Source organism: Amblyomma maculatum, chromosome 3, assembly GCF_055883805.1.
Source record: "Amblyomma maculatum isolate TAMU_Amacu chromosome 3, ASM5588380v1, whole genome shotgun sequence".
In the NCBI taxonomy this organism is placed as follows: domain Eukaryota; kingdom Metazoa; phylum Arthropoda; class Arachnida; order Ixodida; family Ixodidae; genus Amblyomma; species Amblyomma maculatum.
The window spans coordinates 86,140,345-86,212,433 of NC_139346.1; the positions used below are offsets into that span (position 1 = coordinate 86,140,345).

The 72,089-nt window shown below is 43.9% G+C and overlaps 2 protein-coding genes and 1 long non-coding RNA gene across 4 annotated transcripts; 2 read left to right on the forward strand and 1 right to left on the reverse strand.

The window, feature by feature from the left end:
- The first annotated feature begins 10,195 nt into the window (after nt 1–10,195).
- Nucleotides 10,196–19,017, forward strand: LOC146195175 (uncharacterized). 2 transcript variants are annotated; one of them, XM_084597714.1, is made up of 5 exons: nt 10,196–10,470; nt 14,347–14,508; nt 14,724–14,937; nt 15,104–15,211; nt 15,373–19,017. In XM_084597714.1, the coding sequence occupies exons 1-5, from the start codon at nt 10,298–10,300 to the stop codon at nt 15,430–15,432; spliced, it is 717 nt and encodes a 238-aa protein (XP_084453840.1). In that variant the 5' UTR covers nt 10,196–10,297; the 3' UTR covers nt 15,433–19,017. The 2 variants fall into 2 exon arrangements, with proteins under 2 accessions (XP_084453840.1, XP_084453839.1); XM_084597713.1 differs by having other exon boundaries at nt 14,688–14,937; nt 15,373–19,014.
- Nucleotides 15,550–52,065, forward strand: LOC146195176 (F-box/LRR-repeat protein 12-like). The gene is made up of 5 exons (XM_084596740.1): nt 15,550–15,611; nt 15,990–16,003; nt 46,067–46,211; nt 47,769–48,009; nt 51,029–52,065. Exons 1-5 carry the CDS (start codon nt 15,550–15,552, stop codon nt 51,770–51,772), a joined length of 1,206 nt encoding a protein of 401 aa, XP_084452866.1. The 3' UTR covers nt 51,773–52,065.
- Nucleotides 52,066–64,376: 12,311 nt separating this feature from the next.
- LOC146195177 (uncharacterized) lies at nt 64,377–67,864 on the reverse strand. The gene is made up of 2 exons (XR_014705975.1): nt 67,387–67,864; nt 64,377–67,291 (listed from the first exon to the last, which is right to left on the reverse strand). It is a non-coding gene; the product is annotated as an uncharacterized LOC146195177 (long non-coding RNA).
- Between the last annotated feature and the right edge of the window lie 4,225 nt (nt 67,865–72,089).

Here is a 72,089-nt window from a genome sequence, read left to right on the forward strand (position 1 = left end):
GGCAAGGGAAACGAATATAGGCTTTGCACGATTCGGTTTAACTCACTTTAAAGTAGTCATTTTCACAATAGGTAAATCTTGTGTTTCTATTTTATGACAAAATTTCGTAATTAGCGCTTACTGCAAAAAAAAAAAAAAAAAAACTTTGGAGGAGCACATCCAACACACTACGCAGACGAGCTAGGCAGGGAAGCAATTAGCATTTCTGTCCGGAAAGCACACGTGCACGTCTGACATTACTATTGCAGTATTGACGCCTAATAAACACAGTTTTTGGTGCTGTCACTATATTGTACAAGCCTCAAAGCAGCTGAACACTACGCAGCGATCGCCGGAAGCACAAAGCAAATCTGGTACTTACTAGTTGGTGCAATGCTATATTCCTGCAGTCCCTGAAGGCAGAGAAAAGTAGAAGCATGAGCTTGCACACTGCAAAACAGTCCACGAAACAGCGAGAAAGCGGCAGCGTGTGGCTATCCGGGCCGCTTTGCAGCACGGCGCACCCGGCACTCGCCTGTCGCGGGTGATGATGATGATGATTTGTGACTGTACCCTTTGTATCGGGTGGGTTCAGGAGTGTGCCCTAGCCGGGTGAAATAGAGAAACTAAAAAGGTAAGAGAAAAGCAAAAAGTAAGAGAAATGAGAGAGGATAGCATAGAGCTGCTATGGACAGTATCAGCGTCTAACTGGTCTAACTATTGTCCACCACATACGAAGCCGGGCTTTCGTTGTGCGGATGGCGCCACTGTACTGTCCGCGTTCGGCCGATTCAAAACCCAGTGCGCGCGGTAGCGTGGTGTCCTCTGTCAGCTGGGGCGATAGTTTTGCGCAACGGAGAATGATGCGCTCCGCCGTCTCGTCTGCGCTCCCACATGCCCTGCACATCGCCGCCTGCGCTTTTGGTGAGGGGTCAAAGCGACGGCGGTAGGTCAAAGTGCGGAGTGCTCCCGCCCGTGCCTCGAACAGGAGCGTGCTACCGACGTTGTTGTCGTAGAGCGGCTCCGTCCATACTGCTTCTTTGTGGTCTAGATACAGTGTCAGTGTCGTCTTCTTCTGTGCTGAGACATTCCACATGGTATTCTCCGTTTGGCGTACTTGCGTCCGTATGGCAGTTTTGCATTCGGCGGCGTCCGCTGTACCGTTCGACCAGAAGCCGCATTTCCTGCGCAGGGACTGTACATGGATACACCATTGCGTGTGGATGCCCTTTAGGTGCACATAGCGAAACACCTTCCGTGCCCAGCGAATGTCCCTCATGGTACGTAGGCGTGCCTCATATGCGATTTTGCTGTAGGCTTCACGGGCTTCAAAGGTCGACCATCCCATGTCGCCCTGAATCGCCTCAACAGCCACTCGAGCGTGACAGCCAAGCGCTATCCGGCCCACTTCGCGCTGTCCGCGCTCGAGCCAATCTCTTGTGGGGGCGGAGAGGCACACGACGGCGTTGGCAAATGTCAGGTCTGGCACATGTACCCCCTTCCATAGGTCACGCACCAACACATATCGGTTGCAGCCCCATAGGCATTGTCTGCGTAGGATACTAGTTGCACGGGTGTATTTCAGCTTTAGGTGTTGTTCATGTGCTACGTTTATGTCACCTTCCGCGCACAGCTGTACTCCCAGGTACCGATCTTGGTTTGCTTGCGGTATGCTGTCTCCGTTGGGCAGTAGCGCTGCAGGATTGGCATCGGACGGACCCGAGAACCGGAGCACAGCTGATTTGGTAGGGATGAAGGACAGTCCCAGTGTAGCTAGATGTTCTGCACACATTGTTACCAGCCACTGCAGCTGTCCCTCGGTTTCAGCCATCAACACAATATCGTCCGCTAATGCTAGCCCTGGCAATGTCCACAATTCCGGGAGACCTGCCAACAGGAAGGGGCGGGAAGCCTATACCAGAATCGAGTAGCAATTGTTCTACTTCTGACGTCTACATCATGCACATGAGCGGGGATAGGGGACATTCCTGCTTTGGGCCCCGTCGAATAGCGACTGGTTGCGATATGCTGCCATGAAGCCTGGCCACCACTGTGTTGCTTGTGTATAGGCGGTCCAGCAGGTTGGTCCCCTCCTGTGGCATGCCCAACTCCTTCATTCGACGTAGCAAGGGTTCATGGGGGACACTGTCGTATGCCCTTGCCACGTCGAGGAAGCATCCGACGAGTCCCCGTGACTCCTGCCGTGCGATTTTGATGCACTGAGTCAGGGTGAATAGTTTGTCGTCCAATCGTCGGCTGTGTTAGAATCCGGACTGTAGTTCAGTGAGGTGACCATGTGTTTCAGTCCAGGCGACCATTCATTTCTTCAGGATATGGGCGAAAATGCGGTACAACACACTTGTAACTGTGATCGACCTGTGGTCTCGCAGAAGGCCTGTCGCCTCCCTTCTTTGGCACGAGTGACACTCGCCCTTGAAGCCAATCGGCGGGTATGGCGTCCCCTGCGATAAAGCCAGTATAGATTCTAGAGAGTTGGTCTCGTGCCTGTGTTTCCAGACATTTGGCCAAGCCCGCGGGAATGTGGTCGAGGCCTTGTGCCGTGTGTGCCCCAATATGAGCAATAGCTCGTTTCAAAGCTTGTGGTGTCACCTGCCATGACACTTCCATTGGGGCACTGACGGGTTCAGGGCGCTTTTCTGTGTGGTTATCGCATGGCTCATATGTCGGCTGCTCGTAGACCTCTTCCAGGTGACACGTCAGCAGATGGGAGAGGTTAGTGGCTGGCAATCCTGTAACCTCGTCCGTGATGTCATACTGTGGTGGCTTGTGGTCGAGCGTTTGCACGCACTTCCAAAACCGCAGGCTACTGTCGTGGCCCGCACTCGTGATTGCTTGTAACTGCCGATGGTTGCACTGTGCGATTTTACTTGGCCCAACTTCTCGCATATAATGCTTGCAGCAGAGATATTCTTCCCATGCTGGGCGGCAAACTTCTGTCGGGTAGTGTCTGAGCTGCTTATGGTGTGCCCTGTTCACAGCTCGCCTCGCTCCCAGTGCCTGTTTCACCTCTTGGTCCAGGGCTTCCTTTGCGTGCCACCCATCGAGCTGGTGCGCACCTCGTGCTGGCGCATGATGCGTTTCAGCTCGGTTACATACGCGTCGTATGTTGTGGCTTGTGTGCGTATCTCGCTCTGTTCGAATTGTTTGGCCACAGCTTTGTATCATGTTGTGGGCAGGTATCGACGGGCTGGGTCGGGGCGTTCTCTACGTCTTTTGTACCAAGAAGAGGATGAGAATGATAGACGAAGACGGTTGTGGTCGCTCCCTAGGCTGAAGCGTCCGTCTTCGTTGATGTGGACCTGTGTTACGTGCGCTGCCAGTTTCGGGGACACTAGAGCGTAGTCTATTGTGGTGCGGCTGTTGCGAGCGCACCAGGTGAATTCACCGGCCTCCACAGTCAGCTCTAAGGTAGGCTATTTCCAGGCCAAGCTCCCGCGCACATCCGATCAGTAGATCATCATTCCGGTCCTGGTATCCTTCGATGGACTGTATATGTCCGTTGAAGTCTCCCATTAAGAGTGCTTCGTGCTGTGGGGCCCATCGCTTGACATCTTCGATGATGCACTCCAGGACACGGTCATTAGCTTCGTGTCGCCCGTGTGCAGCCGTGATGTACACGACGCCTACAAGCACCGGGATGCCGACGATGCTTCCGGATATCCAGATATGTTCATCACAGACGCCCGCCATTTGCACCCATGTGGAGTTTTTTCCCCACAGCACACCCACCCTACGCCGCTCTCGCCATCTCTCGGCAGCCAGCAGCGTAACTTCTCAACGGAGGAGGAGCGGCGACCACGGCCTCGGAGCGCGGAGTTGCCAGGCTATGGATAAAGGAGGCTATGGACTGAATGCGGCACGGTGGGGCTGGGGCGGGTGGGTCGCCGCCGCTTGCGGCATGGGCTGGCCTGCCTCAGAATTTTTATCTGCTGTGGGCTGTCATTGCGCCCGCCGCCGTTTCGGTGGTGGGCGGCGGCTGTTGTTGCGGAGCGAGTCTTTCTCTCCCTGTTCCTTTTCTTCTCTATTTTCTCTTCTGTCTGCAAGAGGCAGCGGATGTGCCCCGCCGGGGTGGTGCAGTGGTAAGACGCCCGACTACTGTGCCGGAGTACCCGGGTTCGAACCCAACCTCGGCGGCAGCGTTTCTATGGAGGCGAAACGAAGAGGCGTCCGTGTGCTGTGCGATGTCAGCGCACGTTAAAGATCCCCAGGTGGTCGAAATTGCTCCGTAGCCCTCCACTACGGCTCCTCTTTCCACTTTCACTCCCATCTTCCTTCCTTCCCTTATGGCGCGGTTGCGGTGTCCACAAAAAATAAGTGAGACAGTCACCGCGCCTTTCCCTTCCTATAAATAAATCAGAAAAAAAATCAGGCAGCGGATGTGGCTCAGCTACAGAGCCAGTAGCATGCTCGTGCCTTTTCTTTTCCTGCTTATTTTGTCATTCCCCGAGAGCTCCTCGCTGCCCATCACCGACAAAAGCGAATCCCTGATACGACTGATATATATATATGCACCTACGCATCGATTACAAGCGAATTTGAATCTATGGTCTGGGTATGAGATGACACGGCCGGTCTCGAGGGAGAGAGCGCGCGCTCTTTCTTACGGCCTTCTCAATCGCCGCGTGAACAATGGGAACTTTTCTCCTTGAGTCACGCTCTCCGCCGCCGCAAGGGGCGCGACCTGCTGACTGTTCGCTCCGCATCGGCTTCAGTGGCGGCGGGTGGCATTTGCCTGGTTTCGCGCTGTCGCCCGCGGGTTTCGTGGTGAGTGCAGCCCCTAAATGAACGATTACAGAAGGTAGATGCTGCAGCGGCATCCTGTCAGCGTGCTACACACGTGAATGGAGTCTTTATATTAAAAAACACTGTCGCTCAGCAAACGCTCGACAAGCATATGACATGTATTGCGGCATGGTATCTACTTTTGTTCATTTTAATCTGAATTTTTTCCCAAGCCTGTACAAGATGAATAAAAAAAGTGAATGAGCAGTGATCACATCGAAGCTTCTTAATTCAAGGCAAACATAACAGCAACAATGGCAAAACCGTCCTTCAGCGCTAGATGAGAAATCACCGAGGTAACACCGAAGATGAAAATTTTATAAAATTGTAATGTAAGTTGCACAATGCTTACATGACATAAAGTATTAGTATAACGTCAGAGTAAACGCTTTAAGTTTTGTTTTCAATTTTGCTATAATTTATAGGCCAGCAAACGTTTTATGTTGTATTATAAACATTATTTTAATTTTGCAAATAAACGTTGGTTTAATGAAATGTTTACATGATATCATGGTTATTTCATGAAAAAAGAGGAAATCTATTTCAAGCCCTAATTAGCAATACTTTCTTTTTCTAGTATGTGTTAGAACTAATAGTTCCTTGTAACTATCTGTGCAGTAATGCCTGCCTTAGAGAGCAATCGCTGCCCCATTATTTTGGTAGAACGCGTTGCTTAATACACATTCGCCACTGTTACTCAAGGGACACTCCTCAATAATGAATATAAAAGCTTTTCTTTGTGCTATTTATTCAGATCGAGGTGACTATAGGAGTTGTATGTCGAGCTGTATTGCGCGCCTAGGCACTTAGTGCCGACACCGACGAAATCATTTCAGCTCTGCTGCAATCAGTAACCGAGGAACTGAAAGAAGTGATAGTATCTCTTGTCATCCCATTACCCACTGTCACGTATTCTGGTTTAGCTTACGTCGCTGGATACATTAATTGTTAAGTTAATCAGTGACTTCGGGTGTGACGCTTGTGCTATCCTTCTTGAAACCAGCGAAAGAAGCAGCCACATGTACACTATTCTGCGAGGACAAGATTCTAGCGGACTGCATTATCCAAAACCAGTTTGTAGCCCTCTTGGACAAGGTTGCGTCTTTTTTTTTTTTTGAAAAAGCTGTCGTGCACCTACCACACACAAATGTCCTTGAAGTCCTTCAAATCTTAATCCAGCCAGCACTTGAGAACTCACCTTTGCTGAGTTGCCTGGAAGGCATTGACAATAGCCATGCTATAAGGTCCGCTTCTTTAATATGTGAGAAATTTCTCAGAATCCTTCTTGTCAATTATGCTAAGAAAGTGACAGACAGGAACGAAAGGCCAGCTCCTTATGTGCACAAACTGTCCAGAAAGATTTTGAGACTTTAATTTTCTAGCCGCATGTACCGTTTTGATGAATGAGTGCAATGTGTTAACTTTGAAGGACATTTTTTTTTATTGCTTGCTGCTCTTTTCAATTATGCATATTTGTTTATGCCCGTTTCCTTGATTAAATGTTTTTTTTATCGCTGTATTAATCTGACTACGACTGTCTACGTGTGCGTCAGTCGCGAGATTACGTATACATCTGCTGTCTTTCAACCTACTGATTTGTTTTAAACAAAGCTAGAACAGTCCACTTCACTAGACAACTGAAATTTTAACTGTATGCGTAAATTTTTGTTCCTTACTCTGAATCTGAGACGTGCTATGAATTTTCGTCAGTGCCTCTTTTGATCTAAACGAAAACGGCAGCGGTTGACAGAATATCCACTGAACAGTTTGCCATGCACTAGCGTCAGGTCGCGCTATACCTGCTTACAGCTTTCAAAGGCACACTGCATAAAATGGTACATATAGTTTTGTGAAAAATTTAGGGGCAAAAAGTGTTGATGTAAGTGCACCCGAAACTTCATTCGACCTTGCGCGACAGCACTGACGAAGGCGCGCGCGCTCTCGCGCGCACGCGCATTATTGACTATTTTATTGCTCATACACGATAAATCAGACGCTGATTACGGCTTCTTCCTATAAGCCATAAGGGGTGAAATATCAGGACCTGCCGGTTGCAACCGATGCGGGCGGAGCGAAGAGCAAGCGCGCGTTTCCCTTGCGCGTGAACGGCGGTAGCGGAGGAGCAACAGTGGGGCGGTGGCGACCCCACCAAGGCGCGGCGGGCGGTGGAAACAGACCCCAATGGAGAGGCCGTAAGAGAAGAGAGAAACGCGCTCTCCCTCGAGACCGGCCGTGGCGATGACAGCCCTTCCTTTTCAGGCGCTTATGCCTGCCACCTACCTCAAGGTATCCCTCTTCATGCTGAGCTCGCGATTTGGGAAGCCTTGTCAGGAGTGCCTTGCACCGGAACTGGTTCAATACGTATTTTACTGATTCCTATGAAGCTTACAAGGAAATCGCTACTCCGGGTTCACAAGATGCAACAGCTACGGCCATACAGCGCCTCCTTAAACGCCACCAACTCGCAACCAGAATTGTCGCTATTCACTGGACCCCAGGTCACTTGGACGAATCAGGGGGCAATGCGGCGGCACACGCCGCGGCTGCCTTGGCAGGTGGGATGTCCGCACTTACTCCCCCCCCCCCCCCCCCCTTGCTTCATCCTTACTCGACCTTTGGCGGGCAACACACCCCTTCTCTTGCCCTTATGCACTATACTCGGACCAGTCTTCGTAGCCTTAGTCAGCATTGCATGCAGGTGGTCACACCAGACCCAACTTTTACGAGAAAAACCCACCTCACCCGAAGTCAAGAAGTCTTTTTGAATAAGCTCATTGCCCATGCGGCTTACACGCCACGTATACAGAGAAAATGATTACGTTCCCGCATTGTACGACTCTAACTCGCGGCGGCATATCTCATCTACTCTGGGATTGCCCTGCTTTTACTGGACGCTCCGAGATCAAACCCTACCGCCTGAGAACTACCGTTCCCTTCTAGAAACTGATGCTAACACACAGATGACATGTGCCAAGTATGGCTCGCTAAGTGGCCTAGTTAGAGCAATATGATTTGAATGACGACCTAAACAATTAAGATTCTGTCTACTCCCCTGTATCCCCATCCATGGCCATGAGCCTTCCCATCTAATTAAGGACATTACAATCCTACAGCCACAACAACAACATGTGACACCGGTTTGTTCACATCGGCTGTTGAAGGTCACCGCCGCTTGCGGCGGGGGCTAGCCTTCCACCGAATTATTATGTGTTCTAGCCCGTCATTGCATCCGCCACCGCTTCGGTGGTGGACGACGGCTGTTTTTTCGGCGCATGTCTTTCTCTCCCTCTTCCTTTTCTTTCTTCTCTGTTTTCTCTTCTGTCTGTACGAGGCGTCTTACCACTGCACCACCCCGGCGGGGCGCCTGCGCTGCCTCGTACAGCGGAGGCGCCCCGCCGGGGTGGTGCAGTGGTAAGACGCCAGACTGCTGTGCCGGGGTACCCTGGTTCGAACCCGACCTCGGCGGCTGCGTTTCGATGGAGGCGAAACGAAGAGGCGTCCGTGTGCTGTGCGATGTCAGCGCACGTTAAAGATCCCCAGGTGGTCGAAATTATCCGTAGCCCTGCACTACGGCTCCTCTTTCTCTCTTTCCACTTTAACTCCCACCTTCCTCCCTTCCCTTACGGCGTGGTTCAGGTGTCCACAGACACAAGTGTGACCGATACTGCGCCTTTCCCTTCTTCTAACAATCAATCAATCAGGCAGCGGAGGTGGCTCAGCTACAGAGCCAGTAGCATGCCCGTGCATTTTCTTTTCCTACTTCCTACAGCCACAAGATCAACAACAACAGGCACCAAATGTACTCCCCTAATGGGGCTGGGACAGGTAGGCCACCGCCGCTTGCGGCGGGGGCTAGCCTGCCGCCGAATTTTTATCTTTTGTAGGCTGTCATTGCACCTGCCACCACTTTGATGGTGGATGACGGCTGTTGTTGCGGCGCACGTCTTTGTCTCCCTCTTCCTTTTCTTTCTTTAACCTCTGTCTGCACGAGGCAGCGGAGGTGGCTCAGCTACAGAACCAGTAGCAGGCCCGCGCATTTTCTTTTCCTTCTTCGTACAGCCACAACAACACCAAATGGACCTGACACTGATGAGTAATCCAATGTATGAGACTGCGTTTGGAGACTGCCTAATTGAAATACTGTATAGACAAAACTGATACCACTGCATGCTACTAAACAGATCATTGGGCAGTCTTTGTCTCTGTCAAGCAAACTGAATCAGATGTGTATACTCAATGTCTCTCATTGCTAAACCATGGCCGGGCTAAACATACATGACCCCAACAAAGCTCAGCCAGAGAAGCGTACCTCTCGCTACGTTCTAGTTACCTAGCCGCTAGGACTAACTCCCTGCAGGTACTCCGGAACCGGGGGCAGGGGGGGGGGGGGGGGCGGCCGCCCTCCCAACTTTTATTTTGAAGGGTCGGCGCCCCCCTCCCGCCCCGTCCACCTTCTTACTTTCCGACCACTCACCCTAAAATCAGACTTTATGAGCGCTGAAATTATAGGACGTTAAAATGTAGAATGTGCTGTAAATGAGCTAACATGGACTGCCGCCAGTTTGAAAACGTTTTCTTTGAGATGAACTAAAATAATAATATAAAAAAACAAGTATTGAATGACACCACAGTTGATGAGCAAGAACCAGAGGATTTAAACAGGACGTGCGCGAACTTTCTTAACTCAAGTGTATATTGTTCGCGCATATACTTTTTTGGGTTAAGGTTTTTTTTTAATTTCATACCAAATTAATTATGTATTATTAACTGGTTCACAAGGAGGGAAAGGCGCCGTATCTGTCACGCTTGTTGTGGACGGGAAGGGAGGAAGGTGGGAGTCTAAAAAGAGAAAGAGGAGCCTTAGTGGAAGGCTACTGAGTAATTTCGACCACCTGGGGATCTTTAACGTGCGCTGACATCGCACAGCACACGGACGTCTCTTCGTTTCCCCTTCATCGAAAAGCCGCCGTCACGATCGGGTTCGAACCCAGGTACTCCGGCACAGTAGTCGGGCGTCTTACCACTGCACCCCAACGTACGTTTTTACTAACTTATTCATAAACGCCACAGTTTCCTTCAAAGGCGTGTCTGACTTTTGCCAATCTTATTCCCGATTGAGTTTTTGAATTTGTTGGGTCCAGCAGATGCCGGAGAATGCCCCACGTTTTGGAGAGATTGAAAGCTACGCGATCAAATAGTGCGAACAATACTGGCTCAGCAGATATGCGACGAAATGGAGGCCAGACCACATGTTCCCAGTCAGACGTGCTGTTCCAAGCAGTTCCAAGTGCGCCCTAGTTTGCGTCCGCACCGCACGAAAACCAATTGCACCATCGTGCGAAGCTGGCGCCGTTTCTCTCCTAGTGGCGCACGTTTGCGGCGCTCACTGGGTGAGCGCTGCTGCGGTGGTCGACTGAACAGTATTTTGCGGCTACGCGTGCTTGCTTGCGTGCTGTTCTCTGCGGCTGTTCGCGCCGATGCCGGTGCTTCGCAGGCGTGTAGCTGAGTTTAAAACATGACTGCGCGGCGCTCGAAGAGTGGGGAAGTGTATTGTTCTGTTGTAGACTGCCACAACAGTACCCTGAACACAAAGGGCCGAGAACCGCGCGTGAAGTTTTACCGTTTCCCGGGGAAATGGTACGAGCAGGAGAGGCGGCAAGCATGGATCACTGCCGTCCGCAGACTCAAGTGAGTACAGATTTCTTACATTTTAATGCGTGTCGAGTGCTTTATCCATGCAAGCGAGCAGTTTGCTGCGGCATTATCGCCATGATTATCGCAGAGGAGGAGTAACGCCTCCTGCAACCACTAGGTGGCAATATCTAACAGTCGAAAGCCATGGGTCTGGATCCGCGCTACGCATGAGTAGGTTGAAGCAGATACTCGAGAACTGTTTTTATATGCCTTTATGAAAGCCTTTTTCGATATCGCTTACGAAACTGCTTACGTTGATGCCGTGGCGCGGAATCGTAGCTGCGCTTCCGCTAAGTATAGTTAACTAATCTAAAACAATGATTAAGATATAGAGACAAAATTGAGCATGATAGCTACTGCTACCACCCCGTTTCAAAGGGGACGCTCCTATATTCCATCCATACATCGGAGCAGACGACGTACAGGCAGGTGCGCATGGCATGTGTGCTGCCGAATAATTACATTTTGTACTAAAAGAAAATTCCGCCGTGAAGTGCCATATAATTTCTATATTCACGCTACATATTTGCCTGATATATGTCAGCCTCAACTTGTGTATGTTTTCATAGCGAAGCAGCAGTATGCCGTCATAGCAATTGCGTCTAACATCGTGCTGATGTTAGTGTGGATGCCGGGGCTTTTTCTCTAAAGAAATGTGATATATTTATTGCCCATGTATAGTGAAAAAGACCCATGCACTGTAACAGCATTGCTACCGGTCCACATTTACTCGCGAAATGGAAGCTACAAAAGCAACTAAACTTGATGTCAAACAGCTATTGTAAGATTTATATGAGACTCTTTGTTTTCACTTTCCTTTAATATTTTATGCGTGCTAATTTTTAGCTCAGTTGCAGCCTACGAGCACAGAAAGTTCTGTGTTAATATGCAGTTAAAGTAAGAAATACAAACATGCTTATGTGCATCACGGCAGCTTTATTGCTCCATCAGGCTAGTCTGCTTCTATTCCAGGCTTCTCTTTGAAGTAAAAGGTCTGACGGAATCCCGTCTGGTCAGGATGGTGCATGATGAAAATGGAAGACGCCAACAAAAAAAAAAAAAATAAAAAGAAATAAAAGCTTTTTATCACTTTCACCAGTCTTCTCCTATAGGGGGTATTCACTGACGCGCTGTGCGCGGTGCATTGTGGGTAATTGAGGTGCAGTCGGCCATTTTTGTGTCCACGGAACGAACAGGGCGAACGTACGTATCAAGTGCTGTCGTGCGGTTCTACAATCAGTGGCATCCGCAGCAATATGTTGTTTAGTGAGCTATCATAGACTGTAATAGAAGCGTGCACAGTGTAAACAAAGGAAGCTGAAGAGCTGCGCGAACAACCTCGGCATTTTAAGGTTCCGGAAGTACACACAAACAACTCCACTCGAACGAGATACCTCACCGAGATGCGACGTCACGTATGGCTCACGGCTCAACCGCACAAGTATCATGGAATATGAGAAATGTATGTCAAAATGGGCTGGACTGGAATCTTCCGGATGTGCCCCAGCAGCCAGCTCTTGTCACTATCCGTGCACGGCTTTAATGCGCATGCATGCAGTGCGCCGCCAACACCTCCTCGCCGTGTTTTGCTGCAATAAAATCCTTCAAAGAGGGCTCGCTAAACTTTGTGTTTGTCGTACTTGCCTCATTCGATCAGAAGTTCGCAACGTCTGTGTCGCCTGCTAATCAAAGCAGACCGCATGCAGATTCGGCGAAGGAGCGTAGGCGGGCAGAGTTGTTTTGCAGAAGGTTTGAAGAACTTTACAAACTTATTTATCTCTAATAACAAATCAAGTTTAGCTTGGCTAAAACTGCGCTGTATTTCAAGAGTTTTGTTGCAAAAAGTTATTTCGAGCCCGCTAGGCAACGAGGTGGCGCCACCGGTGTCATCGCTGTGGCCTGTGGCAGCGGTTTCTTTTGCTTCCTTACCGCCACAGACGATGCAAACATCCGACTTCTTCTGATCGATTGAGGCAAGTACACCAAACAAGCTTTGTATAAAAGATACTGACTACCAAATGCCATTTCTGTGCAGAATATCAGCTACAAAAACTCAGCGGTTTAGTTGGTATAAACGTTGGACGGCACGCACGTAATTACACAAAGAGCGAGTTCGTCTGCTTCAACCGCGGCTCTTAACCCAGCCGCTTGTATGTAACGTAGTTGCATTCTCCAAGCGGTCAGTAGGCTTGCGATTGGTTTCTTGTGACGAAGCTCGTCTGTAGGACAAGGAATTCATGAATGTCGCACATATCTATGCGTGGGCACAGGCCGACACTTACCGTGCAGTTGCGCATATCGACTGCACACGGGTAGGTACCAAAGTTTTGTTTCGTACAGGTCTCTGTCCGCATCGTGCACACTTTGCTGATAAATCAAACTGTCACTCATAATACCGATTGAGTTTTCATAACAACGGTGCTGGCATGAGGCAGAGTGGCAGAGCACACGGACGCGCATGAACAGCTAAGCTAACCGCCGCCCCGTACTAGTACTAGTCCCAACAGGACACAAATATGGCATCGACTGAATACTGACGTCAGCTGTGACGTCACGTGAATACCCCCTATAGCTTCAGTTGCTTCTGCGACATTGGCTCGACGAAGCATGTCTTAGCCAAGTCATTTTTGTGTGTTACAGACAGAGCATAGTTAGTAAATATGGGCCTGAAATACTTGGTACATACAATTTTTAAGAGCTGCAGGTGGTGTTTGGGGAAACGGCACTTTAGGACTCCACAGTCTGTCAGTACAGTGACAGCATTCTCAACTGATTCGTGCAGTGGCTTAGCAAGATTCCTTCTCTTGCTCAATATCACCTGAATGTAAGTTTTGAAAGCGCGCAGTACACGCACAAATTAATTCGGACTAGATGTTCAGTTATGAAGCGCACCAGTAAGCGTTACATTTGATGCTGGTCTTTTCCCAGTTTTTTGCAAGGTTTGTCTATGTTATATATCTTTGCGTGGTTTGGCCGTTTGTCTTGTCAGAGATGAGTGCAAAGTTGGAAAGGGATTGAACTTGCATAAAAAGAAATCAGATTGGAAATTTTATACTTCAGAAAAAGAAAACTGCAACTATCAAAGGCGTTTGACCTTAGAAATGTGCTCCAAAACAGAATTCAAATGCTCCAAAACTCTCGTTTTGTTGCTCCAAAGCTGCTCCAAAATGCTCGAGCCTGCTTCCACTCCTGGTGATGTCGTTTGGCACCCAGTCCTTTCTAGATATCACTTGCAGCCACTCCACCCTTAAATCTATCACTGGGAATTTCATGAAATTCCTGGCACTTTCCGTTTCATGTTTGATTTGTGCACACAGCAGTACGCCATAATTTGTGGCACACGAGAGAAGCTAACAGAACGTCAATCTATGCTCGTCGCAGCCTCAGCCTGCCATCCAATAGAAGGGGCTTTAGCCACCCAGGCAGCGCCGCCCCGCGGAGAAATTCGGCAAAGGGGGCGTTGCCACCCGACGGCACTTCAGCGGCGTTTGAGCAGGAGGCTATGGCAGAGGTCGATCTCGAGTGACGGCAAGACTATCGAATCTCAGTTCGCAGGGCCGGTTATCTGCTTTGCTCCCGCTGTCGGCCTTCTGTATCAAACGTTGGCTCCTCTATTTTTTTTTTTTTTTTTTTTCGCGTCTGCCGTCTTTTTCTTGCAGCAGCTGTAGCATTTGCCGCTTCGTTTGACGCTTTCACATTTCACTCTTTTCTACCCCGTCTCCCCCCATCTCAGCAGACAGTTATAGGGTCGCGTAAACCCCTCTTTTTCATATTCCCCCCCCTTACATATTCCCACAAACTTTAAATAAATACGCTACTTACTGAATGGTGCATTCATTCTAACAGTATTTCTCTTTATCTTTGCTGCAGTCCTGATGGAACTCCATGGATGCCCTCAAAGGGCGCACGAGTTTGCAGCACTCATTTTGTGGGCAACTGCAAAAACGATATGAGTGCCCATCCTTCGTACATTCCAACTATTTTTCCACCTGTATACAAGATGAAAGCGCCTGATGCACAAGGGGCAGAATGGTATGACAGCCAATGAAACTCGGAAATTCAATTTACGAGCATATTGAGTGAATGTGTAAGGCTGCAATAAACTTATATTGACAGATCAAATGATTATTTGCAGCACTGGAAGCTAGTGCATGGCTGGTATGTGCCTAGAGATAGTTGCCACATTTCATTGTCTTTATTGTCAAATACAGGTATCAGAGATGCTTGATTCAAGCCACTTCATCTAGGTTGCAAAGCATGGAAACAGACAACTCTTCGCAAACAGCTACAGAGGCAGAGCCGACAGCACTTGAAGCTTTCGTCAGTAAAGACGGGACTCTGGAGGAACATGAGCACCAAATGGACTACGGTATGGAAGATGACGGATTGCCAACTAGTGACACGGATGATGTGAAGGCTCCTACCACAGCAGACATTTCACCAATACAAAAAGCCGATGTTGTAAGCACCCAGTCTTCTTTTAAACATCCAACCATAAATACTAAAAATATGTTTTCTTCACCACAAAGCTGTCATAATGTTTACTTGATCTAGACTTTCTTTCACAACACTTTACACCACATCAGAAACATATTTTGTTAACTGCGATTTTTTTTCCTACTTTCAGGCATGCCAGACAGAGTCTTCAACTGCCAGGAAGCTTATTCTCCTTCTGTCAATGACGAATTCTGCTGAAGCATCAACACAAGTTACTCACACGGAGCACATTAAACAGGTTTAGCTATCCTTGAACTTATCATTTTCTGCTTTGTTTGTGTTTTATTAGTCCTTTAGCAACTGGCATTTTGTATGTTTATTAACACTACTACTTGTGGACTGAAAATTGTATCAGTTTTTACAGCCTATGGTGCTAATGTTGTCTCTATTTCTCCACAGATTGCTGCGACAGACAGAAATTGGGAAAGAACATCTGCTCTACAGAATGCACATGGGTGACCAAGAGCTACCCCGTTTTTACATTTGTACTGCAAAAACAGCCACCGCTGTCAGATATTTTCTTGAAACCACAATGAAGTGTGTACATATATACACCACTGCGCATTCGCTTGTATCATGACCTTGTCCAAGTGCGAGCTTGTCACCTACAACTGGTCAAGCATGAGCGAGAAGCAGGAGTAAGCGCATATGCAGAACAGCTTTTCTCTACAATGGAAATCTAAGCGCGAGAATGAAAGAAAGAGAGTACACGCCAAGCAAGTTAGCTCTGCGTACAGACAATGCAGTGACACAAAAGTCAACAGGCGAGCTATACACCCTGCTTGGCGAATTATGCAAAATTTCCCGGAGAGGGCTCTGTTCATTGGCATCCGCAGCACCATGCTGCAATTCTTGGGTGCCGTACTGTGCGAATGTTTTGTGATTGTGTGTGAAGTGCATTTGCATACATAGGCGTGTGCCACTAGTGCTCCCGTTTCACACTCCGGCAGGTCCTTGCAGTCAGAACCTGTTCCAGCTTCATATGTGCATCTTTATCTCCTGATTTTGTTTTCCAGTCTTCACGATTGCTGTAAGTTTCATAGGGCTTTAGCGTATCTATGTTTGCAGGTCTTTTTTTTCTCAAGTGTTTGCTCTGTCCACGTTGGTGAATTGATAGTGTTGTTTACAGTTGATCGAAGGTACTTTATGGGATGGGAATATGCACATATGTGCACTGAATTTGAATGCTGTGTTCGGTTATAAGCATTCATTATGCAGTGCATACCGACTTTCATTGCATTTATAGATCACAGTTAAGGTAGGCCACTGCATGCACTTGGTTTACGGGCAAATATTCCACCGCACAAATGTGGACAGCTGCATCTGTGATTGTCAAGCATGAAAAAAAGCACATAAAATGCTAAGTAATGCCGAAAGTTGGGCAAGTTAACGTTCATGATCGTTAACGTGCATGAAAATGCAGCAGAAGTTCTCCTGTATGAGCTATGGGCACTGCTAGATCTAGAAGCAGTCTGAAAAGCTATATTGCATAACATATCATGCACCAAACTAGAGCTGTAGCCGGATATGAAACATGCAGTATTGCTGTTCTGCTACAGGTGATGTCGGTCCTCTCGGAGAGGTTTTTGGCACCTTTATAAGTGGCTCTCGGAATTGTGAACGATGACGTTGCTGCAGCACAGTAATCATTAGTTCTTGTTATGGGATAATTTGGGCATTGCAGGTCAGTAAAAAGAAACTTCCTAAATATTTGCCAGTCCTCACTGCTGCACTAAAAAGTCATGCAGTCATGCGGCACTGGCATGACTTTGTACAGCATAAAAACATGCTATGAAGCCAAGTAAACAGCTAAATGCAGAAGCTGAATCCAGCTAAAAGGACAGACTTTTTCCTCTCCTTACTGTGGTTCAAAAGGCGCTGTCTCTTGTGCCTGCTGTTCAAACATATGCAATGAAGGCAGATTGCGACAATTCGACTTAAGAGCAGCATTCTTAAAAACTTGGCTAGAAGGCGACACGTGTGCATTCATTCAGCTTAAAACCAGGAGAGTCAAACATCAAATTCCCCATTGTTTCACCAGCTGTTTGCAGCACTATGAAAGGTAAGGGTGTACCACATGACAGTAGGGTAGGAGCAGAGTCATGTGTGCATTACACTGATTAACCCAGATTGCCCTTGCCTTTTGTAATGCTCTGAAGAGTTGGGGAAACAAAGCATAGCAAAAAGAGATGTCTATCACAGCTTCATAAGCACATTCAACTATTCTCCACTCGAAGACGATGTTCTCAAAGCATGAAATGTTGCACATTGCTATTTAAACTTGTGTAAGGCTGGCAAGCTGTCTAAGGAAAGCTTCCACAGTAGCCATGAACAGCAACTTTTGAGACAGCTTACTCATTTTAAAAGCAGTACTTTACACTGCACCAGGGGAAGCTTTGTGAAACATGATCCAAGATACGCAGTGAAAAAGGAACAAATGATTCATGGCACGGCTGAAGATGCAAAACAGTGTTTAGGTGGTACCATATATAACATGCAGTTTATATAAAAAAGAAAATCTAATCATGGATACTCGTCGATCGGTATGTATATTTGGTTCTCCTTTTTCATCTGTAGTTTGGAAGCAGCTGTTTATTTGTACACGATGTTAATAAAATAAAGTTGGGGGTGCAGTGTAGCTCCTGTCAAGCTTCTTTCTTCCTCATTATGCTGAGTGCTGCATGCAGTACCTGGAGCTTGTATTTGTCTGAATTTGGCACTTGGATTTTATACTTCTAAATTCTCTCCTCAGCTGCATTTTTTCAATTATTCAGATTCCTCATGAGGTGGTAGCAAATATAGCCATCATGCATTGTTTGCATATGCTACTAACAGATTGCTTCATCTCATTGCTTAGGCAACTTGTGAGTATACTGTGCTAGAAAATGTATTAACACCATTATATTCTTCTGTCATGGTACCAATGGTACTACTCGGCTTGTGCATGAAATGTGGAACCATTGCACATTAATGTATGCATGACATATATATTGTGAGGATTTGTCATTTTAAAGCAGAACTGTGCTACAGGAGGAAGCGTAGCACAGAGCTAATTGAATTCAACCACTTCGAGTCACTGCTGTGCGCCAAGATCACATGGTGCGACAGTGATCTTGCATATATATGATTTCGATGACTGGGATTAAATTTGTAACCGATTAGTCACTAATTTGTGATCCATTAGTCATAATAGACTCTTGGCAAGGCTATTTAACTACTTCAGTGGTCCACTTCATGCTCTTTTGGCCCCATATCTGTTGCACTGCCTTCCGTTTAGTATTATAGCTGCTGATCCTCGGTAAACAAAGTTGCTACTGGCATACCTCAAGGCATCACCTCTGTCTCTCTGTATTTTAATTTATATATTAATATTCTATTTATTTTTAGCGGTGTGCAGATATTGAAATTTTCCAATATGCATATGGGAAGAAACTGCCTTTGAATATCGAATCCCAAAAATATTTGATCAGTAAAAAAAAAGAAATTAAACAGCCAAAAATATTGTTCACCTTGTTAATTTTAAAATTTACACGTATTGTGAAATGATGCTAAACTGGAATTGCACAGAAGTGTATACTCTAGTGAAAAATCCAGTATGATTTATAGAGAATTCGGTAAACTGCATTTTCTATACAGGAAGGACCTGCATGAAATCAGGTGGAGGTGTCATATACACTAAACTTGTTAATTTAGTCTTCAGTGAACCAGAAAAAATGTCCAAATGGGCCTGGAAAAGCTGCTGAAGAACAGCTGCATCACAGTAATTTTATTTCATAAATACCAGCATGATGGTTCATTTGAGACGAAAACAATGTGAGAACGGCATTTTTACGCAGTTTCCTCAAGCGCTTTGCTTTGCGCACACTGTCGGGAGGACCCTCTGCACAAAAAGGCACTGCACTGAAGCATCTGCAAAACAGTACGGGGCTGTTTTATGAAGAGGGGCCTTTAGTTTTGTGAAGAGGGTGTTCCTGGCACTGCAGCTTCATGCGGTTAAGCATTGCAGTCAAGTGTACAGTGCGGGGAAACTGCGGTGAACTCTATTATTTCGGTATATTGGGTAATTTTCAAATGTCCGAAAATTCGGAATATCAGTTTTTCAAATACGAACCAAACAAGAAACATATTCAATTCGTATTTGAAATTGCAAATATTAGCACATCCCTATTTATTATATATCTTTAATTATGTATTAATGCTATTGTTAATGAATGCAGATGTCTCACTTTATTTTTACCTACCGTGCATTGGTGGTGCCGTCGTTATGACGCTCAACTACTGTTCCCAAGGATGCGGGATTAAATCCTGGCCACAGCCGTATCTTTTTTTTTTTTCAATGGAAATAAAAAGCATTGTGCCCATGTGCTGTGCAATGTCAGTGCACGTTAGAACCCCAGGTGGTCTAAATTTTCGGAGCCCTCCACTACGCTGTCTCTCATAGCCCGAGTTGCTTTGGGACGTTAAACCCCACAAACCAAACCAACCAAGCCAGATGTGTCACTTTTGTTCTCACCAACCACAAGTGAAGAAGTGATAAAGCAGGTAAATGAGATATTAAGACACTGCATCATTGGTCACTTATGAATCATTTGACGAGTAATGCAACTGAGACAAATGCTTTTATCTTCAGAACAAAAAAAAAAAGCCATCATGATTCCTTGTGATCTTAAGCTAAGTTTGAAACCATAGAAACTATAAAAAATATTAAGATGTTAGGTGTAAACTTTAACTCGGCTAAGCTGGGGCAGTCATGTTAACACTTTTGTCGGTAAACTTTCTCATGCCACGAGTATCACTAAGCAGTATCATCACTTGGTCCCATTAAAGTCAAGCTTGGGCTGTACAATTCCTTATTTTTGTCTTTCATCAACTATGCCCATCTAGTTTGCAAACAGTTGCAGGTGTCTGTAAAAAAAATGCATTCTGCATAAGAGGGCTATACATGCAATACTAAAAGCCCCTTATGATATAAAAACATACGATTTATTGCACCAATTCAATGCTGTAATTTATACCTTTAGGCTTGCTGACAAATCCAAGAAAGGAAATAAAACAAAATAAATGACATACACGATAAGCACGCCTTTCATTAAATGCACAAATATACCCAGACAGATGCAGCAAAGTGGCACATTCCAAAATACCGCACAATGTATATGGTAGATATAGTCTAGCAAACATGTTAGCTTGTCTTTTAGATTAGTATAATGCTTAAAATATTGACATGCCATGGGCATGCCACAAATATATAAAGAGTATGTGCGTGAGTTTTCATACTGAACCACGCATCAGATGCGATTTTGTGTGGCATATGTTCTATTCTGCTCACATTATTTACTTTTTTGTTTGTTATAACTGTGTGCCCTTGCTCTGTTTTGTTGCATTGTATGTTGCCTGCTGCCATGCAATATGGGGAATAAGGGGCGCATCAAGCAACAACTTCTACCTTTTTCTCCTTCGATACTCTCCATGAGTATGTGAGAAATACTGAGTTTATATACTAATGTAGTGAGAATAATGAACCCCCAAAAATGGCTTCGTAGAATCCATTTGAGAGCCAGAGTAATACTGCAATATAATCACTAAACTACAAATTGTTGGGACTAAAGCATCTCTGACAGCTTAATTGCTTCTGATTTCCTTCAATTAGCGGCTATCTTGACCCTCTTTTCTAGCCTAGCCATGCAGTGCAAACATGAACGACTGTCATTTCAGCCTTATTACCCTTAGGGTGCCATTTGCAGACATCAGAAAAGATGAACATTTTCTGCAGTTTTTCCTTGTTGGCACGGCTCTGGACATATAGCTACAGTATCTTTCAGTTTTCTTGCTTGCTTCACTACATTTTTTCTTTTTGTTTTTTCAAGAACAGACTTATACTCTTGGCTCACAGGACTCTTTGAAATGTTCTATTTTATCATCATTGATTTACTTTTAAAGGCCCTTAGTTTAGGGCGTTACATAAGGAAAGAGCAGCCATTACATGATACAGTGGCCAGGAACATCAACCCGAAATACAAAGCAGGGATCATTTTCTAACAATTAAAAAAAAAAAAAAAAAAAACAATGTATCAGGATTAAGAAGGATGCAGCAGCTCAAGAACAACTTAGACAGATTAAAATAAACACACACATGCACGCTCAGAAGTGTGTAACTCTATACCTGAAATCTGCTGTTAATAACTACTTCAAGTTTTTTGTTTTTTTCAGTGACCATCAAATTGGGTATCTAATTCCACATTGTAATAGCGCTGTTATGTACGCATTCCACTTCACAGGTACTAGCACACTGTGGAGACTGCTATGGCTTTTGATTGCATCAGAGATGGCTCAGTGAAAAACATATCGTTCAGTCGTGTATTTCAAATGTGTTTTTTTATTGTTGACTGACAACAATTCGTCCTTATTTGCAGCGAATAATACCTTTCAGTCCATGTCAAACATCTCAACATGCTCATGCTGCTACATGCATGTAATCCTTGACATGCTTGGAGCTTTAAAGGTGGTCCTTCTAGGCCCATACTAGCAGGATTGATGTCTTTTGTAAATGGTATGCACTTCAGTTCAGTTTTTATCTCTTAAAGGCCCCCATTTGAGGGGGTGCTATAATTCTCTCAGTAAGCACAATACAGGCTAGAGCTTGTCCCTTTCACAAAATGTGGCGTAACAGGCATTTAATGGAGCAAAGCATGAGGCACAGCTGAGGTCCAAATTAAGCAGCTTTGAAGTGAACTGCTGCACTGGTATGGACATTGCCACATGATGCAGTGGGAAAAAAAAAAAAAAAAAAGGAAGGGGGCTCTAACCTGTTCAAAAACAGAACTTGTAATGCAGGAATACATTTTTGTGAAGTTAGTACCTCCACAGACCAATTTTTCTACTCTCTGTTCTGCTGTAAAACTTTTGCGTTTAAGAGCTAAATCAGACTGATCCACATTTTTCAAGGAATTAAAGGACTGCATCCAAATTTAACGAATTTGTAAAATCCATAAAAACCTTTTCAAAAATCATAAGTAATTTAAAGATTTCAAGAGCCTTTGTGAACCCTGGTAGCAAGATTCCAATGCTCCTGTTATGGAACAGTTGTCTCAACTAAATAAATAATAATGGTGCACCAGTAAGCAGTTTGAGAAGAAGATATCCATGCCCCCCCCCCCCCCCCCTTTTCCTTATATATATTTCATGCAGTTTCTTGACTAATTTAAGGAATGTTTTGTAGCAAAATATGATTCATTGCCACCGTTGCTCGTGACAAAGTTAGTTGGACTGATCAAATTAGCAACGAATCACCATAGTGCTTGCTAGCTCAAGACTGACCCCTGATGGCAATTGGTTATTGCATTTGGTGTCCGTTGGGCGAAGTTCCCTTGGGCCATAAAAATCCATTATTTTTATCATGTTTGCCAGTTCAAGTTTTGTTTACACATCTGACAGTGACTTTAAAACAAGCACCAGTATTTTTTGCAAGCATAACACCATTATTATGTAGAAATTACCCTTTCAAATACCTACCATTCTGGTTAACCAAACACTCCAATAAAACTATATCACAAAGCAGAAAACATGGTAAGCAAAGGTCAACAAGCTTTTGCAACTTCACCTCAGCAAGTTATGAGTTCAAGATCCTTGCACATTTCATGGCAGCCACATAGTTGAATTAAGTGCTTTGTGAAGGCTCGTATGCATGGTGTCTTCTCAGTAGATTCAGAACTGTTTTGTTTGGCGACAGATAATTAATTGTTCACCAGAGTTCCCAAATCTATCGCTACATCGTGCAACACATATTTTCAAACTGCCACTGGTGCCAAAACTAAGAATTGTCTCTCAATTTGCTCAAACGGTTAAAAAATCATCATTCTTGGTTGTATTTTAGGCCTACTGATATTCCTGTTCTTTCTATATAGTAAACTTTCTTACTGACTCAGAATACACGTGACATTCGATTCTTATTCAAGGATGCAATGCGTATATATAATATACCTGCGCCTGAAATCAGTACTGATGGATCATTCGTTAAAAGGTAATTGGCCAATCTTACAGTGGAAGCACATGCATGATTCAGTGAAATGCACAAGCTTTTGAGTAGAATATTTCCTTGACGTTGCAATACGAGCAGGCAGCAGTGATTGCTGTGTCGAAGACCATGTGCTGTAATGCCACATATGCCTCTGGCTATTAGAAGTCGTGTCTGGAAGTACGGCACCTGACACCTACCGAAAGGTCGGACAGAGCAGCACAAACTATATGTGGCTAGCTATGGGAGTAAGCAGCACTTTCAAAGCTTGCAATAAATTAAAACAAGCAATGCTGCATAGCCCATCTACCAACTTTAGCTAGGAATTTAAAATTTATTTTGGTTAGGCTCATGCTTGATCTTAGGGTGGGCTTTCTGGAAAGGCCAGCGTCGAACATTTCCAATGCAGCATGAGCTTGCACAGCTGAAAATGCCACCTAGCTTGATGGTGTCACATACTGTATGCTGTTTTTATAAGTAGCAAAGCAACTTGGCAGCTTCAGTGTACTCTCAATATGCTTAAGTACATTAATTTTATGTGACAAACACTGTTTAGGCTTGCTTCTCACAATACTGGTTCCCCTGCTAAGCTCCACAAAGATGGTGTTTCACGACATATTATAGCTGTTAGCATAAGTTCACTATAGTGTAGTACAAGGAATGGAGTGCAAACGGAATATTCAAGCACAATCCATTGGTTACTGGCTTGATACTGTGCAGCCTTTCAGTCAGCAATTCACACTAACATGTGCTGCCTTGCCTCAGTGTTTGTTTTTCAAGTCAGAATACATAAGCCATAGACACAGGGTAAAAGGGGACGTTTTCCAGCTGAATATGTTGTCCAGATGCTCGGCGCATAGAAGTTATTACATTGCAGGTTTGTGCAGAGATAACGCCAATGCTGTACAACGTTTCGTAGCCACCTCTTCTTGCTGTTAATTTTGAATGCAGAATGCCACTACAGCTGTAGGATAAGGCTTTCACCGTAAGTGGGGGTTTGGATTTCTTAGTTTTTATTTTTCGAGAATAACAGCTTCCGCTTCTTTTTAAAATGCTATACATCCAAAAAATGATTTGCTGCTTTTTTTCTAGCTGTATGTTGTAGAATTCTGTAGAACTTGTCCTGCCCTTTTTGTCAACTCAAGTGTTTAATTCGCAAAGCAATGAACACATAAATGGCAGTATTGAGAGCTGTGCCTGTAGAAAAAACAAATGGTGTCTTTGCGTAAAAAGATTGCATAAGTTAAAAGATCCAACCATTAGAAAATTCTTGAGTGTAAGTTGATTGTCAAAATTAAGGTGCACTGTCATAGTATAACTGGGTTGTTGGGTTAGAACGAGCAAGAGGGCTGGATACCGGATATGTAGTCCGTGTATTGATGGCATGTGTAGTAGGCAGAATGTGACACTTTCTAGTAATATTTATGCATAGTATCTTTGCAGTGTAGTAACCCACTTAATTAAGTTACTGACGAATGTGGGGATGAGAGTGACCTGCACTGCACTAGCAGTTAATTGACTTTTGGCAAAGAGATTGAATCTCCTTATCAAAAAAGGTTTTCAGCGCATTAGAGCAGTGCTTCAGAATGTATGTCTGCACATAGCTATAAACCAAATACTAGCTCTGTAGCTCTGTCACACTGTACCCTTGTCTTGCATGCTTTTTTTTTTTTAATTTTATCTTACTAAATAGCCACCTAGCTGCAGTGTTTACTCAGTTAAAATTGAGTTTTGGAAAATTAATTTGGTATGCTCGCATTGCATTTAGCTCTTTCATTTATAACTATAGGGGTATACAAATAAGTTTAAAATATGAATATGGGAAAAAATGCCTTCGAACATGGAATCTAATGTCACATCAGTGAAAAAAGATTAAAAAATTAAAATATAGCAAAACACTGTCTCGTTTATTTCAAATTTTCATGGTATTTGCAAATAAAATTATACTAAAATTAAAGGAGTGTATACCCAACTGAACATTCCGGCATAAATTTTATACTGGATTCCGTATACTAGATTTCTTTAATGAAACCAGTCACATCGCTGCTGAATACTGTACTCTCATTAATTGTCTCGAGGCGACAGGAAGAAAACACCTAAATTAATCGAAAGCTCAAATTATTGAATGGACCTCAAAAGAACTGCCAAAAAACTATTTGCGTCACAGTAATTTTACCTGATAAATACCTGCACAATGGTCTGCATATGAGATGAAACCGAAGGGAGAACAATGTTTTTTTTTTTTTAATTTATTTGGTGAAATGCTTCGCTTAGCGCACGCTGTCCGGACGGCCCTCTTCACAAAACAGCCAGGTCGCATTTTGATGCTTCACTGCATAGCCCACGCGGTAAAGCACTGTGGTGAAGCAGGCAGTGTGGGGGAACTGCTGCCAATTTTAAAAAATTTCGGCGTATTCTGTAATTTTCGAATATTTGGAAATACCAAATATCAGTTTTTCAAGTACAGATCGAATAGCAAACATATTAGATTCGCATTCAAAGTTTCGGATATTTGCACACTCCTGTTTTAAACCAAAAGGTGCAACCCGTAGCCATGTGCTGCCTAAATTTTCCACTAATCGGCACAGCACATGTCCTTGGTCTGAGCAGCAACTCTCATTAATGCATGGTGACCACCCACAAGAGCAGAACAGACTACTTGAATACTATTTATAGTTATATCCAAGAATAATTTGATATGCAAGTATGCAAGAAAGGGAAAGAAATGCCAAAGACCCATGCTTCCTCACAAAAAAAAAAAAAAAAAAAAAAAAAAAATCTGCCAGCGTCAATATCACGTTTAGTGCAGGTAAACAAAGAAAAAACTGCTCACTTGAATGCTAAATTGAAGGCTCCTTTTACGTACTCAGCTCTCTCTGCTGCTGAGAGAAACACTACTTGGCATAATAAAACATACATGCATTAGAAGTACGTTTTTGCTACAGCATCATGCTTTGCGGGAGAATGGAAAAGAAGTAAGGGTTATAAATGCTAATATGTGTACATACTCAAGCTAGACCATTGCACCTAACAAGAGCTGGGCTACAAGTGCGGCATGGCACAAATCTAAAAATTCTACATGGTAGGTAACAAACTTCTCCTCTAGAGAAGTTTTGTATTTCAAGCAAAATGCACCCTTTTGAAGTTTTTCGCGAGTTATACGGCATGACATTTCAACTACCGCCTCGGAAATGGCATAGGCAGCGGAAGACGCCACGTCCTTGCAAAAGCTTTGGTTTTCACATGAAATTAAGCACATATTGTACTCTTAACCATGTTGTATTCATTCCATAGCAGCACATCCTCAAAGTGTAAAAAAAAAATGAAAACTTAATAACATAAAATCTGATAAATGTAAAGCGAAATTCATATAAAGAGGCAATAAATGAATGATGAAAGGTATTTCCGACTGTCCTTAAAAAAAAAAAGTGATTAAAATGGCTCCACCTAACCACAGCATAACGGGTGCTTCAATCGTAGTTTCCTGTGATGTTTTGAGTGGGCCAGTCTGGCTCAAGTTAAGCCTACAACCACTACTCATTTTGTCATGGCAGCAAAGAAGGAAGCCAGGGGGTCTTTTTTGTGTGCAAACATTTTCCACTTGTGCACATGACCTGTAAATGTTCACTATAGATCTGTCTGAGAGCTGAGCGAGTATTTGAAAGTTAATCGTTCAGACAGGATTGCCTGCCTCGTTGATGAAAAAAATGGGCACCATTTGAAAATGAATTCTGGTTTAAGGAAATGCCTATCCTTAAAAAAAAAAAATACTGTTCTTTGCGGGGTCTTTGAAGTGAGCATCAGGATGTATACACCTTTCAGCAGGCCGTGAAGCCTTCTTGAGCTTGGCAGTTTATAAGAAGCAACAGAAGCAAGCCATGAATGGCATGGCTAACTCATCCAGCACCCAGAACAGGTATTAGACTTAGAGTAAAAGAGTTATTTGTTTCCTCCATTATCATGAATCCCATGTTAGAATAGGAATGGGTCACAAGAAGCTAACATTTTCTGGTGGACAAAGTGTCCTTGCCTTGCGAAATTGTGGACTAAAGTGTCATCACTTTAGTGCAAATCTGTGATGTATGAACCCCTCTCGTTTGTATTTTTGCCTGTATTTGTCACTTAGCAAAGAATATTTCCCATAAACAGGTGTTGAGCAAAATGTAGTTAAGAAATGAAGGTTCTATAAAGCCTGCTTTTATCTAAAGGTACTAGACTCAGGGACAGCAGACTTAGCGGCACTTGAGCAGCAGGGCTGACAATGGTAGCTTTACATATTGGTTCCCAACCGATGTAGTACTACCTATTCTGCTCCTTTGCATCTGAACTGATTTCCAATGTGTGAATCTAATGTCTACATGCATGCCTGTTCATTAGTAAAGTTAATTAAGCTAAGTAAGGTAAAGAAAAGCTTAGACGCAAGGCCTATAATTAGCCCTTTTTTTTAAGTAATGCAGTCTGCTATTTTCCAAGTGACATCGTTTCCTTTTAGAGCCTAGTGACACATCCATCCTGACTACTAACCTCAATTTAATTAAGTGATATTACTCAGTTACGCTAGCTGCAAAGTGAAGGTATATGCACTGTTGAGACTGCAGGAAGCAGCACACAAAGCATGTGCCTACTTACAACATGAAAGACATGTTGAGAGAGAAGTACACGTTGACAGGTGGCTCTGTCACTTGTAGCATGGTCTTTCGACGGTCAACAATACTGTGTAGCTAAATGGGCATCTGCCTCCCTTCTGTATATACATTCACGCCTCTTTAAAAAACAAGAACCTGCATGCTCAAAGCTCAGAACAAATTTAATACTTAATTACTGGCAACAAATTTCAAATAACCTAAAGCTGGCGTGATGCTTCTTGGCCTATTGTAATGGAAAAATCCCAGGGCATACCAGACGGCCGCCACTTTACCTCACAAAGTTCAAAGTTCCTGCGCTGCTCACTGATATGAACAACTTGATCCTTTGCATGCAGTTCTGTAACTGTGCACCGAAATGGGAGAGTGGCTGCTTTACAATGCAAAACAAGTTCACTATAAAACGTTGTCAAGACCTCCATGTAATACTGAGAAGGAGAAAAAATATTGTTTGGTAAAACGAAGACGCCTGTAAACACGCAGAGACCGCAAAAGTCGACCTTAGCTATATCAGGGTCTTCACCATACCACTTGTTGATGACACGGAAGATGCAGTCTCGTAATTAAATGACTATGCCTTTTGAACATGTCTAATCTGTTATTTATAAAAGAAACACTCAGAAATACCTTCCACACCCTTAATGCCTTTTCATATGCTTTTTGATTGCAGTCATCTGATTTTATGTTATCAAGTTACCAATTTTGTTTATACCTTGAGGAAGTAGTGCTTAGTATGAATACAAAATGAATAAGAATACAAGTTTCATTTCATGTGAAAATGAAAGCGTTGTATGCTGATGTCTTTGGGCCGCGGCCACTGTGATTTTAGAGGCAGTACTAGAAGAATGCGCGCGACACTGTCAAGCCTGGCAAAACTGCACACGCTGTGCTGATGCGAGGCTGTGCTTCTAGCGATTCTTTCCACCACAACCTCGTGCTTTGCGCTGCCCAATGCTGCTAACATTTGGCCGTCTCGTTCCCTACTTCTCAACACATTTACAGTTTTTTATTTTTACAACAATCCGCACCACCTTCTTTCCACGTTCACATAGCTCGCTTTATTTTTTTTTTATCCCTGAAAGTCGCATGCTTTACCTCATGACTCCAAGGCCTTCACAAAGCATAGTGTCTCCTCAAAGCTTTTTAGCCAGGTGGTTTAGCCATCTCAAGAGCGCCATTTTATCATTTATTGTTTTTCTCTTAAAAAAGAAAAACAAAATAAAATTTGCCTCGTGTTCTCATTGCTATAATGGCTGCACGTTCAAAATGTAGTGATAACTACTCTGGGCACAGTTTGCATGTCATGTTGAAATGGTGTAACTACTTTGAAGTTAACTGGTAGCAACCTGGAACAGCAGCAGTGAAGATGCTTAAGATGTAAAGTGCTCACAAATTAGTTACTTTGTTACTTTTTGTTGCCCAAACCACATGATATTAAGGAGAGTATAATGCTCCAACATAATCTTTCCTTTACAACTTCTAGGCTTTGAAATAGAGGCCTTGAAGAAATTTTCAGATGTTCTAGCAACAACCTGCGAAAGGAGCAGCAGAGCAGATTGAGCCAAGCAGATCCAGTGTATAAATGTCTGTATTGGCACTAAACTTTGTAACGACCTTTCACCCCAGAGGTAATGTGATCAGTAACCAGATTTCAGTGAAAAAAAAATTTAAGCTGTGGAAAGGTTCTTGTCCCTGTCATTAGGCACTTTACTGGGCAGTGATTTCAAACCTCAGCTACTCTAGCAAGAGTTGTTATCACACTCAGTAGCAGTTACTCTGTTACTTGTTTCAAATATTGATAATTGCTGTAAAATCTGAGATACAGACTGTAAAAATGTTTGCATCCATTTCAGCAGTGTGAGCTTAAGAAATTTGTGTGCAACTTTTCCTATGTTTCAGGTGCTTAGGGACGACATGACTGAATGACCATAATGTGCTTGAACTTTATACACATAACCTTAATTTTCCGGGCCCTAGATCGCATATTTTGATTTCAAAGGGGGCACAGATGCAAAAGATGTCATCCAAAGGATTTTGAGAGCTGTTAAGCAAGCCCGTTTCTATGCCGTGCAGCTCAGCAGGCTCGAGGGGCTTAAAGTATAGCTTCAATAGCCTAACATTCTTTGCCTGCTTCTTGGCAAGTCTACACACTGGAATCGACTTTGCACCGGCAACTATTCATGCAGCATTCCTCAGTTAAATTTCGTTTCTTATTTACATTTATTGTAAAAACAGCCGCAAGGTATGCACGGGGTCAGGGTCAGACATGTGCTTTTATACACTACCACTGGGGAAACCGATCATGGCTCCTTCAGACTCCATGCAGGTACTGGGCCGTGTAAACATGTGCACTGTTTGGCATGCACAAGATCACAAAGAGAAACACTCAGTTCACAAAGACTTACTTTTCAACGCATCTAAGGTTGGAAGTGGAGATATAACTGGTAGGCAGCCATGGATATATAGTTGAGAGTGAGCGTGCTTGGGTTGTATTTCAGTATAGGTCGGAGCACAAAATGTGCAGTGAATGAGGTGGGGGGGCGATTGATGGATTGACTGAACATCTTTTATTGAATAGGAAGGCTCATGGCCATGGATGGGGGTAAAGAGGAGTAGGCAGAATCTTCATTGTTTTGCACTGGTCATCACTCAAACCATACTGCTCTGACCAGACCACTAAGGGAGTCACACTTGGCAAATATAATTTGCGTGTTAGCAGTCAATTCCTAGAAGGGAACAATAGTTCAAGCGATAGGGTTCGATCTCGAAGCGTCCAGCAGAAAAAGCAGGGCAGTCCCAGATGAAAATGCTCTTGGCTAGGAATAATGTGAATTTTGTGCATACTCTGACAAAATCTTTCATATAAAGGTTTAGCACCTACTAACTGGTTGATTGTCATTAATTTTGAGACTAAAAGACAAAAACAAAAAATTGTGTAAGCATAGCCTCCTAGCTTTACCAAAATTTATCAAGTGCACAGTCGTACAGACACTCAGAACATGCATTGACAGCAAAAATAGCAAACATACCCTCTGCCTTCATGATAGAGGCTCCGAGCCATCCCCATCCAAGTTAATTATTGCGGATAAATTTTACTTTACAGTCTTTTGACACATTCCTTTTTTTTTTTTTCAGTGCTTTGCATGAGCCAGCCACAGTTTGTGTTCTGAGCTTTTTTCTTTAGTTTCATTTTTTTTTTTGCACCGAGTTTCTTGTGAAAGATGCCATGTTATTGCTAATTGGTTTCAATGTTGTGCTTCATTTTTCACATTGGTTCATGTGTTCTATTTTGCATGTTTTTTTGACATGACAGGGTGTGCATCACAGATGCTGCCAAAAGGTGGTTTATGTTTGCAGCTGGGTGATAAGGGCTACACTGCAAGGTGTCTTGCCATTGCAGCATCAACAAGCACAGGGATTGTCCATCTAGCACTGATTGACTATCTTGATATAAAATAAATGCACAAAGTCAATGCACTACTTGGGTATGGCGTATTTCACAGCACTTTAATCGCTCATATGCCAAAAAATATTCCTATTGGATTTGCAGATGCGTATAGATATGTGCACGAACATAAAGCACGAAAACATCACTAATTTATTGTAGGTATCCACGTCTGCGAATTGTAAAATTACACAAGGCTGCTATTAATTATGCCTCTCATTCATGCAGGTTTGCAGCAAGTCGGCTTGCTTGACCTATATGAAAAAACTTGCATGAATTATTCGGAAGCCTGCTCCAAAAGTAGCTTGCAGCATTGCTATCAGCTACTTAATGCTGCATTTCACACCAGCTTGAAAGATGGTCATATTAATTGTTTGTTTCAGACCTCCCTTGCCTTCTAGAAGGCCTCAATATATTTGATATATCTGGAAGAGGTGGCCCTATACCTTCTGTACAGGTATAAAATGTCAGATAAGGTTAGGTACAGGAGGGTGGAAGCAACTGGCTGTTGCTGAAAACAGGTGCTAGGAAAGGCTAAAATACACGTTGGCCAACATGGTTGGCCTACAATGAAACTGCTTGGATTCAACATGGTGTTTGCGTGTAGGCCTTATCACGGTCCATGACCTCCCTTGCCCATGCTTGGTTTTTCTTAACATGGCCAATGGTTGGCTGGTCACCTCATTCAAGCATAAATATTGAGTGCCAACCAGCATTCTGGCAATTATTGATGATTTACCATGTTTGGGCCAATAAAAATCTGCTATTTTGGTTGTGATCTTTGATTGAATGCATGCCATAGTATCTTTTTGTGGAGAGCATGTCGACGAGGCTAGACGCACCCTACTACTACACACCTTTAGTAAAAATTATTTTATTACAACTGTGGGCGTCGGCAGAAGAGCGAACCTGTTGCATCGCAGGGGGGGGGGGGGGGGGGCACTCAAAGTGAGTCTCCACAGCAACCAAGGGACATTGTGTAGAAGAAATCAAGAAATCTCTCTACTGTTCTTACAGTAGGGGAACACTCCATTACATGATGTGGCATAGAAGAGGGGGGAGGGGGGGGGGGCAAACATCTATGACTGCAATCTAGTCTACAATCTACAGGTACAGTCTAGAGATGATGCTTAAACATAACATACAGTCCCTTGAATCTCAGCACAGAATACAAAGGCTAAAATTCCTCTTTCTACTAAAAAATAAATGATCAATGGCTCCTGATTTGTACCTTACACCGGCATCATCTAGGGCAACAAGAAATACACACACCGAATCAATAACACCTTACTTTGCCAGAACTAACATCTTCAAATTTTCTTTTTTCCCACGCACCATAACCAAATTGAATAGCCTGCCATTATCATCACTTCAGGACTTTGATTCTTTAAAACAGGCCGTGCAGTGATTTGCTGTTTTTCTACATCTTGCTTGTATGTACTTGTGTAAACTTTATGTTCATGTTTTTGCACTTTATGATTTTGTGTTTCCTTTTGGAATTGTTGCCCCTCCTGCCAGGACCCTTCACTGGGTCTGCAGTATAATAAAATAAATAAATAAATAGTCCAATCCAGGACAGCAGGTTCACTTCGCTATATCCACGTTATGGTGGGGTTCTATGCTTAGAAATGGAGAGCAGCATGTATGAAAGAGTCAAACCAACACTAGCGAGCTACCAGTTGCTACCAAAATTAAACCCTGTGGAATACATAGTCAACCATATATCATCATCACCATTAGCCTGACTATACCCACTGCAGGGCGAAAGCCTCTTTCATAGTCCTCCAATTAACCCGGTCCTGTGCTAGCTGCATCCACTTGACCCCTGCGAACTTCTTTACCTCATCCACCCACCTAACTTTCTGCCGCCCCCTGCTATGCTTTCCTTCCCTTGGAATCCAATTTGTTACCCTAAGCGACCATCGGTTATCCTCTTTTCGCACTACATGTCCTGCCCATGCCCATTTCTTCTTCTCTCTGAACATTATCCCTACCATTTTTCTTTCCATAGCTTTCTGCGTTGTCCTCAACTTAAGTAGAACCCTCTTTGTTAGCCTCCACGTTTCAGCCCCATAGGCGAGTGCAGGTAAGATGCAACTGTTGTATTCTTTCCTCTTGTGCGATACCGGTAAACTGCTAGTCATAATCTGGGAGTGCTTGCCAAATGCGCTCCATCCCAATCTTATTCTCCTTGTTATTTCCCTTTCATGGTTTGGACCTGCAGTTACTACCTGTCCTAAGTAGACAGATTTGCCTACTAATACCATATATAGTGATGTCTCATATAATATACCTGATACATGTCAGGCCATAACAACATAAAGTAAGCAGAGTGCATGAAAACTGCAGACACAAATTGATGATTAAACAGTTCCGAAGCGTACCGACTGTATTCAACAAGCGATAGAGCTTAAATGATAAGTAAACTGTGGCTCTGCATCAAAATATGATGTCAAGTATGATTTACTGGAAAACCGAATTGTTCTTTTTTTTGTAAGTGCATAATACTAGCTGCACTTCATCTTAGGTTTCACATTGTGGAAAGCATGCCACAGGGGTGATATTAATATTTTTCTGCTCATTGTGAACCACATCTGGTTTTAAAATGGTTCACTGATGTCCCAAAGTGTCTCAGGATATGGGGGACACAACAGTGGCAGACTTTGCATAACTTCAACCACCAGGGGCTCTTTAACGTGTGTACACACTGCGCAGTACACGAGTGCCTTGTGTTTCCCTTCCATCGAAATGCAGCCGCTGCGGTCAGAACCTAATCTGTGTTTCTTGCTCGGTAACTGACATCCCTAACCACTGAGCCACTGCTATCAGGTGCTCGCTATATACGTCAAAAAATTTTGAACATGAGCTGAAGAAGCTGTTGCCACGGCATATATGCCTCTGTACTCAGTTAAAACCTTCATCGCCTCGGCACATATTTCTAGACAAAAGTGCACTCATGAAGCAACCCTTTGTCTTAGCTGCAACCTTCCAAAGAGGTACTTGCTAAAGTAGCTACATTCCAGTAATACGGAAAGTTGAGCTAGTTGGTACATGATTGCAAATTACGAGCGCTGCGACGGAGAACAACAACGAGAGAGTAATGACAAGGACAGGCGCTACCATCAACTGAACGTTTATTCGAAGAACACAGATTAAATACTCGCAGAAGACAACCAAAGGCACATGCGCTTCACAGATTTTTCTTAGGTATCCAGATATAAAATCTCACAATCTTGGATGCTTACAGATGGTGAGCTCACGCACGTGTCACTGTTCTTATGGATATACTGTCACTGTTCTTATGCCTAGTAGGAAAAAATGCCTACCGCTTTTTAACAAAACCAAGATTAAGTTTAGACACAAAGATCAAATGACTAGAGAACTGTCAGAGTCATATCACATCCATAAGAACAGTGACACGTGCGTGAGCTCACCATCTGTAAGCATCCAAGATTGTGAGATCTTATATCTGGATACCTAGGAAAAATCTGTGAAGCGCATGTGCCTTTGGTTTTCTTCTGCGAGTATTTAATCTGTGTTCTTCGAATAAACGTTCAGTTGATAGTAGCGCCTGTCCTTGTTATTACTCTCTCGTTGTTGTTCTCCGTCGCAGCGCTTGTAATTTGCAAGCTACATTCCACGTTATAACACATAATTCCCAAACAAGATTCCCAGTAAATGTGTCTAAATACCAAAAATCACTTGAAGAGATGTTTTTAAGAGAGTGCGAACTTTTAACGTCAACAGCCGGTCCGTAAGTATGTATATATGGAAGTAAACTTTACCCCTAAAAGAAGGGCCTGTGTTCATAAAAGAAAATGTCTGTGAAAAAATTTGTTCCACTAAGATTTCTCGGGTGGGTGTCCAGACCTTATCTAACACCCAGCGTAAATTATGGCAAAATGTGTGACTGCAAGACTGCAAGGCTGGGCAGTTAATGCCTCAGGGAGACTTGTGCATTGCTCTGAACAAAAAAAGCGATAAATTCATGGGTATAAGTATCTACCATCAAGGCTTTGCTCACTCTCTATTCTGGAGCTCCAAATCACAATGTGCTAGAAGGTCACCAGTTTAGCGTAATAAAGAAATTTTTCATTCCGCTAAGCAAACAGCAAGCAATTTCTGAGCTCAGCCGATTTTTTGCTGCTGCTCACTAATACACGTTATGATAAACATGCATGCAAATGAAAGTCTGTGTTCTTTGCCATATCTGCCGTACTCGAGAAACTTCAGTCGTAATTTCCACGTGCTTGGACAAGTGAAGGAAGTGTATACTTGGCTCATATCTTGCCCCCCTCCCCCCCCCCTCCCTCCGTTCAGCTTGATCTAAAAGCACCTACGCAATTCCAAAGCACTGCAATAAATGCATTGCATGTCAAGGAATCCAAGGTCACCCTTTCAACATAACAGTTATCCAAGTCTATGCACCGACCACTGCTGCTGAAGAAGCTGACGTTGAGAGATTTTATGGGGACCTACAATGCCTTTTAGACCGCACCCCATCATCAGACGTCGTTTTTCTCATAGGAGACTGGAATGCTAAGGTCGGGAGTGAAGAAATATCCGGAATTACAGGCAAGTTCGGTCTTGGTGAGCCAAATGAAGCTGGGCAGAGGCTAGTAGAGTTCTGTCAAGAAAACAACCTGACCATAGCGAATACTCATTTTCAACAGCACAAGAGGCGCCTGTACACATGGATTTCACCGGACGGTCTGTACAGGAATCAGATCGATTATATTATTTGCCGGCAGAGATGGAGAAGCGCTATACAAGCAGTAAAAACAAGGCCTGGGGCCGATTGTGGCACCGATCATCAGCTTCTTGTTGCCAAAATTAAGCTTCGATTGAGGAAAACGCAGAAAACTAGAAGGCCTTTCAGGTATGATCTGGATCAGATTCCATTAGAATATGCTGTGGAAGTGAGGAATCGATTTCAAGAATTAGATCTAGAAGACAAAGAGCCCGAAGAGATGTGGACTGATGTTCGTGATATATTACAAGAAGTTGCTACTAAGGTAGTTCCAAAGCAAAAGAAATGCAAAAAAGCAAACTGGTTATCTGAAGAGGCTTTGCAAATAGCTAAGGAAAGGAGGATGGCAAAAGGTATGGGGGAAAGAGAAAGATACAAGGTTCTCAATGCGGATTTTCAGAAAATAGCAAGGAGAGATAAGAATGCCTTCCTGAACATACAGTGTCAAGCAGTTGAGGACAACAACCAATTAAGGAACACAAGAGCTCTGTATAAGACAATCAAAGATATCAAAGGAAGCTTCTGTGCTAAGCTGGGCGTGATAAAGGAAAAACGAGGCAAGGACCTCACTGAAGCCTCAGAGATAAAGAAGAGGTGGCAGGAATACACAGAAGAACTGTACAAGAAGGACCCGGATGTGCAAACCCAACATAGGATGGTTGTGATTACTGATCACGAGCCGGGCATCCTGAAGAGTGAAGTTGAATGGGCCTTAGCCAGCCTTGCTAAGAACAAAGCTAGCGGAATTGATGGTATTCCAGCTGAGTTGCTTCAAAACCTCAACCACGACGCTGTTAACACACTGCATACATTATGTCAAAAGATTTGGACAACCCTGCAGTGGCCACAGGATTGGAGGAGGTCAGTTTACATCCCCATTCCAAAGAAAGGCAGTGCCAAAGATTGTTCCAACTACCGCACGATCGCGCTTATTTCGCATGCTAGCAAGGTGATGTTAAAAATCCTGCAAGGTAGGCTGCAGCAGTATGTGGATCGGGAGCTTCCGGACGTGCAAGCTGGGTTTCGCAAGGGCAGAGGAACTAGAGACCAAATTGCCAACCTTCGCTGGATCATGGAAAAAGCAAGAGAGTTCCAGAAACCCATTTACTTCTGCTTTATTGATTATGCGAAAGCGTTTGACTGCGTAGATCACAGCAGATTGTGGCAAGCTCTCCAAGAGATGGGAGTTCCAATTCACCTCATCTGTCTCCTCAGGAACCTTTATGAAGGGCAAGAGGCCACAGTCAGAACTGGGCACGGTCTTACTGATTGGTTTCCGATTGAGAAAGGGGTGAGGCAAGGCTGCATACTGTCGCCCTGCCTATTTAACCTATATGCAGAGTGCATCATGAGGAAGGCCGGTCTGGACGAGTCTTCAGCTGGAGTGAAGATTGCTGGAAAACGTATCAACAACCTTAGATATGCGGATGATACCACTTTAATGGCAGAAAGTGAAGTGGAACTCAAGAGACTTCTGATGCGCGTACAAGAAGAGAGTGAGAAGTTTGGGCTTAAACTGAACATTAAAAAGACGAAGATCATGGCGTCTTGCCCTATCAAGTCCTGGAGCATCAATGGACAAGAAGTGGAAACTGTGACAGATTTTCTGTTCTTGGGCGCCAAGATTACCTCGGAAGGAGACTGCAGCCATGAAATTAGGAGACGTCTGCTTCTGGGAAAGAGAACAATGGTTAGCCTTGACCGCCTAGTAAAGAGCAGAGACATTAGTCTGCCAACCAAGATCCGTATAACTCGTGCTATGGTCTTTCCAGTTGTGATGTATGGATGCGAGAGTTGGACTGTGAAAAAGGCTGACCGCCGAAGAATTGACGCGCTTGAATTGTGGTGCTGGCGAAGACTCTTAAGAGTTCCTTGGACTGCCAGAAGACCAAATCAGTTGATATTGTCGACCATAAACCCTGACTGCTCATTGGAGGGTCAAATTCTAAAGTTAAAGCTCAGCTACTTTGGTCATCTGATGAGAAGAGAGGAGTCGCTGGAGAAAGATTTGATGTTGGGAAAGGTTGAGGGTCGCCGGAGAAAGGGTAGGCAGCGAACGCGATGGTTAGATGGCATTCTCGAGGCATTGCAGATGAAGCTATGTGATGTTAAGAAGATAGTGAGAGACCGGAAAGCGTGGCGTGACATGATCCATAGGGTCACGAAGAGTCGGACACGACTGAACGCCTGAACTGAACTGATGTCAAGGAATCTTTTGTCGAGACACTGTGCAGGAATATTTAGGTTATAAACATGTAAACCCAAGATAAAACACATGAAGCCCTATATAGATATACTATAGATAAAGTTTCCAACTCGAGTTTAATCATCTGAACTCAAAAACAGGCTTTCAGTAATCTGAACAAACGAGTGCACAAGCTGTGAATAAGAATGTGGAGTGTCCAGACATTTGGTGCTTTGCACAATCATGGACTCATAATCGGAATGCTATTGACGCATTTACTACCGTGCCAAGGAATGGCCTTGCTAATTCCAAAAAAGGGAAAACCTGGTGGCTACGCTGATTGTAAGCATGTTATGAACCCTTAAGTCTCTGGAGAAACACAACGCTCTACTTTGGCTCCAGCTCTTCTTTGCTCCAGCTTTGGCAACAGTCAACCATTGTATTGGCTTCTCTACAATTCACTGCTGTAAAGGGCCTAAGGCATCCAGAAACAAACAAGAAAGCAATCTCAGTTTGCTGTTGCCATTAACAGTACCGGATGTGTTGAGAGCGCCCTTCCCCACTAAGCACAAAGCAAGTGCTAACTGAATTGTGCGAGAAAGAAGAAGCTGTTCGTACTATATGCAAATTAATGGTAATCAACATTTTTATGAAGTGAAAGTGCCAATATAAATGCCCTTGTAACTCACTCAACAGCTAAATTTTTTCAAAATCAGACAGTTTGGATGATGCATTTTTTTTATAGAATTTAAAGAAAACGTATCAGTGAGGTGTTACTTAGCTTTTGTTATCTCATTTCTGACTGATATAATGGTGAAAAACATGCCCGCAATGCAAATGGTGAAAGCAACCAATAAATGCATGCATAGTATCTGCAAAGGCAAAAAAAAAAAAATAGAGCTGGAAACCTACAAAGTGAAACCAAAACAATGCATCAAAGGAAATAAGGACCTAAAAAGGACTAGGCAATGGCAATTTACTGCAACTCATATTTTCTCAAACTAGGTTCCAAAAAACACTGGGCTACTTTTGTGGGTAGTTGCGACGGCACCCTCCTCCCCACTTACTTCCCCTATTTCATTTTTTCCTATGTGTGCAGATGAGGCACAGTGCCTCGCTGATGAAAACCTAAATTATACATTAGCTTTCTTTTTGCTTAGCTTATTTCTCACTTTCACACCATCAGCATAGGCACCATTTGCAGGTCAGACCTCTGCCCCACACAATGTAGTGCGCTACAGCGGCCCACGCGTACACGTTGCAACTGAAGGCATGGGCCGCAAAGCTGAGTCAGTCAAGCGTAGACAGAAAAGCATGCGTGTCTCATTGGTTGATTTGCCAGGCATTTCGACGGAGCTGCTGGCGAACAAAATGCATGATCTGTGCCAAAAAACATGCAGTGCCTGCCAAAGTACAAAACTATGCCTATTTTATGCTGCCACCCGAACAGCGACAGCAGATAACCAGATAAGAGACGGGTAAAGCCAAGACATTAGGTGGTGTTGAACGAGCAGATGAAAGAGATGAAATGTTGGTTCGTGATTATAACTTTTTTTTGCGATCTCGTTGCACATGAGTGACAGGTGAGCATTTTAAAAAGCTGACTGCCAAAAAGCGAGAGAGTATATGTTTAAAAGTGAGACAATAAATTAAAACTAAATAGCCGGGATAGGCCTTTGCACGAATAACATCACTTAACTACCACAGCGGTTGTGGGGCACTGCAGTTCTTCTGACTGTAGGTTTCTTGGCGTATATTAATAGTATAGCTGTTGGGGTTGAGGTTCCATGAGGCAAAGAAGTTTGAGAACCCTGCTGTAACTGTCTGCTGCTCATTCAACTGCATCCACGGTGCAGCGTCTGAATACGAGCGCGTCAAAAAGAAGCATGTTACCCTGAAAAAGCTTAGTGTGTTTATTTTTGGGGAGATGGTCAAACAGCAGCAATCATAGCGTTTCCTTCTTCACACATGTCTAATAATGTCAAGTGCACTATACTGCTACCAGTTAAACATTCACACCATGTGAATGGGATACAATTGTGCAACTCGGCGTACAGAAGGAGCACTGGAAACATACAGTGAACATTTGCACAACCGAAGTTGATGATGACTGACTGGATGGCACAAGCAATTTTGTCATTTATCCAGAGGAAACTGCACTCTTTTCAGCAAAAAAAAAAAAAGTTTCGACACAGCTTTTCATTCCACACAAAGGGTCCAAACAGTACTACCAAAAAACAAATTTAACTTTTCCAGATAAATGTCTGATCTTTGCCCCCAACATTAAGAACAATGAAAATAAAATACTAAAAAAAATTAATATCTTAAAATTTTTATTGCATAAACCATGGAGCTCTGAAAGAGACTTTTACTATGGAGTGCATTGTTTTGTAACAAGGGAGTAATTACTCACTGACCTCCACCCAAGCACAGCCATATGACTACAAAGGAAAGCTACGTATAAAGCTTTCTCAGAAACTTCGTAGTTAAAGAAAAATTTGTCTTGATCCGGGGTCCGATCACCAAATCAGGACGAATTTTTCTTCAACTACGAAGTTTCTAAGAAAGCTGTTTAGCTTTCCTTTGTAGCCGTATGGCTGCGCTTCGCTTGGGTGGATGTCAATGAGTAATTACTCCCTTATTACAAATTTACCCTACCTTGGTGGTTTCCCTTAAATATTCGACAAAGTGCATTGTTTTGTGTACAATATCAATCTACAGCGAAGAGTCTAGGTCTATAGTAGGATACAACTTAAACAGCAGTTGCTAAGTATATGTGGGCAGTGGAATGCAGCGTCTCTATAACTCTGCTGGACAGCAAACAGAATCAGTTGTTAATATTTTACAATACAAAACAAGAAACAGGCACCGAAATTCTTGCGCTTTTAATTTGGTCTGATCGCTAGCTTTTCATTTGGGTGACAAGAAAATCCCTAAAAACGAACTATTTTCTGTTGCAAAGGAATTGTATGTGTCAGTTACTGCAGATTTAAGTTTTATCCAACCATAATACATAATGACGCACTTGGGAATGATAGAAGAACGGTGCAGCAACTCACTCTCAGTAGGCACTGATACCATGGTATGAAAGATTGAATGGAAAAAGAAGCAAATGGAGTAAGAAAGAGAGTCGCCACAGCAGAAGGCTCGAGATTAACTTTCACCCCCTGGAATTCATTAAAACGCATGTACAGTGAACAGCACAGTAAACACTTCTTTTGAATTTCGCCTCGGCCAAAATGTGGCTGTTTGAGGCCAGTACATTGTGCAGCTTCACATTTCCGTACCGATACATTCAGTATGTGGCCAACACAAAGTCTCCACACAGGAATATCTAGTGCCTGCTAGAAATTACAAAAATGTCTTTAGGCACCTCCCATACAAAGTGCATTCTTTGCCTATTCATCCTGTGTTCAGCTTCTTCAAGGCCCATTGGTATAATTTGCAGTTTTAACACAAATTATCTGTTACACATCACTTCATGGCCATCATTAAATGATCTTTAAATGCTTTAGCTAATGCTGAAACTCCAACAGTGTGACACGAGAAAACGGCTGCCACCAGAGCAACCCTTCTTGATGAATTTTCTTTACAGGTGGCAAAAAAGTACTGGCTTTGCACTAATAGTTCAATAGGGAAAATGCATTCCAGAGATGCTTATTTACACTACTGAGCAGTAAGCAGCGCTGATTTGCCTCAATTACATTACAAGAACAAAGTTTGTCTGTAAATTTCAGTGATTTGTTCAATTGGTGTAAAAGAAACAAGATCTAAGAATGAAAGAATGGCAATATTGCTGTCACACAAAAAGCCAAACGTGGGCCTCCATAGTAACAAAAAAATAGCCACCATGCTAAATTTCTGGCAATGCAAGGCTGCCTGATAGTTTTCTTTGAAATCATGGAGTGCAGCCAACATACCAATGATTTAGATACATATTTCAGCTTCTAATTACATGTCCTCATGTTAATAAAATGGGACATGTAAACCTTTTACTTTCTAAACAAAAAAAAAAAAAAGAGGATATTACTCAAAAATTTGTATTAGGAAATGGACATCTTGCAATCGTTTAATGCGTAGTGCAAGAATTTATGATACACTTTTTGCACAGTGAGTACCCACTACATGTATTTATTTATGAAGACGACTTAACAGACAAAAAGGACAGGATGGGGCACTGACTTGCTACGAGAGCAACTTATATATACTGAAAATGTGATTATATCAACGACACGTGTACAAGCAAGAATTCGTAACAGAAAGGCACAGGTAACTCATCTCGTCTTCTTAAATATCAAAAAGAGCAAGAAATCTCCTTACTATAGATTGCCACAGACAGCATACTAACACAGTCACTCCCACACTTCTTGATGCGATCTAACTTCTGGCGGACATCAATGAATGCAGAAAAGAAAATAGGGGTAAAAGGAATGGAAAAAAAAAGCCAAAGTGTGATGCTAGGTCCCAAAGAAGCAGAGTCTTGAGGCTTATCACATCACGAAGTGTAGGAGTGATTGTGTTAGTACGCCGTCCATGGCAATTTATAAAAAGGAGCTTGCTTTTCTTGATGTGTAAGAAGACAAGATGAGTTACCTGTGCCTTTTTGGTATTAATTCTTGCCTCTATGCAAAAGCCATTGATATGATCATGGTTTTTTTACCTTTTAGTATATAAGTTACCCTCCTTGCAAGTTAGCACCCCCTCCTGTTCTTGTCTGTTGTGCCGTCTTTGTTGCACTTATATAATTACGAGCATGAACCAAATAGACGCGCAATGCATATTGCTGGAGTACCCACAACTTGCACATGAAGCTTACATACAAAGTGCAATGTCAAAATGTGTCAGTAACCAGCGCATCATGATTAAAAAATTAATTGTCACTGTGAGGAGTCTGTGAAGAAAAAGGGGGCATGAATCTGCGACGTTATCATAATTGAATGAGCCCAGCTTTCCAGCCCGTTGAGCTACAGCTTGTTTAAAGTGAAAAAACTAGGAAGAGCCTTTCCTGATAAAAAGTCATCTGCTGTCCTTCGGCTTCAGAAATGGGCTCTTATATGACTCACTTTAACATGATTCATGAGGTTCAACTGAACCAAAGAAACTATTTGCTAGGGATATTGTAATGGAGGGCTTTGCATCATTTTAATGATTTTGTGTTCTTTAACGTGCACTGAAATTGCACGGTAAACGGGGGGCACTTTGCATTATGTCTCCATCAAATTGCAGCTCGGAGACTAGGCAAACTGCTGGTAACTTCAAAATAGTGATCATGGACATATTTTATTGTAATGAATATTTAAGGATTTGAATCCGACAGTTCTTAAATTAAATTTTCACGAAAGTAAGTGTATCTTTTTCAGCCAGAAAAACATTATGAAAACCAAAGAGCCATACTGTGATCGATTTTACTCATAAAAAAGATTATTAGTGTCTATTCAACTTGGTTCCTATCAACGAAATTGGTTTTCGAGAAAACAAATGACCAACACTCTGCATCCTAACTTGACGTTGCAAATCGCCTTCCGCACAATTGCTTCTGCGCCCGGATTTGCCTGCATTTTACAGAATCTAGTAGGGATCAGAAGTCCACCACGGGCTTGAATAATAAACTGCTTTACGCATTTATGGCGAAATTGGATGCCATCGCACGCAGGTGCAATACTTGCTCGCATGCATGAAAAGTTCACAGGATAAATTGGACAGGAAGGGTTCGTATCATGGTTAAAATGTTTTCTGGAGATAGAGGGATGCATTTTAAATGAATCGTTTAGTCATAGCAAAATAGTTCCGAAACAGCGTTGAATGTGACCAAAATATGTGGTGCATACCCACCTGATCATATTCACGTAATTGTTTCAAAGCACGGCGCTGGATGTTCGCACAGACAAATGCAGTAACTCAATGGTGAACTGCCGGCACAGATGCACTGTAGGAAAATTTCGACCGAGAAACGACTATAACTACATTTGTTTCCTGAATCAAATGTTGGGGAACGTCATGCCAACCTGTGTGAACCGGCCTTTGGAAAACCTGCGATTTTTACACAAATGCAACAGACAGCTTACAAAAAACGCGCGCTCACACTCGCGGTCCGCGGTGCTAACAGACTGACATGAGTTGCCTGTTTGGTTCACAGTATGTAGAGGACGCCCATGACGTGTCCAAGTTAAGGCTAGCCCAGGTTTAGTCAAAGCGTCAAAGCTAACATCATCGAAGGTAATGTAGCTTAGGCTAAAGAAAATAAAAATTAATAAGATAATATATTTTATTGGAGAACATTTGAATCATTGTGGAAATAAGGAAAGGTAGAAAAGCTGTTCTTTAGGTTAGAGCGGTTAGAGGTTAGAGAGGTCTCTCACTGTTTTTTTTTTTTTTTTTTGAACAACATTCTTGTTCACTGTACTTAAATTTTGGAATACAGGTCTTTGTATTAGTTATTTTTTTGTAAAGTGGTTGTAATATAAAGTTTGTAAAGTTGTTTGTAGTGTTTTCATTGCGTTATCTACAAACCCATCCATACGCTGTTATCATTTCTCTATCCTTCCATGCATACGGTGTCTAGACGGGTAGGTGTGCCGACCGGCGGGGGTAACGCGTGCCTTTTCTTCATGACGCCGCAGTGGCGCCACCAGCGAAAGCCCGGTTCATGACCGTTTCCTCCGGCCGTCGCCACGCATGACAGAAAGCGACTCGCTTCACTTTTTTCCAAGTGCAAATGAGTTTATTGCAAACAAGCTGTCTTACGGGAATAGGGAAGGGATGTAAACATATTACAAAGGCAGGGGAGCCGAGTTTAATGCTGTTTTTTTACGTACAGCGTGTTTGCTGCGTTCCCGATTTTTCAGGCAAGCAACTCCAAACACTGTTATGTCACTTCCTCGTTCTTAATTTTTTTTTTTTTTTCATTAAATGTTCCACGCCATCACAAGGCAACGCGAATATATATTAACACAGTGCTCAGCTGTGATTTATGCGTGTGCATGGGCGTAAGCAGACCTTGCGAATAAATAAAATAAAACGAGTGCATAAGCTTGTATTGCAAAACGGTATCTTCTAGCTGAACTTTTGAAAGTGCAATAAATGACATGCACACATTAGTGTTTTTGAGTCAGTGAAGTAACACACCCCAAAATCATGCCTATGCGTTCAAAGCACGCGTCTCAATTTCAGGTGTTTTCTTTCTTTTTTTTTTCGCGCGTTTTCACGGGCCAGGTTCTTGCTCGAAGTGGAGGCGCATGATAGAGTAAAACTTGACGACGCTGTTAGTGATCTCAATCTTATGCTCCTCACAACTGATCATAGGCGGAGGTTTGAGCTGCAGAAAAGAGGCGAAGTCTGCGAGACTTTCTCGCCTCAGTTCATGTGACTGTGAAGCAGTGACTGAAGGTCTCCTCGAGAGATGTCACGAGACTGTTCAAAGCATCAGATGGGAATATTAAGTTCCCCATGCTTACGTGGGCTGTGAGAGCGGCCACAGGCGGAAGTGGAGCTTCTGGCGATGCCAGCAAAACAGTGGCACAATGGGCACATTTAGTCTTTGAAAGAAACTTTCGCGCCACGTATCCTGCCAAATAGAAAATCAGCCGCGAATCACTTTTTCCTACCGCCAACTAGGCTGCTGTGGTCGTTGTCAAGCTGGCAAGCGCTGAGCATTTCGTGTGCCGCCTGCACATTCCCTATGTCCAGTAAGTCGTCCATATACCTCTGCTGGGTCTCTGCTTTTGCTATGACATCATCGGTGTCAAGCAAGCTGCTTAGTAGACCGGGTGAAACATTCCCATGATCAGGTGACTTGGCCAAGTTCATGAACATCAGAGTGTTTATGGAGATCAAGAACTGAACGGGAGTCAATCGGATGGTCGTTACTTGTCATTTGTCGCAAAACCCCAAACAGTTGCTCCAAGATGTCTTGGCTTAGTCTGGCGGTCATTAAGTACCCGTAGCCTATTTTAGACGACAGATAATCCAAGAGGGAAAGAGCGATCGGCAGCGTGACTCGGAGGCCTTCTGCAGAGTGCTCCCTGATAAGAATCCCTCCTTGACACTTCGGTTACAGACGTAGAGATACCTTCACTGGAGCTTGAAGGTACTGGATCGTCCGGCACTGTCTCAAGGTCGTGGCTGTCATTTCTGGCAGCCTTGGTTGGGCGGCAGCCTGTGGAATTCTTCGTCTTTCGTTTCGCGGTCACCTTTCTTGACAGGTAAGCAGGAGCATCGGGCAGTGCATAAGGCACGGCATCTTTCGTCAATCGTGGGTGAGAACGTGGGAGGCTAACAACGTTGCCTTCTATCATATATTTGTAATCCCGTTCGATACACTCTTGGTCAAAATGCCGCTCACACACAACGGAGTGTGGCTGCAACCTCTTGTCGGCACGATGAAGAGCAAGCTCCCACCTTTTGAACAGTTCTGGATCCCGCGGCGCCGAAAACAGCGAGACTTTCAGTCCTTTTCTCGATGACTTGTAACCGGATTTGCAGAAGGGTGCGAAACAAGTTGTGTCCTTTTTGGTCTTCATTCCGATCACTTCTCACAAAAAGCGCAGCGCCTGCTCCGCTACTTGCATGTGGACGATGACAGACAGCAAACAGACGAGAAAACAGGTAGCTAGTGTCGTCTGTTTATTGTTTCAATGCCAGACCGCAAAAGTCTCAGTTTCAGCTACTATTTTGACTGATAACGCAAGTAATAACTAATGTTTTTAAACAAAAATGAGGTTAACAAAACGCGCGATGCGATTGCTACAAGTAGCAGACAATCCGCCGTTGAGCACCGGGCGGAGAACAGCAGCGCCAGTTTCGTCGTCATGAAGCGGAGGCACGCGGAACTACGCTTTGTGCCCTGCCGGTCGGCACACCTACCCATCTAGACACCGTACCATGCATTTCGCTACGAAATTAAGATGGCGGCGCCCATTGCGCACGCAAAGTTCGCGTACAATTAGTGCGAGCAAAATTGATCCGTTTTATTACATACCTCATTCGGAAGCAGCAATGGAAATTGAAGATCTACCAGAAAGCCTTCTGCTAGAAGTGTTCCAACACCTGATGTTTAAGGACCTTTGCTCCTGCGCAAGGTAACCTACCATTAATGTCGCTAACTGGCGAAAACGCCTCTCACGATCTCTTGAAACGTCTCTTCTGGCCGTTCAAGAACTGCGTTTTCAGTGGTGAAGCACAGGGCTGGACTTAGGTGACAAATATTAGCGCAACAGTGCGCGGAGAATTTCTGACACACCTAGGTGACAAATATTAGCGCAACAGTGCGCGGAGAATTTCTGACACACCTACGGCGACATAAGAAGTTCGCACCTTATCTTAAAGTAAGCTGTTATGTGCTGGAACCCTCACCTTTGCTTTTTGTGTGAGCGATTGGTGTTTACCAGTGGTGGGTGTTGCTTTCTTCATCGCTTGCCGCGGTAAAGCGCGCAGCCAAGCGACTCTCTCGCTACTCACTTGGATGCTCGGATTACACGTAATTCTTGTTTTGCAAAGTGGTAGCATATCCTTCCTTGACTGTTTCATGTGAGCGCCTTAATAGCGATTCCAATTAATTTGCATTGCTCAGTTGCTTCTTCAGCATTTCCAGCATCGCACTGTAAGCTTCGATAGCGGGCATCTTGGGCCTGCTGGAAAGAAAACGTTACTGAGACAGTGCCTTGACACCCATTTTTAAAACGTGTCACGCAGCGATTGCCTGACGCTGCACTATGACTTGTGGTCATTTATGCTCTTCTTTCGATGCAATTTCATTTCAGCGTCTGCCGTCGTTGGCGGCGGGTAGCGCGCGACAAGGTGTTGCGGAAGGTGATCGACGTGTCCCCACACCCGCTGTCGGCGCATCAGGCCTGGCGCCTCCTCCGAACCCATGCCGACGCGAACGTCGTGGAGGTGCGGATATCCGGCAACGCACACATGTTCTTCTCGAACCGAAGGGCGCAGCACACATTCACGCCAAAGTTCTTCAAGCACCTAGCGCAGCGCTGCCCATCGCTGAAGGCGAGTGGTTACACCTGTTACCATTTATGCTAGCTGCGGGGTAAGGAGATGACCTTGTGGCCCCTGTAGACAAAACATTATAATGTTTTGTATAATAAACTGGCAAACTGGTTCAGATTGACCAGTGGCAATAGACAGCTTACACTGATGTCAGTGAAAGAAATATTGCGATATGCGTGCACTATGTTTTTGAACCATTAGCTCTTGCAGTTGCATGCTGTGCATGTCATTTTGGTAGAAATAGGTGCACAGTATTGGCAGAGCCACTCCCAAGTGCAGCAGTGGTCAGAGAAGGAAGCCTCCTACTAAGATAACTTTCACTGCACGCAATAATAACAATGCTTTTGTGCACCAATTATAATTCCAAAGCCTCGTAGGCATTTGCTGCTTAAGCCCTATGACATATGTGCATGTAATAAAAGCATGTTTAAACATATAAACTTAATAAGGCTGGTGAGCTGAATAAACTTGTACAAAACTGCAGAAAGGCCAGTTCAAGTGAAGAAAGGTGTGCTGATTCCAGAACCTGCATGGTACATGCATGAAATGTGCACAACTTCGCATTATTTTCAAGTTACTGATGCGCACATCGTAATAGATGAAGGCAGATTTTAAACTGTCATCAGCTCAATAACTGTGAAACAGTAAATAGCTAACTTTGTTACTCGATCGTTTGCATTGAATTGGAGACCATGTACATGTGCACCAAAAGCGGAGTGCGCTAGCGGTGGCCAATCTCGACAAAAACTGAATGCCAGTGCACTCTGTCAGCAGAAGTGCATCTGCAAATAAGGATTTATTGGAACATCTGGCTGATACATCTCGATTACCTGATGCTCACCTTATTGCCTGCACCAGCCAAGCCATACTGCCATCGTAACTGCTCACCAGAACAGTGCGCCCAATACATGCATGCTGTTCTTTTTTTATCTGGCTCTTCGGGCCAAACAAAGTTTTGACCGCACTTACCAAAGGGATGCACTAGTGTTTATATGCCTTAGCACATATACTAACCGCCAAGTTAAACACGAACTACAGTGGTCACGCAGACAAAAACTGTGCCATTCCTGATGGAGCAGAAAATTTGCACTGCTGTAGACCGACATTTCTACATGGCATGGGCAAACAGTAAACCCTTTTATGAAGCATTGAAAGTGCCCTTGGCGAATAGTTGTAGCAGCATGGATTCGTTCGTGCCTGCAATAAGGCAAGCATCAGGTGATACAGAGGGGTCAGTCAGATGTTACTGGTGCTCTCTCGATCTCTGCCGCGCATCTGCTGACAGAGCGCGCCGGCATGCAGTTTGTTTTCTAGTTTAGCCACCACTCACGTGCTTCCTTTTACTTTTGGTGCTCCTGTACATTGAGGAGACAAATCGTGACTGGGGTTTTGTCACTTCTGGCACCTTTGGTGACATGTGCGGATTAATCAATACACTTCCAGCATGCTGTGAAAAATGGTGACATGTAAAGCGGTGGGTGAGCTAAGACCCAGGAAAGGCATGCCAAGCCCAATGCAGCTGCGACAGCGATCCAGCCATACACTAGTCTTGTGCGGACGCAACTCACTGGAAAAGGAACCAGCATTTATGGCTCATGCTTCAACAGCACCTTGAGACAGTTCAAAGAGCTTAAAAGTAAAGTTTTGTGTTGACTTCTTCCATTAAAAACACTTCATTGTCTTCTGATTTTACGGTCCCTTTATCCAGTCTCTAGTGAAGTCAGTTTGCAGACGTAGCCTTTGCTACACCTTGTTTGAGGATCGGAAAGCAACTGACATGAGCCTATAATCTCATGGGGAAAAAAGGCAGACACTGGCACCATTTTTGTTTTCGGCACATTGTGCGTGGTCGGTGTTCTCTCACCAGAAAATCTTTTCCTTGCACTGAATAACTACCCAAACTACCCCCTCCCCCCATGAAGTAGGGTTTCATTTAGGTAGCGTGCATCACCTTGGATAGAAGTTGCTTCATCTGGAGGTACTTCTGAGGTCACTTCCGTGACACCTTGTACCTTTGTATGGTTCAAAATAATGCCACGTCAGCTTTTCAGACATTCTTGGGCGGCGTACAGGGGTCCACACACGGACTAGGTCTCCAGAATTGTAGGTGATGTGTTGGTGTGGACGTTTTAGTGGCATGCATCTGTGCCCTCCTGCTGCTCAGCGTAAATGTGGGCCAGTTTTTGTGCTCAGAGTCAACATACGTTGCTACCATCATGTCGGTGATGATTCTGTTGAGTCTCTGCAAGACCGTTGGCCTGTGCGTAATAGGTCTTCCAATGCCTTGTGGGACTAAGCTTTGAACGTTTCATGCATAAGCTGCACTATGAATGCCATGCCAATGTCGGCGATAGTGCATGATGGTGTGCCATCATGCAGCATGATTTTCTGCATAAAAAACTGGGCCATGCTGCACAGCCGTGGCTTCACAACACCGGTTAAATAGTTTCTTGCATCTGTAATCTGTTTGTTACCAGCAAATGACAGAACAAGCCCAGAAGGTTGACGCCGACCTGATTGAATGGTGTCTGAGGCATTGTAATAGGCTGGAGCAGACCTTCAGTCATTTGTGGCAGCCATTTAGGATGTTGACAACTGCAGCAGCCTCTGATGTACTGGTGTACAGTGACAGCAAGTATTGGCCAATAATACACCTCTGGTGATTGTGCATGAGTGTCTGAAGGGGTGGGGGGGGGGGGGGGGGGGTGTTGTCGTGACAAGCGAAAGGAATGTTGTCACAGAGGTCTGGTGGCATGACTGGGATGTGCACTCAATGGATGTTGTCAGGCGGCAGTCATGAAATGATTATGCTGTTGAAGTAAGCACTGAAAGAGATTCTCAGTTTATTGCATTGAATTGCTTCTACAGTTATTGTAATTGTGTTTACTTTGCTATTTTCTGTCGTTTTGTTTACTGTTACCCTCATTTTTCGTAATGATTTGGTCAAGACTGAAATGATGTCCAAAAATGATTCACTTAATCCATTGTTTTTCTTCTCTCGATGGTTTCCTTCTTGCAGGTACTTCATCTCACAGATGCCTTCCTGGCGTGCAACATGTCAACAACCAAGATGTCAGTTTCAGACCTCCCACCCACCTTGACGCACCTTTCGCTACGCAGCTCTTTTTTTCACCCTGCCGAATTCTTTCGCGCCGACGTTGGACGCCCACCGCCACGTGGCCTGCTGCTCCTCGACCTTGCGGACTGCAATCTCATGTCAAGCGTTGAGCTTGGCCGACTGGAACAGTGGCCGTCTCTCGGTGCATTGAGCCTCGAAGGCTGTCACCGTGTCAACGACGGAGGCCTGAGCAACATCTTGCCCCTCATTAGCCACCTTGTTGCCCTCGACATCGAGGGAACTGATGTCAGCGACCGGGGCGTGGAGATGATCCTCCTGCACGGTGTCAACCTTCAGTTCCTGTTTCTAGGCCACACGGCGTGCACAGGCGAAGCGTTTCTGTCGGTGTCGAGGCACCTGAAGGGCCGTCGAAAGTTGCGGCTTTCTCACATCTGCCTTCGACGGACACTAGTAAGGGACGGGCCTCTGTACCGGCTTTTGGAGGTGGTGCCCCGTCTGGCATGGCTGGCTGTGACGAGCCGTCACATGTCAGCTGAAGTGAGGGCCAAGGTGAAGGAGGCTGTGCCGAGCTCATGCCAGTTTGTGCAGTTCCTGCCATTCTACATCAACGCGAGCACCTTCTGCCGCCACTTTGCCTCGGATGTTGTTCAGAACCTGAAGCTGCCTGTTACACCACCTGGCTGAAGAAAGCACCTGTTCAACAATGAATAATGAAAAGCATCCCTTGCTGCTAGAAATTTGTGTGATTGCAGAGTGAAAAATCGCAGATTTTTTTTTTTGTTGTTGTCTCGCCGGCTTCTGCTGAAAAGCAGTTGTGCGTTTTCCACATGGGAAACTCTTCAACAAGCCACCGACTCCACTGTGTGTGCTGTGATAGAGGATGCCTTATGGAGCTGGATCGAAGAAGTAATGTGTCCCTACTAGTATGATGTGCACCCAGTGTGTGTAGTGTTGCATAAAGGTGGTATATATATATATATATGTGTGGAGGACTTTCTGATGATGATCCATGGAGCTGAAATAATTTGCCGGGGTACGAAGTGAGAGATTTTCTATGCAGCTCTCTCACAAGGTGCCGATTTGGGCTGAAGGCTAGGACACAAGTGCGGCCCCTTTGCTGTCACGCACAGAAAAAGCAATACATTCGGTAGACAGCTGTAGAAGAGTGCCTGCCCAGCATTTGTTATGATAGTTTTATTGTGGTATTTTGAAGAAACTATAGGTCATTGCACACTATAGCTGACTGATCATGGTACCTATAACTATGTTTGCATCATTATGTGTGCAGCCTGCAAGATGGGAAGTCCTCTTAGGGACAGTAGTAGGTGGTCGTCTGGATGATTTACGGGATTCTTTTATGCACATCTTATTTTTTACTTTTTTCTTTGAGATGCTGATAATGAAATTAGTGGGCCTTGCATGTTAGGCTTGACTTTTGCTCTAGTGTGTTCTTATTTTGCTTACACTGGTTGCAGTACTGTTTGGGCTGTTCTGTTATCGTGTGTTGGTCAATATGCCGATATTAAGGAACGTCAGATATTAGTATAAGGATCAGAACTAGTGCTGCGGCACGCTTTGTGTAATGATTTCCGCTGACTAATTAGAGCATACTGACATGAGGAGTTAATGAACGATAGGCGTAATGGCTGACTTGTCAAGAAAACGTTCAAGCCCAACCTCAGCTTCAGCATTGCCACCGTCAACTGTGCTGCACCTAAATAATATCCACATCTTCTCGTGACTTCATACCATAACACGAATGTTGGAGACGCATAGTCCATGTACACACTAAATTGGTGAGCACAAAGGGCGAGACTTAAGATGCACAATGTTTGAGAGTGGTGCGATAGAACAAGACAGTGCATAGGCATCATTTCTGAGGTCATGGTGATCATTTGTCTTTGTGTAACGAGGCAGTAGTTCTTCGCACAGGTCCACACGGTGGGCTGAGACCCGAAGGAGAGTAGGCGTCACTGGGGTGAAAGTCGTCACGGCGATTTCTGGTGTGCTTTGAAGCACCGAGCCGGTCTCGAGCAGTACGGCAGGCGTCATCACCATGGGCAATTACATCACAGACATGTTTACTTATGGAGTCGTCAGTCACCTCCACCAGGTTGTTGCACAGCGGCAGGTAAAAAAAAAACGTCCACAATTTGTCATTTCTTGTTCATAACGTTACCTGGGGCCTCCGAATGATCATCCTAATCGATTGGTTCTTATATGATGAATGACAGCATATTGAGCACGGTCTGAAAAGAGCAAAATATGAAATGCTTGCCACAAAATGAATGGGAAGGTCAGACGAGTGTTCGCTCTTGGAGCTGCAGGTTCACTGGTTTCCGATAGCCGGGGACTCAGGTCCACGAACACGCCAATTGGCCTGGATGCAGATGTCTTAAAAGCAGTAACACTTTAATGCGCCTGTGACCATGCTGTTATGATGAATGTGACTTCCTTTTACTGGCCACGGTGGCCTGCTAATCTGTTAATTGCCAGCTTTATTTCTTTTCAGGAGAAAAAGGAAAGCAGTATAGTACGGCAATGGTTGACATGTGTAGTAAAGATTCTGCAAATGAACATGCACGCGTTCACTCCTTATGAAGTGATGTTATCAATACTAAGAAGTGAAAATATGATGATATTTGAAGTTTGTTTCAAGACTATTCCCAATTCAAGATGCTTGTATGATTATGTTTATTGTGTGACTGGAAGAATGACATACTGTGAATATCTCCATGTAGGAGCAGAAAGCTCACTGGCCATCTCTCCAATCGCATACTTTCTCATTGGCACTTTTATGCAACATCTGCTGCTGAAGATGATTCTTGTAAAAATAATGTACTGATGCAAAAAAAAAGTTTTGTATATTGCTGAAAAATACATTTTAAGGGTGAAGGAAGCAAGTGTTTTTCACACTTCGTACGACATACATGACTCATGCCTATAGTCCCATTACTTATCCTTTGTTAGCAGTGAATAAAGTACAGTCAACAGTGCAACAACTCATAACGTGTGCTTATGAAAGTTTGTGAGATGAGCCTTTAGAACGGAAGTTTCATGACCAGCCCGAGGTGGCTCTGACCATTTTCACTTTTTTTTTTTATAACATTATTTATTGCCTGAGAACATAAAAAAATATGTAAAAAGAAAAAACCAGGTGTATTAAATGAAAAAGGTTGGCCGTTCTAAAAATGTCTAAAGGAAAACGATGATGAGGCCCCTGCATCCAAGCAATCTAAGATGGGTTGTTTGGCGAGAGACCCACTACTGTCAGGTGCCGAATTCTTCTCGATTGCAGTGCCAGGTCAACCCACAACGAGGGATGAATATCTGCCTCACTATTCTTGGAGTTACAGACAAGACAGCTTGGATGTGGATATAAATATCGAAATTGAGGCCATGTTTGAATCACAGTGGGTCTAAAGGCAATCCCGACCCGCATCCTCCGAAGCGAGACCTCCTCTACGTGGGTAAGACCACGGGAAGGTTTACCGCACACGGTAGGACGAGCACGTGTGCGGGGCCGGAGATGCTCCTTCTTCTTGTGAGAAGGAGCGTGGCATCATCCATACTGAAAAAGCGCGGCATTGTTGAGAGTAGAGTCGCCTGGCGAATTGCAGAATCTGCGAGCTTTGTGAACTGAGTAGGTCATTTGGGACCCACTCAATTTGAATGGATTGCGGAATGCAAGCCACCAGACAATGTTTATTCCTGGCAGATTTCTGAGCTGCAAATGACACATCGGAGTAGACATGTTACTTGAAAGACTGCGGTGCGGATGACAGTTTCAGCTGTAAGCAGTGAGGTAATGTCGAATACAGAGCGAAGCGTATCTTGGACGGCAACCAGCTCTGCACAGAAAGGAGGGGGGTCTGTGAAGTGATATCTGAATATCTTATTAAGGGCCAGCTTGCAAGGACAATGAAGGGCAGTGCTCATTTCACATACATCACTACTGTCATCTACATATGTAATTATGGAGCCGTGGGGCGGCTGGGTATCTTGTTTTGTGATCCTTTTACAAAGGGACAGTGCCACATAAGACGACGTTAGTTGATGGAGGTCAGTAGGTTTGTTGTCGCTCATGGAGGAAAACAAAATTCCTTGGAGGAAGAACCGGAAGTGGCGGTGACAATATGGTCAATATGGGATATAGTATATGGGATATATATGGGACAATAGCATAGGCCCGAAGTGCCCGCGGTGAATGCAAAAGGATGGCTTTAAGGCTACGAGCATCACGGCATTGCTGTACCAGTGCATCTAATGTGTTGAGCTAAGCGTTATCTTGTGCCACGACTGGTATAATGCGGGGAAAGAAATTGATGGTTCTCATAGCCTCTCTGTTGACTGACTCCAATAGAGAAGCTATGAGAACCATTTGTTTGGCACTCAGTAATTGTGTCTACCGAAGTTAGTCATGCGCAGGTTAAATGAGTTGTCACATAAAGGCATCCTTTGGACATAGTGTCGCCTTCAGGTGCAACGTCATGAATCGAGTACTGAAACGATTTGCCTATACAAGCAAATGCAAATATCAAGTGCATTTGCAAATATCCAGAAATGTGAATGCAAATTATGCATTGATGTTCAAACATGCATGCATAGAAGGCTATTTAGTCAGGCCTACAAAATGAACACTAGTACTGGTTATGTTTAATGGGTGGGTGAGTCTTGCATGGCAGTTCTGGCGTTGCTCCAGTAACTGTCAATTTTCAGTTGCCTTTTTTTTCTCCTAGCACGAAAATTTTTATGGCATCTGAAGTATGTTTTCTTTATACTATAAAGACATCATGAGAGGAACGAATCAGAAAAAGTACAACTATGGCCTTGAAATAGGGAGGCATTGCTACATGAATGCATAAGGGCTTGAGAGAATCGGCTTATTTTTTTTATCCAGTCCTAGCATGCTTCTTACAGAAATCCATTTTCAAAAATTATCTCATCCCTGGATCTTTATTTGTGCCTGAAACGGTTGTAGTTATGACGTGGGTTAATATTTTGGATGGGGTCCAGGCTTGCAGCCTTGATATTAGTGGATGCTTCGTTTGTTTTAGCTGTAGTGAATATTAATACCTGCCCAACAAATCTCATGCTTTCTTAAAGTTAGATATTTGTACAGTGAGTAGAGTAGCATGCAACTTCTCTCTGGAAATATTGAATCAGCAATGCTAAACATGTATTTATGCTTGTTTGTTACTTTTTGTCATTTAAGAGCTCTAATGCACATAGAGCAGTGATGTAGAAAAGGCCCATAATTTTACTATTTTTCTATTTTGTGTTTAGACCTTATGTGCATGGTGGGAAATGTTTTGTTTATTGTCTGCGCAGTCATGTTTAATTATGTGTGGGTTCTGTTTGTGTAGCCATGAAGAAACCATTATCTGTATGGATAGCTTGATGTTTTCTTGCAGGCATTTCTCTTGTGGCACATGCACTCGTCCCTTTGGATTTGTTCGCGCAGTCAAATGTGCTACTGGCTCGCACTAAAATTCATGTTTCCATTTGTTTATAGCAAGCAACTTACATTATTACCCTCGGTTGAGTAAGTCAGTTATTTGCTGTAGTTGGTTGGTCTATGCACAGTCTTTGTTAAGTGAATATTATCATGTGAGACACTGATGACATGTCTGCCCCATGGTTAAGGCTGTTAATTAGTACTGCAGTTTTTATGCTGGTGGCAGATTTCAAGGAACAATTGCTCTTTCTGGGCCCTTGCAGGGATGTGGCTGGCATCCTGTGTACTCACATGCATCTAATGAAGTAAATGATCCATGAAATTGGGAAATGTATTATGGAGTGCTTTTCTCTATTTGAGTGTGCAGTGCTTTCCCATTTAGCCGTCGTGTGATGTATGAAGCTATTAGTCTTGTGTCATGGCAGTGCTCGTGCAACACGCACATATCTGTTTTGGTGGTTTGTTTGAAGTCCAGAAACTTCACGGCCGAATTGGCAGGAGCTACCAAGCAGGAAGTACTTCTGAAGTAAGAATCGAACCGACAGGTTCCTTTCGATCCTGAATCAGACTTGCTACTCCTAACTCAAGCAGGCACACTTGCATGGCTCGATTAAAGCAATGCTTTATAGATATGTCAAGGGGTCTTTTACCTAATATGGTAGGTCGCGACTACATGCTAATGATTATATATCATATGCAACCTGAAACTGAAGTGAAAACCAAAGTGCTTGGACATCTAATCTGAATTTCACCTAACCATGCTATAAGTCATCGGTCATTTTTGACATTTTTGTTGGAAATAAGTTCAGTAGAGTCACGCTATAGCAAACTCGGATATAGTTAAGTGAAACTGAAGGCCCAGTTCATCTTCATTTATTACTGCATTTATTACCCTTTGTAGTACAGGCATTTATGATAAAACTTGGTTATAGTAAAATGTGTCTGGCCGCGGCGACATTCTTTCCATGAAATGCCATCGCTGCACGCATGCAACCTAAGATCCCCAGGTAAAACTTACCTTTTTGAGAAAAAAAATTAAAACCGCATTTTTCTTTTCTTTTTTTGAGTGGCTTTGCCACCAGACTTGCCAGCTGTATCGAGAAGCCTACTTTACGTGGGCCTTACAGCCTTGAGGGAAAGCATGCGATACGTGGGGGAAAATAAAGCAGGTTTCGAACATGAAGAGAAAGTGGTGTGGTCAGTGCAGAACGTAAAAGAGAATAAAGGTGCAACAAGAAGTAGGAAAGGGAAGAAACGGCTGAAATTTTGTAACGCTGGGCAGTGTAAAGCACGAGGCAGTGGTGGCAATAAGTGGAGACGTGGCATGTGTGATTTTGCCTCGCCCAACTGTCGTGCGTATTTCTCATCTATTGCCTCTTAAAAAACAGAAACAGCAGAAGACGACACTGTGTTTATGCAAGTCTGGTTTTCACACGAAAGAAAACATTGTTGTATTCACAGCCATATTGAATTCATGCTAAAGGGGTACTCCCACAAGGTGTCAAAAAAAACAACAACCCTTACAACTGAAAGAAAATTGCACGAGAACAATGGAAGGTATTCTGGAATTATTTTTGTAGAGCAACAAGACGTGTTTAGTAAGTAGCCACGGCCATGTTTTCATGAACAGATGATATGTGATGGGTGCAAAATAAATAAAACATAAAAATTACACATGGCCACTGACATTTTGCCACATGAAGCACTTAAGCCATTGTTGCTGTCTGATATCGCATGCGTTAAACCGTCACTCTCTCACCTGTGTATTGTCTTCATCAACATCCTTGTAGGTCATAGGGGGTGGTTGGTCGCTCGGGGGACTTCAGTCATTTAGGTTCATAATCCGATCTGTGCTAACAACTTTTCTGACTGCTACCTGTGCTCCCGGCATTTATCAGGAGCTTTCTATCACTTCATTTCTTTCAGCGACAAATGCTGCTCAGCTCTGACTGACACACTAGCTCTAGCAATTCTTTTTTTCTCTCCTATGATCCACTAGCTCTTATGAACCTCTGTTGCTATGCTTGTGCAGTATTCGCTCAGTCTGGTGTTTTGATGCTGGTTTAGAAGATTTGCAAGAAAAACGTCACCTTACAAAAATATGAGTGAAGCTGAAATGACCCTATGTGTTGTGAGATCGTATGCATCTTCCTAAATAGTAATTTAGCCGTGCAGGCTGTCTGCGTGCCTCTGTCTTTTTGTGCAGAAGGTTTGTGTTTGTCAGAATTCCTGGGAGCACGAAACAAAAGTTTGGACTGAAATGCTGTCCTTATAATTGGCTGTGACTGAATTCTTTATACTTGTAGAGAATCCTCTAATCCATTTCTTCTTTTGCAAGCTGAGACTAGAGGTAGTTTGTAGTAGCTGTTTTACTACTACGTCATCTTAGTACTTGTGCATGATGTCGCTCAAGAGCATAATGCGTAGCTTTTCCACCGAACACAACTGATGAGACCTAGCTTCTGGTGTGATCCCACAGGCACATTGATCTCATTCATGTGCGCGAAAAGCTACGGTGAACCGAAAGATCTCATTTTTCGTATTATATCCAGTATTATATCTGTGAGACAGATTTCATGCTTTACAGTGAGACACTTTTCCCCAGACATTGAAGGTTCTGTATTCAACCCTTTTTATAGACTCCCTATGTCACGGCCCTAGAAGAACAGCTTTTACCTTTGAGTTGATTTTTGGCATTCAGCATGTGATCGAAGTAAGAGCCCTCTTACTTATGTAGCTCTCTTCAGTTCCACTCTACTCTCGACAATTAGCCGCAAGATTGCCTTAGTTAAACTGGCTGATCAACACTGCTTCTGTTGCACATATGAGAAGAGCCTCCTACACTGGTGTCTAAAATAAGCTAAGGTCTTCTGGATGAGTGAAACAAGTGCACATTTTTTCTCTGATGCTTGGTTTTTCATGTTACTGTGTACAAGTGGCTGACTGTGGCAGTCGTTTTTTACACAGTACTGATTGTATCCGTCATAAGATGGTTTAATTAAGAACCTTTTACACCTGCAATAGATCTTGATTTATATTTAGATGAAACATGCCAGGCTTCGATGAGGTTTCTGTGAGCATCTTTTATAATGTACGCTAACACAAATTTGACCACATCCTGCCACTTTTTATCCAATGTTAGGTAGGTGGCTGCTATGTAATTTGCTGTGTTTTGAAAATTACTGATAGGTGGTATAATCATTGTAATAAAGAGTGGAGAGAGGGAGAGCTGATCTTCCAGCTGCGCCAACGATAGCCAAGCACTGCAGAAGAGGGTGAAGACAGAGTTAAGCGATGTAGAGAGCAAGGTTGGTACAGGGCAGAGCACTTTGATGAACGACTTGAAAACATACTCGGAAGCAAAGAGGCAGGCTATTTTCAGATAAACTAGGGAGTGAGGAAGCTGCACACACAACTTGGAGCGTGCCTATAAAGAGAAATGACTGGTGCTGATTGCTAAAATTAAACATTGAAATCAGTGTTGTAAATTTTGGAACCTTAAACAGTTCTGAATGAACTGTGACCCTGAATAGTGATGCGGGAAAGTTCCTGGAAAGTGTCGAGTTCTGCATAAATTTTATAATTCGGCAATGCCATCTTTTAATTCATATCGTCTCGAAATTCATACCTGTAAGTGAAAATCGTGATTATAACCGTAATTGTACTGTTTATTCCAATTGCTCTGAAATAGCTAGCAGTGCCGCTGAATCTTTTCAGAAGTCTCCATGGAGGGCCTTAATGGCGTTTAACTGAAGCCTGCGAGCTGTCTCGTTATCAGAGCTCTAACTAGGTTCTTTTTATAAGAACTGCTGTTGATTGTTTTTAGTTGCTTAATTCACTTCTTGTTTACATTTTAGGCTTTGGTACATTCAAATTGTGCGCTAATCCCTTTCTATGCCCCTATTTTGGCATCTACTTCCGGTTGCATGACGTCACATCCTCTACGTCAGATTAATTCACTTCTTGTTTACCCATTTTAGTCTTTGGTACTTTCAAATTGCCGCCAATCTCTTCCTATGAACTATTTTTGGCTCGACTTCAGTTTGCGTGACGGTACATCCTTGACGTCACCTTAATTTACTGATTTAATTAACTATTTAGCATTTGATACATCATTTTAGTATTTGATACATTCAAATGTGGCGCCCAGCCATTAGCTAATGTGACCATTTTCACCTTTACATTTACATTTTTTCCTCTAAATAATTACCTAATTAACTTATTAGCCTGATTATTTTTTGTACACAACAAAATGTCACCCTATATCGATGGACACCACTCATTAGCATCTACCACGTCTCAATTACTCGCATCTGCTGCGGACAACGTTTAAATTTTTGCCTCTAATTAAATACCTAATTTATTGGCCTAATAATTATTCGGACAAACCATTACATCACCCTCTATCGATTGACTCCACTCATGGACTTCTACCACTTCTCAATTACGGACTCGGTCTGCGGATTGAAATCTGTGAACATAGCGAAGTAATGTTTTCGCATTAATATACAAAAATCACGACTATTATCTGCACAGAAAACATAGTTGAACCTGGATATAATGAATTCGTCAAATTGAAATTTTGCGACATCGAAATTTGTCACCTTGCATATGAACATTTCAGAAACAATTCAGAGGGAAAGCCTTGAATAGTGGAACTGGGCGTATATGTGCGTGATGGGGAAGGCGCGGACGCATATTTTAGTTTCACCATATCGCCGCCCACGAAATTTGAGTTCCCAATCGCGACGCCGATTCAACTCCGTTCGGACGCCGCCGCCGCTGCAGCTGCGTGGGAGTCAGGAGGAGGCCGCGGTGGAACATGCCGGCTTTTTTTCGCCTCGCTTTCTTCAAGTCAGCGATAGCGAAAACGGTGCCCTCATCACCAGCCCCAAATAATTTTCAGAGCTTGACATTTGAGAACCGGTGGGAGAGAGAGAAAGAAAAGGTTAGGTCTAGCGGCCCCGTTGCATACTAGCTGAGCACGCTTCAACGCAGGGTACGCAACCCGCATGCTGTGAAGCATCCTCAAAACGCGACGGTTCCCGTGAGCTCTGCTTACTCGAAGAGCGGAGGAAGCAAATGCAAGAGAGTGCAAATATGAGTATCCGTCCCGAAATAAAACAAAAAGGCCAGTTACGCGCGCTGCAGTCTCAAACTGCGTGATAGGTCACGTCAGTCACAGAAAATTAGTATGGCGTACTTGACGCCTGAGAGATGTGCAGTGGTGGGCGGTGGTTGGAGCGGTGAGCGATCCGCCTGGCGAAACCAGTGCCGCGCCACCGTGGAGAGAACCCTGCCTGATCTGAAACACATTTCAGGATGATCGTCGCGTTGCGCCGCAAGCGTGAGAATGCGCGTCTTTGTTAGCGTGCACAGCATCCGGGTACGGAAATCGAAATTGGCTGTGGCTAAAGGTACGTCGGACGGACCCGATCAATGGTCTTAAAGGTACGTCCGACGGACCCGGTGCGTTTTTCTTCGGGATCCATCCGACGGATCCGGGAAATATTTTTCAGAGGTACGGCGGACGGACCCGATCGGTAGGGTTCTTCCGACGGACCCAACGCATTTTTCTCCGATATGGGCCTTGGGATCCGTCGGGAAAGCCGGACTCAGATGTGGTTGTAGCAACAACATGGTAGCCATATGTAGCCAAATCGAAGTTGGTATGAGGTGTACGTGCGAGGTGTAAGAAGTATGTACTACATACTGCATGCGTGAAATGTGAAATTACAAAGAATAGTACAGTGGCAAGAATAGTGCCTAGAATGGGTGATATACTACGTGATGGCATGATGATAGGTTTACGTGAGTTGGACCGCGGCAGGGTGGCAAGCACGACCAGAGCGCAAGCGCATGTAATCGCGGTGTTGACGGCCAGCCCGCGGCCCGCACGCCCGCTCATTTGGTCCTCGTTATTATGTGGATTAACGTCTACGACGGTCGTTATGTAATTATGTAGTTTTGATTCTTCAAAGTTTCCTCACTTCCATCTGTGATGAGATGCGTCACGTAACGCATCGCTTTCTGCTCGCATTGAGGTTTGGTGCTGCAAGTTCTACGTAGTACAAGCGGCGCTGAAAAAGCTGGGCACCGCCGGCGTGTCTCTAGCCCAAGCATCGCGTCATTCGTGTTTGTTGTACAACTGGAGGTGTGGTTTGTGCTTACCGTGAGATGCTGTGATTACGGATTACGTCCTACTAGAGTGCTGTGTGAGACTACGAAGAGTGCTGTGATGAGTGCGCCGATGTCCGGACGGACATCAGTGTGTCCGTTTATGATCGGCGATGTTGCACGTGCATGTCAGTGTTTATTAGGTGCAGTGGTAATTTATTTACACGCGCTGTACAACAATCAGACGAAAATAAGGCATCGACAATTTGTTAGCCTGTACTACAGAGCTCAAAACTCGGAAAATGGGAATGCACGATGCAGTTTTCGCATGTTGGAGTGCACCGAAAAATAAGTGCCCAGCCCACACCGCCGGGATGCGTATTACTACAGGTGAAATGGTGAAAATAGCTGCCTGGCACAGCACCTTTCTAAATGTTCAGGCTTTGTACTATTGTTGAAGGCCACTTTATCATTAATAAAGGAACGAATATGCTTTATGTGTTAATGACTAATGCTTTTTCAACATATTATGTTCATTTTTTTTTTCGTTTTTCCTTAGTTTCCTTTGTTTTTCATGCTAGACAAACACAAATAGTACACTTTTAAACTTGTCAGTCCAAAGCTGAACATGAATATCTGCCATGCATGTGACAGCTTTAATGCTAGAAAGGTTGACATGTATAGCATGTACGTACACGCTGCGACATCTTAGTGGCACGTTAGGCTACTTGCCCCAAGGTCGTGATGTTTAATACCAGTGATGGCAGTCGCACTTTGGTGCAGGTGAAATGCAAATGCTTCTGTTTTCTGCAAGATGTCAATTCAAAGTACAAAGCCCAGGCAGTCAAATTAGTCTGGAGCTCTCCACTACGGTATTCTTCATAGCTACATATGTCACTTTAGGATGTGAAACCCTACATGCCACAGGTAGGCTGCATTGTTTTTTAGATTTTGTAACCTCTCATCTATGTTTTGCAACATTTGGCTAATTTTAGTTCCCAAACAGTTGCTAAAGATGAAACCGAAGCAGTTCTTGGCATGGTTTGCTGCTTAGATTAATTTGCTAATTGAAGTTCTTTGAAACTTGCATCAATGCTGGACAGTTCAAATAGCAAGCAGTTGAATTACAGAAATGGCGTGGATCATGCATTTCAGTTCTGACAAGTGGAAAGTAACGGTCCCCTCCTTGCATGCATAGGTGCCTTTAGACAAATACATACTCGGGTGTGTGATTGTGACGCATATCAAGGGTCAACAGAAGGCCATGTGGAGCCAGTGTGATATTCTTCATGAAGGCTAAAGTAAAATTGTACAACAGCTGCTGTACCATGCAGAAAAACAATTGATCATTTAGTGTATGATTAACTGACCATGAATAGCATCTTACTCAGAGTATGATGTGATATATATCTGGTTTAGCATCCCAAAATAACTACGGCTATGAGGAACACAATAGTTGAGGGCTCCGGTATGATTTCGACCATCTGGGGTTCTTTTACATGCACTGACACCGCACGGTGCATGACGACCTATTGTTTCGCCTCTATTAAAATGTCTCTGCTGTGGCTGGAACCAAATCTGCATCTTTGGGTTCAGCAGCCAAGCACTCTAACTACTGAGCCAGCACAACGGGGCCAAGTATCAAAATGCATGCCATTACATTTCTTTCTAGCCTGTGGTTTTCTTCACAGAACTAATGTATACAAGGAAAAGTAAACAGCAAGAAAACACTAGTTTTATTGCACATTATATTCACATTTCAGCAAACATTCTCTAGGAAAAAATTTCTCATAATGTTTTCATGGAAACCATGAACAAAACAAAACAATGCACTTACTCCACTCGAATTATTAATGGGCAAGGTTGCATCTATGCTACTACACTGCGCTTATCACAAAACCACCAGCCCCATCTGCTTTGGCCAATCACTTGATGGAACTAACGGAGACAGATGTCGCACACCACAGACTGGTCGTCTCGCAACATATCTCTGCATATGTTGCATTTCAATTTCATGCCTTTCCACTTAGTTTCAACTGTTGCCAGCATTACTAGTCACCCATCTTTTCTGAAATTCGTTTTTACGCTGTTGGGATCAGCATCCTTGTTAACGACGGTCTCTGGCATTTTAGATGCTATCATTTTCACATCTTCCTCATCTGGAAGAACGAAGGAAATGACAAGCTTTGAGCAGACAAAAAATTAGGGAGACTCCTAATCACCACCTGTAAGGGTATGGTGTGCCAGCGTTAATGGTTCTTGTCTGCAGATCCCACTGTGGATTCTCGTTAATTTACATGCCCTTTGCTACAAACATTACTACTAATTCCTTAATTCATGTCTCTGTTATCTCAGATATACTCATTAGCATATGGTCGTAGGCTGCCCTGTTAGGTGATAGACAACCTAGCATAGACCTCTGTAAGCCTCAACCTTTCTTAATTGGAGCTGAAACGTTGAAGCTGAAATATTTCAAATATAACTTTGTAAGCTTGGCTTAACAGCTCCTGCCATGTCGTGTGGCCTCGTGACATTTGGCTCGTGGCACTTTTGGCTTGTGCACAGGGGTCATCTGTTAAACACTGGTTAACATGCATGAAAAATACATTTTCACACAAACTGGTGGCAAATGGTCAAGTGGTGCACTGAAGATTCTGAAATGTATACCTATATTCATGCAAGGATCGCATCATCACATAACATGATCAAGAGTTCTATCAGTACCTGTAGTTACATAGCATACCTATATTCATGCAAGGATCGCATCATCACATAACATGATCAAGAGTTCTATCAGTACCTGTAGTTACATAGCATTTCAATGCCCATTAAAGGACCACCTCAGACAATGGTTGTTGTTATCTCAAGACCTGTTCTAACAGCGTACTGACGCCATTCCACTGAGCGATGGACATGTATATGCATACCCTAGGTAGCTCATATTGTGGATCTCATTTATTTCTATGACTTCCAAGGAGTTCCTGTCGTCAGAAACTTTATGAAATCGGGGCAGTAGTCTTGAAAGGTGATGAAAAGAAATAACCAGGTTACCTTGACGCAATGCTAAATTAGAGGGTGAATATGCTGCATGAAGATACCAAGAAGCTTGTACAAAGAAAAGTGAGAGTGAAATGGCAGGATTTTTGAAACATTGAAATAAACTACAAACTACACTTGTCAAACCTGTCATTAAGGAATGGAAATCATGCAGTAATCAAAAACGCAACATGGAAGCCATTTTAGGTCATCTTCACAAAACACATACCCACACCTCACACACAGCTTCATACTTATGAAAGAGGACAAACCAATATGCAAGGAGTGTGGAGATGAACTAACAATAAACCATATCTTACACATGCGCCAGAGTCGAGAAAAGAGGAAACATTTTGTACAATTTCCAACAGATCCATTTCCATCCCAGCATGATCCTAGGAGAGACGTGCAAATTTCCTGCATTTTTGGTTTCCTAAAATGTTCCTAAAAGAGCTACATCCTAAAGAACTTTTTTAGTCATTACACACAAAATAAATACATTAAACCTTGTTCTTGGTGCATGGCAGCATTAGTCGCTTAGGCACCATAAAAATCAACACAATGCTGTAAGGTATACCTTGGTTAGCTATGTTATATGAGACAAGCTTTCGGCCTGGTGTGGTCCTTATTCACGTGACAGCGCTGTCATGAGGGTCTATGTCCCAGCGATCGGAAAGTGACCTATTCCAATAATTTTACAAACTGAAGGTGATTGTACAGATTTCTAAAGACTGGAGTGCTCAACTGTTTTATCAACGTCCGCCTGCTTTGACAGCCTGGAGTGAAACTGTTGAAGAGAATACATTTTTGAACATTTAACGCGTTTCTGAAGGCGTTGCTTTCAATTACGGGGCCAACAAAAAGCAGGTGAATGTCAAACGCCGCCTAGATAGGCTTTCTAGCAAGACAGCGGTGTAGCGTGGAAAATCGCTCCGCCGATCCATCGCTGGCGCCGCTGACTTGAAAGGCGAACTGTTCAAACTTATATAGCTACTGACCACACCTGAAACACTGAATTGCGCATGATCAAGGCAGAATTTCTTTAACACTGAGCACTGGTAGCTATCGATTTCGCGCCCAATATTGTGAAAATCTGTCCTCTCTTCGATCATTGATACGTCCACGGTTGAACATTTATGCGCCTCGGGGTAGGCCAGCCGTGGGAACATGGATGCGTGGTTGTAGCAACGATCGCTTGCATGGCACACTCTGCAAAATTCCAAGAGTCAGCTTCTTCAACGAAATGTGCAGCGCACATTTTCTACCGCGTACCTAAGCCCGGCGATGCATGCATATCGATCCCGATCGTTTCAAAGCTGCGCGGCCGTTCAGTCGGGTCACGCTAACCTCGAGCATGCGGGGGTTTAAACTACATGTACACAAACTTCAACGACAAGAAAAAGATGCAGCCTAAGCACTTTAGTCAAGTAATCCCCTATATACCAAAGAACATTGCTGTTCACAGGGAATTCGGATCATTCACGCTTCCGGCTTTCCGGTTGTGCACTCTTGCGGTGCGGTGCAGTAGGTCTTCGCCTCGACGAGTCGATGTGCAGGCCTCTAGTAGATTCGGCATGTCTTCTGCCACGGCTCTGAGGTAGAATTTAAACGAAGAATTTAGCTAAAAACATCCTGTTTCCTCGGTCTGCATGTGAGGAACGAGCATAATGCCATTTCACATACATACTTTGGACTGCCGAATGTTCAGCTGCACGACGAGGTGTGTGTGTGTTGTGCCGGCGCTAGATCTTCAGAGGTCGATGCTGGACCTAAGACAGCGTAAATGCTAGGAATAGCTCGCTCGCATTACGGGCAGATCGAGGTGATAGTTTAGTGCGAAGCGAAAGCTGCTCGTGAATGTGCGTATCTCGATGCCAGCTGGTGGAGCTGGTGCAGTACGTAGCATATCGCCTGCAGCTATGTGCTTGACAGCGATGTTTGCCGTACACAACCCTAAGTGAAGACCGTGATCTATGTTAGAACGGATACACTCTTCGTAGCACCTCATCGAGAGTCGCGGCTAGCTGATATCATAGAGGATGAGATCCATTCACGCGTAGCAAGCGGAATGGGGCCGCGTTCGACGTGCATATAGCCATGAGCCTGTATATCGACGTCCGCCGTATCTTTACGAGAATCGAATGGATCCGTCGGACGTACCTTTAGACACTTCGAAATTTAAAAGAGGTGTCAGGCGGACGTACGTGTGTGTCTGTACTCTTTCAGTTTTTTACCGAGCTTCATGGAAAAACGCGATAATCGCAGCGCAGGTCCCTTTGAGTACCGCATTTTATTCGGAGCCCGTTTCGGGCAGAATTGCGACAGACTACGAATTTCGCCAGAGGTGCGTCTGGGCTTGTTGGCTGCGCGTTGCGAAGACCTAACAACGCATAGTGGTTTTCCCCAACACTACACACGCGAAGCTCACCCGCACGCGTATACAGTGCCTCAAATGGCACAGCAGGGGGATATATATGCACGTCGAGCGCGTATGTCGGCGTATGTCGATCATTCTGCTTGCTACGCTATGATCCAGCTATCAGCGACTCTCGATGAGATGCTACGAAGAGTTTGTCCATTCTAACATACATCACAGTCTTCACACAGGATTGTGTACGGCAAGCATCGCTTGTCACGCTCATAGCTGCAGGCGATGCGACCTCCTGTACCAGCTCCACCAGCTGGCACCGAGACACGCACATTCAGGAGTTTTCTCTTCGAACTAAACTAACACCTTGATCTGCCCGTAATGCAAGCGATGCAATGCGATGCCCGTAGCATTTCTTAGGTCCTGCATCGACCTCCGAAGATCGAGCGCCGGCACAACACACACAGCTCGCCGTGCAGAACATGCGCCCTGTATGTCAAATGCCATTATGCTCTTTCCTCACACGCAGACAGAAATAGGATATTTCTAGTTATATCCTTTCTTTAGATTCTACCTCAGAGCCGTGGAAAAAGACATGCCGAATCTAGTAGAGGCCTACGGCGCTACAGCGGCGAGCTGCACGTCGACTCGTCGAGGCAAAAACCCGCTTCACCGCAATACATGAGTGTACAACCGGAAAGCCAGACGCGCTAATAATCCACTTGCTTACAAACAGCAATGCTTTTTTTGGTATTTAGGGGAAGTCTAGACAAGTACTCAGCTTGCATCTTTTTCTCATCGTTGAAGTTTGCGTACATGTAGTTTAAACGCCCGCATGTTCGAGGTTAGCGTGACCCGACTGAACGGCCGCAACTTTGAAACGAGCGCGGGAGATATGCATACGTCGCCGGACTTCGGTACGCGGTAGAAAATGTGCGTTGCAGATTTCGTTGCAGATGCCGATTTTTGGAATTGTGCAGAGAGTGTCATGCAAGCGATCGTTGCTACAACCACGAATCCGTGTTCCCACGTACGGCTGGCCTACTCTGATGCGCACAAATGCTTCACTGTGGACGTATCAATGATCGAAGAGAAGACAGATTTTCATAATATTGGGCTCGAAATCGATAGCTACCAGTGCTCAGTGGAAAAATTCTGCATTGATCACGCACAACTCAGTGTTTCAGGTGTGGTCAGTTGCTAAAAGTTCGAACAGTTCGCCTTTCAAGTCCGCGGCCAGCGCTGGTCCGGCGGAGCGATTTTCCACGCTACACCGCTGTCTTGCTAGAAAACCTACCTAGGTGGTGTTTGACATTCAGTTGCTTTTTGTGGGCCCCGTAATGTAAAGCAACGCCTTCAGAAACGCACTGTTCAAAAATGTCTTCTATTTAACGCTTTCATTACAGGCTTTCCAACAAACAAAACAGGTGAACGCTGATAAAACACTTGAGTACTCCAGTCGAAACAAAACACCGGCGCGTCTTTAGAGATCTGTAGACTCGCCTTCACAGTTTTTAAATTTATGCTAGCATTTGGAAAAGGTCACTTTCCGATCGCTGGGACATTAGACCCGCATGACAGCGCTGCCACGTGAATAAGGACTACACCAGACCAAAAGCTTATAAGCGTTGTGTTGATTTTTATGGTGCATAAGCGATTAATGCTGCCATGCACCAAGAAAAGGTTTAATGTATTTATTTTGTGTGTAATGGCTAGTGTTCTTTAGGATCATGCTGGGATGGAAAGGGATGTTGCAAAATTGTACAAAATGTTTTCCTCTTATTCTCGAGTCTGGCACACATGTAAGTAAGATATGGCTTATTGTTAATTCATATTCACACTCCTTGCATGTTGGTTTGTCATCTTTCATAAGTATGCAGCTGTGTGTCAGGTGTGGGTGTGTCTTTTGTGAAGATGACCTGAAATGTACTCTATGATGTATTTTTGATGACTGCATGATTTCCATTCCTCGATGACAAGTTTGACAAAGTTTAGTTTGTTGTTTATTTGAATGTTTCAAAAATCCTGCCATTTCGCTCTCAATTTTCTTTATACAGGCTTCTTGGTATCTTCATGCAGCATATTCACCCTCTGTAATTTAGCGTTGTTGTAAAGTAACCTGGTTATTTCTTTTCATCACTTTCAAGATAGCTGTCCCGCTTTCATAAAGTGTAGAGCTTCTGATGATAGGAACTCCTTGGAAGTCATAAAAATAAACGAGACCCATGATCATGAGCTATCCATGGTATGCATATATATGTCCATCACTCAGTGGAATGGTGCCAGCACGCTGTTAGAACAGGTCTTTGGGTGACAACAACCATTGTCTGAGGTGGTCCTTTAATGGGCATTGAAGTGCCATGTCACTGCAGGTACCGACAGAACTTTTGATTATGCTATGTGATGATGCCACCCTTGCATGAATATAGGTATACATTTCAGAATCTGCAGTGCATCACTTGACCATTTGCCACCAATGTTTTTGCAAAAATGTCTTTTTCATGCATGTTAGCCACCATGATTAGCAGACAGACCCTGTGCACAAGACAAAAGTACCACGAGCCAACTGTTACGACGCTAAGCGACATGGCAGGAGCTGTTAACTCGAACTTACAAAGTTATATTTTGAAATATGTTCTGGGACGTTTTAGCTTCGAGTAAGAACGGTTACTCCTAGGCCATGGAGGCATGTTTGTACAGTTTGGTTAACGCGAGACTTACAGAGGTCTACGCCAAGTTGTCTATCACATAACAAGGCAGCCTACGACCATATGGTAATGAGTATGTGTGAGATAACAGAGACATGAATCAAGGAATTAGTGATTAAGTTTGTAGCAAAGGGCATGTAAATGAATGGGAATCCACGGGGGGATCGGCAGACAGGAGCCATTAACGCTGGTTCATCATACCCTTACAGGTGGAGATCAGGTGCCTCCCTAATTTTTTGTCTGGCGGGTTTTTTTTGTGAGAAGTGCAGTGTAGTAACATAGATGCAACCTTGCCCATAAACAATTGGAGTGCAATAAGTGCATTGTTTTGTTTTTTTAAGATGTTCATTGTTTCCATGCAAATATTATGAGAAATTTCTTCCTAGTGAATGTTTACTGACATATGAATATAATGTGCAATAAAACTTTTTTTTTTTTGCTATTTACTTTTTCTTGTATGCATTAGTTCTGTGAAGGAAATGTAATGACGTGAATTTTGTTACTTGACCCCGTTGTGCTGGCTCGATAGTTAAAGCGCTTGGCTGCTGAACCCATGGATGCAGATTTGATTCCAGGCCTCGGCGGCTGCGTTTCGATGGAGGCGAAACGAAGTGGTGTCCGTGTGCTGTGCGATGTCAGCGCACGTTAAAGATCCCCAGGTGGTCGAAATTACTCCGTAGCCCTCCACTACGGCCCTCCTTTCTCTCTATCCACTTTCACTCCCACCTTCATCCCTTCCCTTACGGCACGGTTCAGGTGTCCACAGAGCAAGTGTGACAGATACTGCGCCTTTCCCTTCCTATGAACCAACCAACCAACCAACCGCAGCAGAGGCATTTCAACAGAGGCAAAACAATAGGCTGTCATGCACTGTGCGGTGTCAGTGCATGTAAAAGAACCCCACTTGGTCGAAATTATACAGGTGCACTCAACTGTTGCGTCCCTCATAGTTGTTTAAAATGCTAAACCAGATATTATATATCACATCATACTCTGATTAAAATGCTATTCATGGTCAGTTATTCACTCACAAAATGACCATATTTTTCTGCAATAGACAGCAGCTGTTGTACAATTGTATTTTAGTCTTCATGAAGTATATCACACTGGCTCCACCTGGCCTTCTGTCGACCCTTGTTATGTGTCACAATCACACACCCGATTATGGATTAGGGCACCTGTGCATGCATGGAGGGAACTATTACTTTCCATTTGTAAACTGAAATGCATGATCCACACCATTCCTGTAATTCAACTGCCTGCTATTTGAACTGTCTAGCAGTGATGCAAGTTTCAAATAACTGCAATTAGCAA

Coding starts and splice junctions, on each gene's coding strand:
- LOC146195176 (XM_084596740.1), top strand. CDS start 15,550: ATGACCTTGTCCAAGTGCGAGCTTGTCACCTACAACTGGTCAAGCATG. Junction 46,212..47,768: donor GCGGTCACCTTTCTTGACAG/GTAAGCAGGAGC, acceptor ATTTCATTTCAG/CGTCTGCCGTCGTTGGCGGC. Junction 48,010..51,028: donor AGCGCTGCCCATCGCTGAAG/GCGAGTGGTTAC, acceptor TCCTTCTTGCAG/GTACTTCATCTCACAGATGC.
- LOC146195175 (XM_084597713.1), top strand. CDS start 10,298: ATGACTGCGCGGCGCTCGAAGAGTGGGGAAGTGTATTGTTCTGTTGTA. Junction 14,509..14,687: donor GATGCACAAGGGGCAGAATG/GTATGACAGCCA, acceptor TGTCAAATACAG/GTATCAGAGATGCTTGATTC. Junction 15,212..15,372: donor ACACGGAGCACATTAAACAG/GTTTAGCTATCC, acceptor ATTTCTCCACAG/ATTGCTGCGACAGACAGAAA.